This window comes from Ammodytes marinus (genome assembly GCF_949987685.1).
Source record: "Ammodytes marinus genome assembly, chromosome: 13".
NCBI classification, from domain to species: Eukaryota; Metazoa; Chordata; class Actinopteri; order Uranoscopiformes; family Ammodytidae; genus Ammodytes; species Ammodytes marinus.
In genome coordinates this window covers 29,122,651-29,194,739 of record NC_137217.1, presented here as the reverse complement: position 1 = coordinate 29,194,739, position 72,089 = coordinate 29,122,651, and the positions used below count along the sequence as shown (strand labels likewise).

Below are 72,089 nucleotides of genomic sequence, written 5' to 3'. Positions count from 1 at the left end.
TGGACACTCAAGTGAGTCAATATAAGATGATTTGATCTTGTGAGGGGATTTTGATGATGCATCTAAAAAAAAGACAAATTGGAAATGACATAGCAGCTTCAAGAGTGTTCAAGTTGAACAACGTAAGAAAATAATGGATCTCAATGCTATAGCTTCGACACTATAAATGTTTCAAATGTATATTAATATGCAAATGACAAAAACATATAATTATGATTATCTAGATGTGCAATGGTTACAACTATGATAAGTAAAATATAACAACATGATAACAGACATCTATCTTAAGCAAATGAAACAAGAAACGCTGGAACCAAATGACCGCAACAGTTGTTTGATAACTCCATTATAAATAAATACAGCTTAGTAACATAATATTAATCAACTAATCTTGACATGTTAATAGCTTTTAAGTGTATATAGTTTCCTACAGTCACATAGACGGATATCAAGTTTCTGTCTATGCGGTGTGTGTGTGTGTGTGTGTGTGTGTGTGTGTGTGTGTGTGTGTGTGTGTGCGTGCGTGTGTGTGTGTGTGTGTGTGTGCTAGTGTTTTCTAAATAGTTCCGGTTAGGGTTCGAACACATGTTAACGGTCATAACATTTTAAGAACAGCTGAGCCGAAATTACATCACTCTCTAGTGTGCCGTGATTTATCTTCCTATGGCCTTTGAACGTGAGTGCATCTCAGTCTCGTCTTGTGTGTGTGTGTGTGTGTGTGTGTGTGTGTGTGAGTGTGTGTGTGAGTGTTTCTCAGTCTGTGTGTGTGTGTGTGTGTGTGTGTGTGTGTGTGTGTGTGTGCGTGAGTGAGTGTTTCTCAGTCTGTGTGTGTGTGTGTGTGTGTGTTTGAGAGTGTTTCTCAGTCTGTGTGTGTGTGTGTGTGTGTGTGTGTGTGTGTGTGTTTCTCAATCTGTGTGTGTGTGTGTGTGTGTGTGTGTGTGTGTGTGTGTGTGTGAGAACAGAGCTGTTTACTCACATGTACTGTAGTCTTGAGCAGCAGGTTGTTGTTTACGGCCTATTTGCCGACGTGCACTTCAACCAGTAAATACGTTTTCCCGTGTTGGTGTCATGTTGGGAGTTTTTATCTTTATGCGAGACGGGAGCATATATAATCTTCCCAGGACTCAATTGGATAATATGTTTGGGGAAAGAAATATAGGCCTAAACTTACTTTTGTCAGGGTAAAAACTAGGCCTGCTTACTTTTTCTGCATTTTCTTCTATATTGCAATGTCAACGACTGCTGATGTAATTGTTGTGCATATGACAAATTAACATCTTGAAATCTTGAATGACATGATTAAAACAAGTGGTATAGATTAATCAATTCGGTAAAGTTAACACATTGTGGATGTATCGTGAAAATCAAGTCAGTGTTGTTGACTTTAGAAACTGTATTTTATCCACAAAACACCCATTCCACTTTCCGTTCTACTGAAATAGGACAAGAATTACATTAAATGCCATTTGTTGATGTATGAATATGGGGAAATTGAGCCCTGGAATTTTGGGATGACCCCTGCAAACACTCTGCAATCGTCAGAACTAACCCGAGTAAGATTCTCAAAAATCCTCTGCTATTCTTGAAGTCAACACATTGGCAAAAACATTCGCAGGTTTAAGATGATGCATATTATGAAGGCTAAGCCATGCTAGTTGTTAGCACCCGGGGCTTGTTTGTACCATCAGTTATCAAAAGGAACAAAATCAGCCGGTGGCGTTTTAATCAAATCAACTTCCCTTTAAAGGTGCGTCTGTGATGGTTAATATTTGGTTAATACATTTGTGGTGGTGACTGTGTAGCTTAGGCCAGATAATATATAAATTAAATTGAAGGCTCACTTATTTGGGCTAGCATTTGGGTTACTTCTGTCTTTTATATGATGCTAATTGTATCAGTTTTATTTTATTTTATTCATTTTCCTAAATTCATTTTATTCTTAGATGTATTTTTTTACTTTGCTTTATTTTCTATTGACACTGTAAAGCACTTTGTGACCCTGTCTGTGAAAAGCGCTATATAAATACATGTTATTTACTTACTTACTTACTAATGATTATACATAATTCAGTTGTTATCTTTACCTTTTTATACCGATGGGTAGATTGTCTTGCCTTCAGCTATGCTATGCTATGCTATGCTATGCTAACCAAACCATCTACTGGTTTTCAGGTATACAATAATCGTGCAGAGATGAAAGTGAAAGTAGCTATGAGGAACTTTTAAATATTTCTGAAACAGTCAAAATTGTTCCTCCGATGATCATGAATTGCAGGTAACAGCAAACAAGACCATCAGGGCAAAGAATGCTATTTTGAAATCATTTTTCTCAATGTCTTTGTCATGGGTACCTTCACCCAGGATCAACAGCTGGCAAAGTCAAAGACACGACCGCTTTTGTCTAAAGCGTGCAAGAATAAACACAAACTAAAAGTTTCTCGGAGCACCTTTAAATAAGTATTGTAATAAAAGCTCATGACATACCTCAAGTTTGATACAGCATCTATACATAGTGTTAACAGCAGGCACAAATCTAAGGTGTAAATAAACGACACATGTTTCTACGTCTCCATTTCTTCCCTCATGTTGACAAAAAGTATTCCAAGAAGTCAACCGCCCAGGAAATAGCTCGGTACATAATCCTTCATAAATACACAGCTTCTCTGTTTGCGTAAAGACTACACTAACAACATATACCTGGTTATTTGTAGGTGTTAGAACTTAGAAGTGTGTGTGTGTGTAGGCAAATTTTTAGAAAGAGTATAAGGGTTGGCTGTTTCCCCTGTATCCAATCGTTATGCCATGCTAAGCTAAGCTAGCCGTCTGGCCCCAGCTTAATATTTAGAGTGGTGTCAATCTAAACAAAAAGCGAATGAACATATTTTTACCCAAATCCTTTTAAATCCCCGGCTGGATCTGTTGCCCCCAACGACCCAGGACAAGCGGATGATGGCTAGTGAGTGATGAGTGTCTTTTCAATCGCTGTTTTCCTGAAAAACATGAAAAAGTTCAAAAAAACATCATGTGGGATCATTTGCTAAAATCCCCCCGCTGTTGCGTTGGCATGAAAAAATAAGTTAGTGGATATGACCTGTGTCACTTATAGCAGCTCGAACAATACATGGTTTCCAACAAATAAGAGAAACGTAGGCTACCCATTTAACACCAAAAGGAGTGTGTTGCGGGTTTTTTAAGACACGGCTTGCACCCATGCCATTGTTCAAATAAGACAAATTGGCCTAGCTGGTGTTGACTTGTGTCATGATGATTTAATGCATTTACATTTTAGACAGAAGTCGGATGTTGAAATGAAATGGACTTTAGCAGCCATCTTTGTTTGTTTGGATTTGCACTATTCCGTTTTATTTTATTTCAACTTAAATGTGTTGTTTCACATAGTTGCTGCTCTTCCATTTGCCTTGTTGATGGTATATTCTGTATTGTTGCTGCTTTTTTTTCTATTTTACTTGTATATTGCATATTTTCATGTTTCTTTCTTGGCATTCAGTCTGTGGAAAACAAAGGAAGAATTTCATGACTGAGAGGAACATGTTTCTTATCGTGCATAGGACAATAAACACTTTGAATCTTGAATCTTGTTTGTGCCACATGAAGAAGAGGAACTTATGATTCAAGGCTCATCAGTGTGAGAATAATTTATGTGCCAGGAGGATAAACATCTCGTCATGGCATTTCCTCAAGCATCAGGATGTGGAAACTCATTCCAAATGAAAACATGTGTGTGTGTGTGTGTGTGTGTGTGTGTGTGTGTGTGTGTGTGTGTGTGTGTGTCTGTCTGTGTGTGTCTGTTTTACTTTCTTGACTTCCTAGTTCCCACATCCTCAAGGAAGGAGGATATAACAATCCCTCCGAGGCCTAGATCAACACACACACACACACACACACACACACACACACACACACACACACACAAACGCACACTCACACACAGACACACACACTCATGTGATGTGCCTCTGCAAAAAAAGAATAGGAAAAGCTTAGACTGTATTAGACTTTTAAATCAAGCAAACACAAGAAATCCAAAACATCACCTCGTGTACAAACAGACAGAGATCAGATGACATACTGCCCATGTGGCCCATGGTAAATACACACTGCATTTATACAGTACATGCACAACATGTCACCTGAGAACACCTGGCAGCTGGCAAGAACTTCCAGTACTATTCACTGAGCACACAATATAAAACTGGTCAGGTGTTTTTTGTGATTTTAAAAACATAGAAAGCGAACCCAGACACACAGGTGCAATATATTTATTTATTTACTGTATATACTGAAGAAAGATTTGTTTTGAAGGCTAAGCATAATAATCATGGTGCGATACTAATCTAAGAAGCATGTCAATGATTGAATTAGTTATCTGATCCATTGTAAATGCCAATATAGTATCTACAGTACAGACACACACACACTATCATACACCCTAAGACCCACGCAGTCATTTCTCACAGAGTTTGACCTTACACCTGCTCATTGATAAGATTCACAGCCTTGATTATATTCCACTTCCGCCTAAAACTTCCCAACTTGACATTTATGCAAATTATTTCCTGTTAGTACTTAAAAGGAATACTTCAGCAGCTTTCTTTCATTATACAATCGCTATTATAATATAATGAATGAGGTTTTTCTTCCCTCAGTCTTCCCTTGGCCCAGCTGTCCTTTTAATCCTAACCCTACATTTTACCATGTGTGATGTCACACATCAGGCTTGGATGAACCGATTTCCAAATTGTTTGCACATTCATACTACAAAGGATCTCAGAGTTCAATACACCTTCATATTTCCATGAAGTAGGTATTTAATGTTTGGGCAACAGAATAAGCAACAAAAGTCCTTTTACACTAAATTTGTAGTTCAAAAAGATCTCTGCTCACCTGAGTGACATGTGCATGCATCAGAGGAAGGTGCATCAAAACTATAGGAAAAAAAACTCCCGCACACTGTCTCGTTTTTTCGATATTAATAATTTATTGAAAGGAAGCAACATTTCACTCACTAGGCCTTCATCATGCATGCTTAACACTTCATTTGTAAGAATAGAAATGTAAATGCACAAATTTCTGTAACAGAGTGTATGGAAAATAACCAGTGCGTACAGTGTAGTATGTGGAAATGAACTGTATTATAATCATTAACTATCTTTCTATTCAAGTGCTGCTCAATTAAGCAATACAAATACAGTATTATCACGCATTCAGTATATACTTGATCAGTTGAAATGATACAATACTAAAAAACTTTTTTTTATAACTTCCGGTACTGATTTGGGTTCATTATATCCACGTTTGATTTTTTAAACAGTTAGCTGATGTCACATACATTAAAGGTGGAGTCAGTGATTCTGGAGAACGCTTGTTGTCAAAATAACTTTTTGTCAAAATCAATTAACATGTCCTCATGATCCGCTACTTGTCCTGTGTGCACACTGAAAAACAAAAACAAAAATCTCTGGTGTTAATGCACAGCCTATGCTCTGTAAACTGTAAACAAAGGCGATGTAAACAAAGGGGCCCACAGTAGCTAGCAAGCCTAGCTGTGTATTAACACTGGATTTTTTTTTTACGTACAGGTAGTCGATCATAAGGAGATGTTTTTTTCAACAAATCCCTTAACGAAACAAAAGGAAGGCAATATTGAATACTGTCAGACTTCCTATTACTGTCTGAGTCTCTGCCCCAAAGCTTATTGGTTCCCACTGGTGTATTAATACACAAGTCTTGCTCTTGTGAGTATTTTCTGGCAGAGTGTTTTCATTGCAATGAAGGGAACATGTCCCAATAGGGCAACGGTGGGGCTGTTTTTAACCCTGAGCTATTTTCGAGCAAATGTATTTTATAAATCATTTTTAGATGACAGTATAGCTATGTAAAGCAGATACATGAGAAAAAAGGTATAATAAATCCTTGGATACAGTGTTGATTCTGGCTGTTAGAATCAAATCCTCGTTTGTTTTTTGTCCTTTTCATGAGATCTGTCGACAATTAAAATAAACAACATCTGCGTCCTTATCTTTCAAGATGTCGCACAAAGGATCCTTCAACACACTGGGCTGTTTTGTTCCCAGTTTGGCCGTTTCCCTAAACTGCTAAACCTCTTTGCCGGTTTAAAATCAACTCTGATTGAATTCTCTAGTACAGTAGGATTTAGATACCCAAACACTGGGATTAATCCAGCCACCGAAAGTACAAAATATATCGCAAATATTTTGATAAATTCGTTTTTGAACTACATTTTCATGGTAGAATTTTGAGGGGATTAAATGGTTTTAAACTGTGTGTTATTTTGTGTAACCCATTGAGCAGCCCTTTTCTTTGTCAGTGTAAAATGACAAACCAACAACACAGGGATCAACACTTCACCAAACAGCTTTTCCTTCTAATGTGACGGCGGCCGGCTGCTGCTGGCAGGCGTCTTTGTGTCTTTGGCTATCAGCTGAGCGCTTATTTTGTCTGTGCTGTAATCCCCCCCCCCCCCCCCCCCACCCACCCCTCACACACACACGTTTGTTCGGCTATACTTGTGAGGACATTCATTGACATAATGCATTCCCTAGCCTCTCACCCTAACCATCAAAACTGCATGCCTAACCCCAACCCTTACACTAACCCTAACATAAACCTAATTCATAACTGAACCTTAAAACCTATAGTGTTAACCCTCAAACAGCTCCTTTAAAGCTGTCCCAAAGTGAAAAACGCCCAAAATGTCCTCACTCTTGAGGTCAAAAACTCAAATTGTTTCCCACAGAAAAAGAACAAAGCACACACACACACACACACACACACACACACACACACACACACACACACACACACACACACACACACACACACACACACACACACACACAGTCCCCCATACATCATCATCCATGGGGGTTGATGAAATACTTCAGCCATGACCCAAATTCAACAGAAAAGCCTTCAGAGACAAAACAATAGCAAAGTTTATCGGAAAGCCCCTAATTAACGTTTTATTTTTCTTCTTCTTCTTCTTCCACAGGTGTAGGTGTAGCAACACGCTCTGTGGAGTGCACAGGGGGAAACCACGCACTGAAAAAATAGCAGTGATTTCATCGGCTTAGTAAAACATTTATCAAAGGCCGGATAACACCTATAACTGTCTGATACCACCAACAGTATATTTTAATGGTCGGCAGATTACACCACACACACACAGACAGACAGAGACACACACACACACACACACACACACACACAGAGAGACAGACACACACACACACACGTGATGTGCCACAGCTGGACAATATGTGCTTTGGGGAAATGTATTGGGTGGCAGTTAAATCAAATCAAAGCAGGGAAGTTACCCATAGTGCTTTCCCTATTCACAAAGTTATTGCAAATATAGGCCTTTGGGTTAGACTGTGGGACATGTTAACTGTGGCCTCCCATCCATGCGATAATGTAAAACAATGTAAGTTAAATAAGAAAGTCAAGTTTTATCCAATGAAATGTAATCACATAAAAAAAAGATAATTTTTTATTTATTTTTGTATTTATGTGTGAATATAAAAATGTCATTATATGTCATTCAACATTTGAGAAAGATTGAGAAAAGTGAACGAGATATAGTATCTCCATGGAAACAGCCTCACTTTGTTTACATTGGTTTTTGATTCAGTATGTAATTGCCTGCTGTATTTTTTTCTCCATTGTTCTTTTCGTTTACAAAATGAGATGTTTCACTGTATATATCTCACTAATGATGATTTTCAAATTTAATAAATACAATGTGTCTGAAAGTAAAGATTAATAAATGACCAAAACACACCTTTATATTCCAGTAATACGCCTGTTGTTTAAGAATATGTACTTTTTGTGAGTGCCAAGCTAAAAATCACATTGGAAACTAATGCAAAACAGTCAGCTTTTCAACTCTGCTGCGGATCGAAAATAGAGCGTAGGTGTATTCACATTCACACCACATGTAATTTTCCGTGTTGACTGTCATAATGCTCGATAAAAACTTACGTATTGGAAATGAACTACTGGAAATATCAACATTTTCAGCCTTTTCCGAGGAGTGGTCACACAGTGCGGGCTAAAAACAAGTAATGTTGCCGGATGTGATAGGCCATGTTGAATGTAGGCGAAGATTGCCTCGAAATACATTATATTTGGTTTTGTGAATACAGATTCCCCAATATTTTTAAATTGGTTTGAAACTATGAAAGAGTAACAAAGTTAAAAAGGCAATATAGAAAATATCTATATTGTCAGTCACGCGATTTTCATTGCAGCCATTCTACATCGCTGTCTAAATGTTATCTTCAATCTTGATGTATTTTCTTAGTTTTTACTATCTCTTAAATGCAATTTCTAATGTATAATCTTAACGTATTGTAGGCCACTGTAAAGCACTTTGAATGGCCGTGTGGCATTGTGCTATAGAAATAAACTTTCCTTGCCTTGCCTAATGTAAAAACCCTCCCAATGTCTACAACTCCGGAAGAAATTAAGAGACCAGTCTGGATTTTTCTTAAATCTTCATCTCTGCACAATTTATTGAAAATGCTCTTAATTACAAAAAATGCATTGGAATTTGGTAGAAATGTTGTCAGTAGTTTATAGAATAAAACAAAAATGTTCATTCTACTCAAACATATGCCTATAAATAGTAAAACGAGGGACACTGACCATTTGGAGTGGTCCCTTAATGTCTTCCAGAGCTGTATGCATGGGACTTTGACTAGCTCAGGTTAACGAGATCAAGGTAATCTTGTAACACAGTTTAAGCTACTTAAACGTGATGAGTAAATCCGCTGAGCAAACATTTTAAGGACCAGGCTAAAGAAATGGGTTTGCAAGTTAAATGAAAAACAAACTCTAACCTAAATGTTGTTCCTATACTCCCTATGTGGGCAGTGTAAGTGTGATTAAGTTTTGATGGGTTTTCCCCTTTTCTGTTTAAGTCTAGAAATGCATTTTGTTTTGAACATTTTCTGTTTGTATTAGCAACCATCCCAGTACTTCTGACATTGGTCTACTATTGTGAAAAAAGTGGCCTTCATTTTTGTACATCAGCCTTATGGCAAACTTGCAACCAGTTGATCAAACAAGGTAAGTTAAGCTGCTTTATTCGTCAATTAACACAAGGTTAAATTGAAAATCTTTTCGCATATCCACTCAAGACTTCACACTCCAGAGGGGGTCCCCATGCCCTGCCCTGGGGTTAAGTGCCTTGCTCAAGTACACAAAGGCACCGTAGATTCCACTATAGTTTTACTACTAACACCTTCCTGTCCAGTGCCGGGGATCGAACCAGAGACCTCATGGTTACTGGTTGGCCCCTCTTTTCCTCTCTAGGGCATCCTACCACCCCAAGTCGACACTATATTACAGTGGGCTCTGCACTATGGCTGACCCTGTGCTCTGACCTCCTCTGAAGTAATATGAGAGGGGACATGGGATATGCGAAACAGACAAATTACTATGTGCCCAGTGTACAATTGACTAAATGTACTTACTGTAGTTGATACATTCCATGGTATTGTACACCACATGTATTTCTGTTTTCGTTTGGTTACGTTTTAGTTTCCCTGCAGGCGGCAGAAACTGGAAAACACCTGCTAAATTCCCTCGGGGATGGATTGTAAACAATTGGTGGTTTTCGTTTGCGCTGAAATCTGTGTGAAAATGGGAATGAAACAGGGGAAATAACACAATATGTATAGAAACACAGTGTTGAAAACGATATTTCGAAAGTCCCCTTGTCCTCTTAAGAATGAGGGATGTGGGGATAGTACCCACTAATTCAATCTTTTAAATGTCAAAGGTCCCTTCCATTTACTCAATAAACATGTTGCTGTCTTAGTTGCACAGTACACTACTGTTTCTGACCAGGAAGTGAGTTGAAAAATATGAACCATCAGGGGGAAAAAAAACACTCAATAGATTACTTTCAACCAAATGGTTCCAGGAACTAAGCAAGTGCTATCATGCAGATAAAGGACAGATTCCTGCTAGTGTCTTCATCTCATTTGAACAACGACAAACAAGATAAGAACTGAGATTGTTTGACCCCCATAGTTGGACAAGCTGAAAAATGTAACGTTTTGTTAGAAAGATTGAGAGTTTAGGCATCAACTTCAGAACCAGATTTGAAGAGATGAAACACAATATAGAAAGTCCACTTTGAGGCACAAACCCTTGAAGTTGAGGGCTTGACAGACGCCTAAACTCATATTAGAATTAAAAATGTTCAGGCCCCGAATTGTTCTACTCTGAAAAGTTATAGTAAAAGTGAGTTAAACAATAGAAATACATTGTTACAAGTAACAAGTAACAATGGGGATCCGCCTGGAGTGTGTGATGCTCTCACATGATTGGCTACCTCATCGCCTTGCTGCATAACAATGTGTTGTTGCCAGGTTCAACATTTTGAACGGACAACAGGCTGGCCCCATACAAATCAACAAGGGGGCTGAGGTCACTAAAGCCTTGTTTCCACTGAGCAGTACAGCTCGGTTTGGTATACGGTACGGTTTGGGACCCCAACGAAAGGGTGCCAAAAATAGGTATTTCAAAGTCCGCTTATTTTGGTACCCTTTCCAACTTTGACAGTCGAAAAGTAAATCATTGTGTGCCTTCCAAATTGTACTGTTCGTTCAGTGGAAACGAGGCTAAAGATGGTTCGATTGAAGCCTTTTTCCCCATCGTTAAACAGTGACTGGCCCAGAAAATAACACACTCAGCCAAACTTGGTCTGATTTGTCATGTTTTCCAAATCATTATTAAAGTATGAGTCATCATGTTTGTCCTCCCCTCAGCACTTCTGCCTGACCACCGGCACCGTTGTGGTGTTGCTTGAATAGAGGCTTTTTGATCCCTGGCACTGGGAGATGCAATGAATCACCCCCCTCCCCCCCCCACACACACACAGAGTGCATATGGGTGCTGATCCAAGAAGATACAGTGGACAGCATGTAATTGTCTTGCTGACAATGAGGTAATCTCTTGAACTTCTCTTCAACTCTTAAAGCCCCTTGTAAAAACCAAACCCACAAAATCCTTCTGACTATGGAATTCGGGGAGTTAGTTGCATGACAGTAAAGCATCTTAAACAGAGTTATAGAAATATTCATCAATCCAAATGAAAGATATTGTCATTCAAGTTTGATCAACTTTACAGAAATTCGGTTTTAGATGAGGCGGGCTATGCTCTGGTTCTTATGACGCAATAAGTATGTTGAACCAATCATAGCAGTTCTCTGCCTGAACGTTCTATAAAAACAATAACGGTTGGCATGGACAGTCCTGTCAAACTGTTTTTTTTTTACTTTATGTTTTATAACATTAATGAACATTTACTTTCAATCGTATTTCATTAAAAGCTTATTGAGACACCCAACCTTGATATCATATATTGATTTTTACGATTTTACATCAACTTTTACAGATGCTTTAAACCCTTTTATCTATTCAGCTCTAACTGCCTTTGTGCCCAAAACATGTGATTCATTGAAAAGATGCATGACTATGTTTGCAACGGCCGTAATGGTAACCGGTCATATGCCTGGGTTCTCCAAACGTCCACACGACCAACCGATGACTATCAGCAGCTATACTGTTGTTGTTTGTTTTCCAAACTACAATGACCCCATTCAACTGAGTTCAATTGGCTTTTGAACTATTTGAGCTCGCACAGAATGTTGGAGAGAGAGAGAGATGGAGAGAGAGAGAGATGGAGAGAGAGAGAGATGGAGAGAGAGAGATGGAGAGAGAGAGAGACTACATTTCAGACGTCAACACACCACCACCATCAATTGCTCGGCAAACATGCAGCTTTCCAAACAAAAGGTGGAGGGACCATCAAGCTGTAACCCCACACTGACCATATGACCCATAGCACACCTGATGGGTTATCCAGACAAAACAACATCACACCTCGGAGCACCGGGGTCAAACAAGCCCGGGCCTGTCTCACTTTGACCCTGACTGAAGCAGGAGTCAATATAGAAGAGAGAGAGAGACAGAGAGAGAGAGAGAGAGAGAGAGAGAGAGTCACGATGCTTCTGCAAACACAACGCCGGGGGTTCCAGAGCAAATGCAACTTGTGTCACAAATGTCACACACACACACACACACACACACACACACACACACACACACACACACACACACACACACACACACACACACACACACCGTGCATATGGGTTCAGTGACTAAGAAGGAAATGGGTGACCTACTTCTCACATGTTTGTCACCTAGTTTCAGGGTTTCAAATTTCCCTAACAACCGTGTCTTTAAACAAAAGGACACCGATGTGCCCGAAAGGTCGTTAAAAACTTCTCTATCTTTGTTGTTTGATCATTGTCAGATTTGTCCTTTTGCAATTGAGTGAGTTAGTTAAAGGTGCACTATGTAGTTTCAGGGGAGGGAGATTTGTTGACTTTTTGCAGGGCCTGTAGTTAGTTTACAAAATATATTTAGTCTACATGTAAATGTTAGTATTGAATTATTCAATCATCATAAATCGAAACAAACTTATTTTGAGGCACCTGGAACCAAACGTAAGATTAGAATATAGTTGTAAATGCTACTGTGGAACATGTTTTATAGCGCCTGGGCAAGTTACTGTCCGATTGACCGCATCCATGTGGGAGCATTGTAGCTTAACTACCAATCGAATTAACTGGGTGTATTAACTCAACATTGAGAAATGTATTTAGTACGACTAACATGCCTACTTACATGTATTTCAAAGGCCAATTTCAGTCGGATTAACAAACATTGGGTGTTAAGGCCTTTGCACACCGGTCGCGACGAGAATAAACGAAACGTAAAAGCGAATGTTTTGAAATGTGAATTTTGTCGCGTCTCACTTTAAGAAGCGACGACCCAAAAATCGAACTCAGTTCGAAAAAATAAAAACCGCAAATTCGTGATGCGAAATGACGGCGCTGGTGTGGAAGCTTGTATTGACTCTGTATACGTTCGTTAATGAATGAATTAATCGCACGAATAAAACGCGCCTGGTGTGCAAAGGCCTTTACACTTATCTCACAGTCCTGTTTTTAATGGACTATTGCCTGGAAACTTCTGGTAATTATTCTCTGTCTGCAGAGTCCAGATCAATAATGCAGAAACACAACCAGTATATCTGGTTATACATTCACTCACATTACAATAATTTGAGGCAAATTATCTTCCATTTTTCTGAAAAATGAATAAGTGGACTTTGTGTAAACAGTTTTTTTCCTGCACATAATTCAGAGTAAACGGGACGCTCCAGTGGCATAGTGGGTAGAGTGCATACCATAGGCTCAGTCGCAGTGTCGTGGGTTTGAATCCGACCCGTGGACTTTTACTGCATGCCATCCCCCCCTCTATCTTCCCATTTCTCTGTCACTATCTACATTAAATAAAGGTTAAAACACCGAAAAAGTATCTTAAAAAAAATTCAGAGTAAACAAATGCCTTCTGTGGCTAACATCACTTTCACTTTTCACTCTTTCACTTTCACTCTTATCCACTAACTGCAATTAAAATAACACAAAGCAAGAAAAAAAAAACGTGTTAAGCCTTGATCCAGTGTGTGTGTGTGTGTGTGTGTGTGTGTGTGTGTGGAGACTCGAGACCATGCCACAGTGCTAGGTTAAGGGAGTGCTGTGTGTACACTGCTAAGGGCACAGTGTTTATTCTTAGGGCACAAACCCCCTCCTACTTCCTTCCCGTCTATAACAAGCAGCCTGGGAACTTGTCCTGGGAACATCCCTCCCCCTTCTAGAAAAGAATGTAGGCCCTGCTGCCAAACTCTTCTGTTGTTTATACAAAAATAAATAAATAAACAAAACCCCAAAACAAAACATGGAAAGCCTCCAAATGATCTCATAGCGAGGTCAACGTCCGGGTTTACAGAACATTCTGTGCTGAGAAAATAGCTTGATGATTACAACATTACAACATCTGCTTGGGCAATGAAATGACACGTACTGTAGGTAGCTGCTAAGAGGGACAGGAGAGATAGAATATGTATGGTAGGACCCCCTTTGTTCACATACCAGTTTACAGAGCCTAGGCTGTGTATTAACAACACGCTTTCTCTAGAATTGCTGAGTCCAGATGCATCTCAAAAGATAGTTAACTACAAAATGTATCAGATGACATGATTCTTAGCATGACTCTAAAAATGTTGACCAATAATTTCATCACAATTTCACCATTGACCCAATCACAGATAATGCAACTCAAACAGATTTCACCTTTGATATGTCAGTAAGAGCATTGCGTTCTGTTTACCGTGCAGGAAATGGCGACATCTCGGAAATACAAGACCATGACCAAATCCGTAGAGACTGACTGTTGCACAATGTTCTGGAGGCCATCATCATCATCATCACACAATGTACACTAGAACAACAGATTGATTGATAGGAAGAAGGAAGCGGAACGATCCATATACTATATTTTCATTCATCGTTCCTATTGCACCGTGGGTCAGAGATAAACGCCATTTTGATTCTGATGTATGTCTCGCATAATATCAGAACTGACAATACATTTTGACTAATCTAATACAGCTGGTCTAAGTGTCTCCAAACAGGCTACGAGGCTGAACAAATGTCTGCGAGATAGACAGGCACATAACATAAAGGGCATACATGAACTATTAATCTATTTAAATTAATATTAACCATACTAAAGCCCATACTAAAATTCCCTCGGTGTATATTTTGGGATGTCGGCGACTGCATGGCGGCAGTGATGAGCTGGCCAGGCCACAACTGTGGACATGGATAAGCGTGTGTGTGTCCCTGTGTGTGTGTGTGTGTGTGTGTGTGTGTGTGTGTCCTTGTGTGTGTGTGTTATACTGCTCTGTGTGGTCATTCCATCAGAGAATAAAGTTTCAAAAGAATGTGTGAGTCAGCTGAGACACATACACGACACATCACCAAATGGATTAAAACGTGATCTGTGATAAGAGTGTGCGAGACACGGGGAGATTAATGTCCAGAGTCCAGACCAAATCACCCTCCACAGATACGACTATTTCAAAACTCAAACGCTATTTTAAAATCCATGCGCGATCACCAAAGGCTTACCTCATGTAGATGCACCAATCGACAGTGTTGTTGTCATTCCTCGGAATTCCTCACGGAGGGGTAAGAGAAGTTACGCACTATAGCTTTAAGAAAATGGGCCCAAGCACAACAACATAAGTTTTTATGTACAAAGAGAAATGATAGTGTGAAAAAGAACAATGTCAATAAATATGGGCAATATTTTATTTTGAGTTAGGTGATCTTTCATATATCATGTTATAGTGTAAGTGGCAAAGATGAATTTCCTGTTAAACAATTTATAGGATGGTTACAGTGCTATTTGGAGCCTTAATCTGGAATCTCCTCTGATTTGCATACAGCTCTATTTACAGACGTGTGTCAATATCAACTTTTGACGAGCACAATTTTGTTTCAGAGAGAGTTTATAGCCAAAGACTAAAGTACACTAATCTGCAGACAGATAATGCACATGGGAGCATCAATGCAGCTCAATAGGCTGTTATGTGATCGCACTTACAGTACTGAGTTTATCAATTCAAAAGCTGCTTTGCCTATATGGACATTTCCCGCACCAACCATAGCACGCGTCTATCTAGCTTTACATTCAAACTAGATTAAACAGGAGCGTTAGTTTGTTGACATTTTTATTTAGATAGATGCAGGGAATGAATTGAAGTCTTGTGCATAATTCAAAATAGCACAACACAACAAGGAACACATTGTGTTGGCAGTTTTTTTCTTCTTGTTACCGGAGCGACTGCATAAGCAAATGTAAACTTTTTGCATAAGGGTTTTATAATGGATGTGGCTCCCTGTCTTTGTCTGGCGGCTATTTCCAGGGAAAAAGCTTTTAGGGCGCACAGGAAGTGACGGTTTTATGCTCCTAGAATTTGGAATGTAAATAAGAATGGAGGAGTTGGCTATGTTGGCAAGGACGTAGCTATGGAAACAACATTGAGGTGGACCCCCAATTGAAGAGAATTCAAAGACAGTTGGAATACATTTTTGATTCCTTTTTTTTCCAATGTCTATTTGTGCAGTTATTTTACCCTTTTATTATTTCAACCTTACATACCTCTATTATTCTGTCAGTAGTGAAATATTATTATTGGTATGGTGGTGTTACAACAATAAGTGTCCTACTAACAACTGATGGGAACCTTATTTGAATATTAGGAGGGATCTGTCCAACCCCAATATAGAGTATCCCTGCGTTCCAAATCACATACTTTTTCTTTTTACTACACTACCTACTAAAGTACAGAAGGCATACTTCAATTGACATGCATGTATTGGGACATCCTAAATATTTTTCTGGCATACTAAATAGTATGAAAGTAAGAATATTGGAATGCAGGGTTTATTTTAAATGCGGGCCTCGTTAATCGGCCATGGATGTGCAGAAAATGAAAGAAATCCTATATATTCCGAACTACAGGGAAGTGGTAGTGCAACAGGTGTAGCAGGCACCAGACAGGGAGACAAATATTACTCTTAAAACTGGATTTATGGAATGACCCGAGAAACATTTGACATGTTTTGTTTAAATGTCAACATGGCTGATAGAGGAAGGAGTTAAGCAGCACACACCCTCAGGGCCACTCTGCACGTAGACACAAACAAGTTCTGTACTGTAGCCATGGACCTATTAAAAGAGACTGTCACTGCAGCCCATATTCAAATAGCACAGCCAAGATTTAATTAGACTCTTAAAGGTGTATTATGTAGTTTTAGAGGAGGGAGATTCGTTTACGTTTGCAGAGCTTGCAGTTAGTGCACAACACATATAATTCTTAGCATTGAATAAGTATATCATCATAAAGAGAAAATATTTTGAGGCAACCAGAACCAAACATACGTAAGAGTAGAATACGTTTGTAAACTAAACTGTGTGCCCTGCTGTTGTAAACAATGGTGAAACAGTAACTTTTCAGGAAGCTACCTAACTTCAGTGTTCCAGGGATCACATTTTCCTGTGAGGAAAGTTTGTTTATTCAGTTACGTGACTACTTTAGAAAATGTTCACTTCTCTAACACACAAAGTTACATAGTGCACCTTTAAGCTTAAAGGGATATCTGTATGCATTGCCAGTGTAGCAGCTTTAGACACTTTTGCAATGTTTCAGGGCTTTTTCAGTATTTCAATTTTTTTTGCAGGCCTGTGTGCAAGATTTCACTCAACTTTTAACTTGAACCAACTCTGCTTCCTTTTTAGACAAGTCTGTCACTTCAAAACTTTAAAACTGCGAAGGACTGGGCCTAATCACACACATCACAGCTACAGTTCTGAGTATTGGCTGCTTTTAACAAGTAATTATGCAGCTGAGCGGCCTCCTGTTTAAAGATAAACTTTGTTGTGCGTCAGCTGACTTCCCAGAAACTGTTGCTTTTTTTAAAACCAAACGGGGGCGGGGCAGGCGGGCTGTTGCTATCGGGAAGTGGAGAGGCCTTTCAACCAATCACATGCTCTCGTCTGAGAATGGCAAGCGAGTTCCTCAAAAGATCATGTTACCAAAACAAACGGCCAGTTAAAAAAACGTATGGAGGAAGCTTTCTGAATGGAGAAAAAGCGAGAAAAAGTTGACCATAACTGAATGTAGTTTATTTCTGAAACTAATTTGAACTAAGTTTTCTTGAGAAATTCTCAAATGTGTGTCAAAATAGTCACTTATTGGAGCCACCAAATACCCACTTCCTTAGAAACTCTGCAGAGAAAAATGTATATACTTTTAAAGAAAAAAACAACAACTTTATGAATGTAAATAGACAGACACTCTTCACTTGTTATATAAGCAGGGCTGAGCATTGAGCAAACCTTAATCCTACTGGGTTTGGCAGCTCCTGGGCAGTGATCAAAGCCTGATTATAATCAATACAAACCTCCACAGGATCTGAATGTCAAGTATGTGTGTTGAGACAATAGCTTCAAAAAACCGCTCCTTAAAACGATCCCACGAAAGGAATGTCTTCACCTGCTAAAAGGGTTTCTACACGCTTTCAAATTCTTTACAGCTGAAATACTGGCAGTGAAGTCAACAGGCTACTTACATGTTAAAGGTATTTTTGTCAACAGATAATGTACACTTAAGGTAAAAACAACTGCACCTGCAAAATGTGAAAAATGTGCAATAACATTCTAGTGAGCTCTGTATCTTTCTTAAAGGTGCAGTATGCAGTTTCAGAGGAGGAGGGTTTGTTTACATTTGCAGAGCCTGCAGTTAAGTTAAGTTAAACATATTTTCTCTACATGTAATTCTTAGTATTGAATAATTCCATCATCATGCATCAAAACTTAATTATTTTGAAGCACCTGGAACCAAACATAAGACGAAGAATATGTTTGTAAACCAAACTGTGGGCCCTGTTGCTGTAGACAACAGTGAAACAGAAACTTTTCTAACTTCAGTGTTCCAGGGATCACATTTTTCCTGTGAGGAAAGTTTGTTTAATTCAGTTATGAGAATACATACCTAAGAACATTTTCACTTCTCTGACGCACCCAAAGTTACACACTGCACCTTTAAAAAGGACATTGGTTCCAACAGCTTCCTCATTAAGTTCCTGCTATGAGTGTCATCTAACTACAGTGGGAATAACTGTGGTGAGAATGTCTAAATCTAGATCTGACTGGATTAACAGCCCTGTCGAAATAATCAACCGCAAGCAACATTTTAATTTTTAGTTTGACGCAGATTATTTAGGCCTAAGATTGAAGGATAAGTGTCTGTCATGTGCATGTAAACAAAGAGGCCCAGTCGAGCTAGCAACATGCCCATGTACAGATACTAGGCTGTACAATGGTTTTTTTTCTTACAGTGCGCACACAGTATGTTCAGGTAGCAAATGAGGGGGATATATTCACTGATGTTGACAAGCATTCTCCAGAATCACTTAAACATTTAAGTATGAATTGTAACATAATTTGCATCTCTTGACATAATAGGTCCCATCATGTCCAACCCGTCACTGATAAACAAGCTCAAATTAACCCTATCTCCATCCAATCAACCGTATATTAAGCCTTAACATTAGATCTTAAATATCCCCTTGAAGAGAAAATATAATGTATTCACTAGCTCCTAAATAATGTATTGCTCTAATAGGCAAGTTCCCAACATCAAGGTTGGTTCAAAGACTTTACTTTGCATATTCCGCCCCAAGATACTTCAGCATTGCTCTGTGCTTTCCACACACACACACACCCACCCCCCAATACACTTGAGTATGGTGCAAACAGCCCTAGAAGATTGCCTCAGCCTCAAATCCCCCAATGTATTTCAGTCTATTCTTCACAATGAAACGGTGGTTAGACAGACTAGAGAGTAGAGAGTAGGTTTATATCTAGAGGGACATGGAATGGTCCGCTGTGGGTCGTCTCCATGGTTACGTTCTACTCCATTTCCTCTCAAGACCTGTGTGAGTGTGTGTTTGCACCTGGTAACCCGCGACGACAGGGAGGATCTGAACAAACAAGGGCGGCAGGGCACTGTAGTCGAAAAATCATCACCAAGGATTCCCCCGGCTTAAAATGGTCTACAGCACGAGTTAGGGTTTTAAAATAGACTATTTAGGCAATAAGAGAATATTTTTTCTAATACTAGGTCAAACAAGGTGATTCTTGAGAATGCTTGTAGTCAAAATCACTTCTCATAATCTGAATATATCCTTTAGATCTGCCTCTTGTCCTTACTGTGTTTGTACTGAAAAAAGAGTCCAGTGTTAATACACAGCCTAGGCTCTATAAACTGGTATGTAAACAAATGGGGCCCACTGTAGCTGGCAACATGGCAGTTTACAGAGCCTAAGCTATGTATTAACACCTGATCACAGGTAGCAGATCATGAGGAGATATTCACTGATTTTGACAAGCATTCTCCAGAATCCCTGACTCTACTTTTAATGCCATAAGCAACATTATAGCACAAAAGGGTGGAGCTGGTGTGTTTGACTACACACCTTCTTGACTACAACCTTATCAGAGATGTAAGTGGGTAAAAGCCACCACAAAAACACTGCAATTTCTATATTGCTTCCATTTGAAAGTACCCAGTCAACTATATATTAGTTGATTATGCCACCAATTTCCAGGCAACGAAAACAGACTTCCCAACTCAAAAACTAGACAATGTTATGCAATTTTTTTGAGGATGTTTGAGAACTGCTGTTTTTTAACCCAGTTTCACAATCTTAGCTTTCTGCTGGTGCATTGGTGTGTTGTGCACCAGCTCTGTGCAGATAACACAGACACTCGCTACACAGCGGATGCAGCTGAACACGTCAGCAACAGCAAATTTCTAGGAAACTGCAACCGCGGCCCTGTGGTGTGAATAAACATAATATTGACAAGTATGGAGGTTGGTAAACTTGGATTAGAGTTAAGGTTAGGCGATTCTTTTCAGCACAACACAGCTAGATGAGTGTAGATGTAACCAGTTTTCTGCTAGTGTAAAATAGTCATAGCCTTGTGTGAGTGTATTTTGTGTATATCTGCCTGTAATAACCAATAAAAGCAACTTTAAAAAAAAGGTGCAACAAGGAACTTTTGAATTTTCTGAAAAGTCAAATTTTTCCTCTGATGATCATTGATTACATGAAACAGCAAACAAGACCATCAGTGCAAATAACACTATTTTTATATTTTTTTTTCTAAATGCCTTTGTCCAGGTACCCAGGAACAAAAGCTGGCGTAGAAAAAAAAAAAAGCACTACCACTTTTGTCCAAAGGGGCCACTAGAGTTAACACCCAAAAGTTCCTTATAGCCACTTTAAATTTAACAAAAACAGAAAGATTGTGTCAAAGGCTCAAAACCATGTGAATTATATGTACGTGTTTATTATTTAAAATCTATACACAGTTCTTGTTAGCTTACAACTGGATGTGTTACTATTTATCATTGTCTGCCTATCCTCATCTGAAACCAATGTATCCTTCCCCGAAAAATGACTGGCATCTTTGGTGAAGTTGTTCGATTCAATTTTCACCTTCCAAATTCAGTCCTTTTCTTCAACAGACTCAAAATGTTTCCACGTAAAAAAAAAAAAAAAAAGTCCCAGTATGTGGTTGCTGCTATCATAGTGCAGATCCAACATTTTCATAAGGAGGAAATAGAGCTACACCCATGCAAATCCGCCTGACATGGTTGAAGAGTCCATATTAAAATAAGATCCAGGGATATGAATGGGCTCCTTTTAGAATGGGCTTCATAACTTGCTTGACCAAAAAAAAAAATCAAAAAATGCAGCTATTCGTTCCTGCTACGGGCACCATTACCATGGTGATATTATAATTATGAACAAACTTGTAATATAAAACACACAGAAGAAATCAGGTCATCTTGCTGCCCATACCCAGTTTTTAATTTTTTGCATAGACACATTTTTCACATGTATTTAAAAAAATAAATTTTCTTATGTAAATTAAATAAAACTTTCTGACAGGTATCTTACATTTACCCCCCTACTGCAAACAATGTTTCAGTTGTTGGGGTGTAGGGGGAGAGGGGGGGCGGGGTGAAGGCAAGCCCAGGAAAAAGATGAAAAACAACCTTTTTTTCATCAGTTCAGCTTTGAGTCCTTTCTCTCTCAAGCCCAAACGTGATGGCTTGGCTGGCTGGTTTTAATAATATAAAGTCTCTTGAGTGTCCAAAGTTCACCTGATCAACAGGGCCAGTGTCGCCCCGATACCAGCAAATCCAGCAACTGCCATGAGTGTGTTCCTCACTGTAGACTCGGGGTCTGCCACTCTGAAGAACTCAACAAATCCATCCTGGACACAAAAGATTCAACAACAAGAACATTAGAATAGATTGCATTTGTATTGTAACCATACAGTACAATGGTGGTTAAGAGGGCGCCTTGCATGGCAGCTACTGCCACCGGTGGTATGAGTGTGTGAATGTGGTAAGAATTGTAAAGCGCTTTGGGGCTGAGAAAATCGGCTAAAAAGCGCTATACAAGTCAAGTCCATTTTCCATTTTACAATGGCTTAGCACAGCACAGGGGCAAAGGCCTGTTCTCACTGGACACGTATGCATAGTTGCACAATGGTAGCACTTATGCAACCAGTGGAATTCTTCCCTCACACACCCTAACCCCTGCATCCTGTCTCTCTTGGGCTATTTGTCATAAAGTTCCTTACCCAGGAATTGTTCTTGACCAGCCATTCTCTCTGTTCAGAAAGCAGGTACGAGGAGATCTCTTCCCCCACCATCTCCACACAGTTTCCCTTGCCGATTTCTTTCAGGTATTGAGATACGGCCGCTCCGAAGGCCACCAGGCTCGCGATTCGACCCCAGTTTGTAGTTCCGTCTGCGAACAGGCTCTGTGCTACCGACCGGACGAACTCCGCATCCCCTCGGTCGTCTAGTGACAGTGTTCTGATCATACCTGGGGGAAAAATGAAGGGTTTAGAATAGAAATCTATCTTGCATTTTACATTAGGTTGCAACAGTATTAACCAGTTGTAGTTAAATCTATTGAAAAGTAGATGTAAGAGGAAGACTAGTTGACTTAAAAATAAACTTACATATGGTTCCTTTTTACATCTCATGTGTAAAATGGCTTCTATTGGTTCTAAACAGCATTCCTGAGGTCTTAACCCTTTCCTGCACTGTGGTCACTAGTCTGGTATATATGCATAAGGGGGTTTGATGGTATAGTTGCACATCAGCCACCTAATGAAGTTGAAAAACTGAATGTTCACTTTGGAATGCATTAAAAAATTAAAAAAAAAAAAATCCTGATATTAACCCATTCATGCATGATGAATGGGGAAATATAAGTGATATGAAGCAGGTACAGGCTCAGGAAAGGCAAGTTAGATAGTCTATTGTATGTAAGGTCATTCAAAATGCAATACGAAAATGCCTCTACTAATAAAATAATGATGAGGTGTCACTCAAATCACTTGCAAAAAAAAGAGAAGAAAAAAAATATATCACCTAAAAGATTTTTTTTGCAACGTCATAAATTAAAATGATAAAATCCTTCTCTCAATATCTTAACTGTAAGACATTTGTAAGTGAGAGATTTGAACACTTACACACACACTCCCTCCACTTACCATTGTATGCGTATCTGTGTTTCTCCAAAACGCCCTCCACGACTCTCTTCATGGTCGCTAGTGGTTTGCTTTCTTTCCACCGAGACGATTTCGAAAGTCCAGTATGCTCCATCAGAAAACGGGTTATGAGTTGCCTCGTGTCGTTGGCTAGGACTCCATATCCTGCTGGACAACCGGAGTCCTCGATTTCCATATCCGAATTCATCTCTGGGGTGCAGGGCAGCGAACCGTCTTCAACGTCGTCGTCCACCCTAAAGCTTTTTGGCTTGTACCCATTCTTCAAGCTCATCCCCAGGTTTTTGGGCCGTTCGCCCGACCCTACACTACCGTTTCTAGGCCCTAAAGAAGAGCCCATAGCCATTTGCGGGGATGAATCTGCCGAAGCGTAGTGCATGGAGCCCTCCTGGACTCCATTTTGAGTAGTACACGTTAAGCTCATGTCTCCGTTGGTTTCGTTAAACGCCGCCTGGTCGCTTGCTCTTCTCGTTGGAATGATGAATGATAGTAGTTTCTAGATAATAAGCGTTTCAAATAGTTTACAGGAAGAAAAAATAAGAGTAGAAGATTAAAGATAGGAGGTGGCTAGCCTGTGTGAAACAAATAGCTAGCTATTTCCCTTACATTCATTCGTTATCCATGTCAGAGGTACAGAGAAACGGAAGTGAAGAGCTGTTGGCCTGTTTTATTAAGAGGATGGGAGGTGACGCCATTACGTCGGCATGCGTCATCGTAAGTACTTACCCCCTTTCTTTATATGTCCATGCTTCCCCCTCATGTTTGAAAAAAAGACAAAGAGAGAGAGAGAGAGAGAGAGAGAGAGAGAGAGAGAGAGAGAGAGAGAGAGAGAGAGAGAGAGAGAGAGCGAGAGAGAGAGAGATTTATGTTTAGTTTTTTTCCATTAGCCTACATTAAAAATTAAGATATGTCGACAGGGGAGGCTCTATTGGCAACATTCCAAACATTGTTCATACTTTGGCTGTAATATAGACAAGAAAGTGACTAGAGTAAAATATGTCAACATTAGGCTACTAGTTATGTTTAATTACACATTCAAATGTTGCTTTATAGTTTTAAATGCTACTTTTATTTCATTATATTCATCTACAGTATATTTTAGTTTTTGTATTTAGGCTACTAAAGTTTCATTTTATTTTTTGACTTTCCTTAACTACCTCATTTTAGGTTTTGGGAAGTTGTATGTTTTATCTATCTATCTATCTATCTATCTATCTATCTATCTATCTATCTATCTATCTATCTATCTATCTATCTATCTATCTATCTATCTATCTATCTATCTATCTATCTATCTATTTATCTATCTATCTATCTGATTGAAATATATCTATACATTCCTGTTTTACACCATGGCATTGCATTGTATGTAGATAAAAGCAGTTCTGGTTGCACACGTTTAGTACCTCTTCACTTTTTAAGTTGTGATAAATGACTGCTCTCACTCTGACACTGGTCTAACGCAATACGAGTTACAACCATAATAATATAAAAAAAAATGTTTTAACAATCCTGGCTGTAAACATGCATTTATTTACTCCAATAAATCACTAAAAAGGGGAAATATCACTGACATCTACAGCCAACCTGCCCTAAAAGGAACAAACATATGTATGTTCTCAAGGGGATATATACATTCTAGCTTGTTCCAGAACCACTAAATTCTTGTATTCCCAGTATGTGCGATATTTGGTGGTTATTTTCCACACAAATAAAACTTTCCGGAATTTGATGGAAGTAGCCACAACTTTCTGTCCTCTACTGAACAAAATGACATATAAATGACTGTGCTTCCCCCTAGTGTTCAAAGGGAGGTCGCACTTTTAATAATAGGTCCATGGGTTGTACTTGGAATTGAGCAACTACTTTATGTGCTTACCACACATGATTCAGCCCTTTACACTTTTATTCAATTGAATAATTATATCATCATAAATCAAAACTAAATTATTTTGGGGCGCCTGAAACCTAACATGAGAGTAGAATATCTTTGTAAACCAAACTGTGGGCCCTGCTGCTGTAAACTATAACAGTGAAACAGTAACTTTGAAGGTAGTTTTCTAACTTTAAACAGTGTTCAAGGGACCACATTTTACTATGAGGAAAGTAAGTTTATTCAGTTATGAGAATGTACCTCAGAAAATGTTCACATCTCTGACACACACACACACACACACAGTTACATAGTGCAACTTTAATAATAATTTCTTCTTAAAGGGGCACTGTGGAACATCTTAAGTAATGTATTAGCTAAAATCAATATCCTCATTCATAAATATGTCCTCATTGGTGTAAAATCACCTATGCCAATAATCTGAATAATCCTCCTGAGCGGAGAATTACAAATATTAATATTACATTTTGTACATTGAGCAGGCAGGTCTTATGGAGGCATCCATGTTTTTGGAATGTCATCAGGTGCATTGTTCAGAATTCAGAATAGTTCTTGTCCTTGAAGGCCACTGTGGCTTTTGTTATTATTCAAAAGGGATGGGGTTAAGTTAAGTTAAGTTAATTTATCTTTATTTGTCAGTTGTACACGAGGCACATTGAAATTCATCTTTTCGCATATCCCCTCTCAAGTTACCACACTTCGGAGGGGGTCAGAGCGCAGGGTCAGCCGCAGTACAGCGCCCCTGGAGCAGTTTTTTTGGGGTTAAGTGTCTTGCTCAAGGACACAATGGTAGAGATGGTGGGCACCGTAGACGCAATACCAGCCTCTGCTAGTTTTACAACTAACACCCTCCTGTCCGGTGCCTCATGGTTACTGGTCGGTTACCCAGGGAGCGTTGCATTCTAGAACTTTCTTGATGGTGTCATATTACACACTGCCCCTTTAATGACCTGCCTGGTTAAAGGGGCACTGTGTAACATTTTAAACCTGCAGTGTGTAGAATTTTGGGTTTTATTTCCTAGCAGACTTTGTAGAAAATAATTACAATATCCATAAGTACGTTTAATTTAGTGCATAATAGCTGAATTTTTTATTCCTTAGAAAGGATCTCATGTCCATATTTCTCCATACCTTGGACCAAGGCCTTGGCGCCGCCATGTTAGAAGTGTCATAGTTGGAATGTCATCAGGTGCATTGTTTATAATTTAGCATTGTTCTTGTCCTTGAAGGCCACTGTAGCTTCTGTTATTATTCAAAAGGGGTGGGGTTACCCAGGGAGCGTTGCATTCTAGAACTTTCTAGAATTTTCTAGAACTTTCTTGATGATGTCATATTACACACTGCACCTTTAAGTAATTTATTAGCTAAAATCAATATCCTCATTCATAAATATGTCCTCATTGGTGTAAAATCACCTCTGTCAATAATCTGAATTATAAAATGTTGCAGTGGTTAAGGACGCCGCCTGGAGACGTGGGATGTAATCCCGGCGCTGGAAACCTTAGTTTTCCCTGGTGGAGACGAGACGGTGTGGATCCTCTGGCAGCATCTGAAGTCTTCCTGCAACCACACTATTCACACTTTATATTACCATGTAAACATCTAGTCAATGATAAAATTCCTTCGTGATTTTTCTCTACTTATGACATCTATTGCAGTATGTCCGTCCTGGGAGAGGGATCCCTTACTTTGTCGACTCTCCCTGAGATTTCTTCAAAATTTTCAATCCCGGTAAAGGGTTTTTTACTGGGAGTTTTTTCTCAGCCGAGCTAAGGGTGTAAGGGCAGGGTGTCACATTGTATCATATTGTATGAATGTAAAGCCCACTGAGACAAATGTCTATTTGTGATTTTGGGCTATACAAATAAAACTGATCTGATTTGAATTATCCTCCTGAGCGGAGAATTACAAATATTAATATTACATGTTGTACATTGAGCAAGCAAGTCTTATGGAAGAATCCATGTTTTTGGAATGTCATCAGGTGCATTGTTTAGAATTTAGAATTGTTCTTGTCCTCGAAGGCCATATACATCAGGTCGGCAATCAGGCCACGCCCCCTTTGGGGGGAAAACATTGAACAGCGCTCCATCCACTTTGTATTGAAGGAGACCTGTCTTCTGCAAACAAACTTAATTAAAGCGTAATCGAACATCCATTTAACAAGAAAACGTTACTTTCTTTAAAGCCACGACTCTTGTCTGTCCATACGAGCTGTTTTTGTGAAAAATTATTGAGTAATTTTCAATATTGAGGTGTTTTTTCCCGTCCGTGAGGGTTAGCCTATGGTTAGCCTACAGCAGAAGGCTAACATTAGCCTAGCATTCAGCATACATTAGTTAAGAGTTTTGTCTCGATATTGAAAATTACTCAATACTTTTTCACCAAAACAGCCCGTATAGACAGACAAGAGCCGTGGCTTTAAAGAAAGTAACGTGTATTTGTGAAAGGCATGTCGTATTACGTTTTTATTAAGTTTGTTTGCCGAATACGGGTGTCATTCAATACAAAGTGAATGGAGCGCTGTGTATTGTTTTCCCCCCAAAGGGGGCGTGGTCACGAGAGTTCCGTCCAGATGACGTATTGCCGACCTGATGTATAGCTTCTGTTATTATTCAAAAGGGGTGGGGTTACCCAGGGAGCGTTGCATTCTAGAACTTTCTAGAACTTTCTTGATGATGTCATATTACACAGTGCCCCTTTAAATAAAGGTCAAATAAAAAATGTGGGTCAATTTGTGCACGTAGACACCAACAAATACATCAATGATACAAATCACCACACCAGAAACATCTTATTAATGTAAAAGTTTATTTCAAATACTGACAAAAATCCTCTCACCGACTCCCACACAACTGAAACATTCCAACAAAGTACTCCGGTACTTTCTGAAGTCTTAAAATCATTACTGTGTTCTCCAGTCATCCTCTTTTATTTATCATGTAAACCCATATTTTTTTTCTTTATATATATCTATTTCCTTGGAAGAAATTATAGGGTTGCCTCCGATTTCCCTGCAGTTGTCTTGGGCCAGGATGAAATATAGTAATCAAGCAATAATTTGAAACACACAAAAAATACATTAAAAAAAAAAAAAAACGATAGGTAAAAAGCATATGTTTTGTATTTTTCTACATTAAAAATTAAGATATGTCGACAGGGGAGGCTCTATTGGCAACATTCCAAACATTGTTCATACTTTGGCTGTAATATAGACAAGAAAGTGACTCAAGAGTAAAATATGTCAACATTAGGCTACTAGTTATGTTTAATTACACATTCAAATGTTGCTTTATAGTTTTAAATGCTACTTTTATTTCATTACATTCATCTACAGTATATTTTGTAGTTTTTGTATTTAGGCTACTAAAGTTTCATTTTATTTTTTGACTTTCCTTAACTACCTCATTTTAGGTTTTGGGAAGTTGTATGTTTTATCTATCTATCTATCTATCTATCTATCTATCTATCTATCTATCTATCTATCTATCTATCTATCTATCTATCTATCTATCTATCTATCTATCTATCTATCTATCTATCTATCTATCTATCTGTCTGTCTATCTATCTATCTGTCTATCTGTCTGTCTGTCTGTCTGTCTGTCTGTCTGTCTGTCTGTCTGTCTGTCTGTCTGTCTGTCTGTCTGTCTGTCTGTCTGTCTATCTATCTATCTATCTATCTATCTATCTATCTATCTATCTATCTATCTATCTATCTATCTATCTATCTATCTATCTATCTATCTCTCTCTCTCTCTCTCTCTCTCTCTCTCTCTCTCTATCTATCTATCTATCTATCTATCTATCTATCTATCTATCTATCTATCTATCTATCTCTCTCTCTCTCTCTCTCTCTCTCTCTCTCTCTATCTATCTATCTATCTATCTATCTGATTGAAATATATCTAATACTACATTCCTGTTTTACACCATGGCATTGCATTGCATAAAAGCAGTTCTGGTGGCATAAGTTTAGTAGCCTACTTCTTCACTTTTTAAATTGTGATAAATGACTGCTCTCACTCTGACACTGGTCTAACGCAATACGAGTTACAACCATAATAATATAATTTTTTTTTTTAACAATCCTGGCTGTAAACATGCATTTATTTACTCCAATAAATCACTAAAAAGGGGAAATATCACTGACATCTACAGCCAACCTGCCCTAAAAATTAACAAACATAACTTTAATGTTCTCACACGACTATATTAGTACATTCTAGCTTCTTCAAGAACCGCAAAATTCTTGTATTACCAGTATTTTAATTATTTTATGTGGTTATTTTCCACACAAATAAAACTTTCCGGAAATTGATGGAAGTAGCCTCAACTTTCTGTCCTCAACTGAACAAAATGACATATAAATGACTGTGCTTCCCCCTAGTGTTCAAAGGGAGGTTGCACTTTTAATAATAGGTCCATGGGTTGTACTTGGAATTGAGCAACTACTTTATGTGCTTACCACACATGATTCAGCCCTTTACACTTTTACTCAATTGAATAATTTTATCATCATAAATCAAAACTAAATTATTTTGGGGCGCCTGAAACCAAACATGAGAGTAGAATATCTTTGTAAACCAAACTGTGGGCCCTGCTGCTGTAAACTATAACAGAGAAACAGTAACTTTGAAGGTAGCTTTCTAACTTTAAACAGTGTTCAAGGGACCACATTTTACTATGAGGAAAGTAAGTTCATTCAGTTATGAGAATGTACCTCAGAAAATGTTCACATCTCTGACACACACACATACACACAGTTACATAGTGCAACTTTAATAATAATTTCTTCTTAAAGGGGCACTGTGTAACATTTTAAGTAATTTATTAGCTAAAATCAATATCCTCATTCATAAATATGTCCTCATTGGTGTAAAATCACCTATGCCAATAATCTGAATAATCCTCCTGAGCGGAGAATTACAAATATTAATACTACATTTTGTACATTGAGAGGGCAAGTCTTATGGAGGCATCCATGTTTTTGGAATGTCATCAGGTGCATTGTTCAGAATTCAGAATAGTTCTTGTCCTTGAAGGCCACTGTGGCTTTTGTTATTATTCAAAAGGGGTGGGGTTACCCAGGGAGCGAAGCATTCTAGAACTTTCTAGAACTTTCTTGATGATGTCATATTACACAGTGCCCCTTTAAATAAAGGTCAAATAAAAAATGTGGGTCAATTTGTGCACGTAGACACCAACAAATACATCAATGATACAAATAACCACACCAGAAACATCTTATTAATGTAAAAGTTTATTTCAAATACTGACAAAAATCCTCTCACCGACTCCCACACAACTGAAACATTCCAACAAAGTACTCCGGTACTTTCTGAAGTCTTAAAATCATTACTGTGTTCTCCAGTCATCCTCTTTTATCTATCATGTAAACCCATATTTTTTAAACCCAAAAAAAAAAGATAGGTAAAAAGCATATGTTTTGTATTTTTCCATTAGCCTACATTAAAAATTAAGATATGTCGACAGGGGAGGCTCTATTGGCAACATTCCAAACATTGTTCATACTTTGGCTGTAATATAGACAAGGAAGTGACTCAAGAGTAAAATATGTCAACATTAGGCTACTAGTTATGTTTAATTACACATTCAAATGTTGCTTTATAGTTTTAAATGCTACTTTTATTTCATTATATTTATCTACAGTATATTTTGTAGTTTTTGTATTTAGGCTACTAAAGTTTCATTTGATTTTTTGACTTTCCTTAACTACCTCATTTTAGGTTTTTGGAAGTTGTATGTTTTATCTATCCATCAATCAATCAATCAATCAATCAATCAATCAATCAATCAATCAATCTATCTATCTATCTATCTATCTATCTATCTATCTATCTATCTATCTATCTATCTATCTATCTATCTATCTATCTATCTATCTATCTGATTGAAATATATCTAATAATACATTCCTGTTTTACACCATGGCATTGCATTGTATGTAGATAAAAGCAGTTCTGGTGGCATAAGTGAAGTACTTCTTCACTTTTTAAGTTTTGATAAATGACTGCTCTCACTCTGACACTGATCTAACGCAATACGAGTTACAACCGTAATAATATAAAATATATTTTTTTAAACAATACTGGCTGTAAACATGCATTTATTTACTCCAATAAATCACTAAAAAGGGGAAATACAAATGACATTTACAGCCAACCTTCCCTAGAACATTACAGCCCTAAAAATGAGCAAACATAACTTTTATGTTCTCACACGACTATATTAGTACATTCTAGCTACTTCAAGAACCGCTAAATTCTTGTATTCCCAGTATGTGCGATATTTTAACTGGTGGTTACTTTCCACACAAATAAAACTTTCCGGAATTTGATGGAAGTAGCCACAACTTTCTGTCCTCAACTGAACAAAATGACATTTAAATGACTGTGCTTCCCCCTAGTGTTCAAAGGGAGGTTGCACTTTTAATAATAGGTCCATGGGTTGTACTTGGAATTGAGCAACTTTATGTGCTTACCACACATGCCCTGCGTTCCAATCCTCATACTATTTAGCATGCCAGAAAAATGTTTAGGATGTCCCAATACATGCACGTCAATTGTAGTATGCTGAAAATACACAATTGCCCCACTAACTCCAATTGCATTTTGCAGATTTCCTCTTTATTCTTGACATTTCTCAACATAATGAAAAAAATCTTCCTTATCTGATTTTCTTTCTCTGTGGCCCTAAATCTCTTCTGTACTTTAGTATGTTGTGTAGTAAAAATAAAGAGTATGTGATTTGGAACGCAGGGCTGATTCAGCCCTTTAAACTTTTACTCAGTAGCTTTTTTTTTTGCCAGGCCGTCTTTCATTAAAGGTGCACTATGCAGTTTCATTGGAGGGGGATTACTTTTACATTTGCAGAGCCTGCAGTTAGTTTACAAAACATATTTACTCTACAAGTTATTCTTAGTATTGAATAACTATATCATCATAAATCAAAACTAAATTATTTTGGGGCACCTGAAACCAAACATGAGAGTAGAATATCTTTGTAAATCAAACTGTGGGCCTTGCTACAACAGTGAAACAGTAACTTTTAAGGTATCTTTCTAATTCTAAACAGTGTTCAAGGGATCTAATTTTACTATGTGGAAAGGTTGTCTATTAATTTATGAGAATGTACCTTAGAAAATGTTCACTTCTCTGACACACCCAAAGTTACAAAGTGCACCTTTAATAATTATGTATTCTTAATGAACTGCCTGTTATATAAAGGTAACATACTTTTTTTTAAATAAAAGTCACTTTGTGCATGTAGACCCCAACAACATCAATGGTACAAGTAAATACACCAGGGACATCATATTATGTAAAAGTTTATTTGAAAAAAATTAATCTGCAATTATGGGGTTGCCTCTGATTTCCCTGCAGTTATCTTGGGCCAGGATGAAATATAGTAATCAAGCAATAATTTGAAACACAAGAAAAAAACAAAACACAAAACAAATTACTTTCAAAACAACCAGAAAACAAACGGTAAGGTAAAAAGCAGCACTTACTTAATGGTCAATAGGCATTTACTACGCATTAACTAACCCTTAATACCGTGTTTTACATATAGCGCATGACACACAACGTTCCTCAGATTTAGCCTCCTAATTTTCCTCTCACCAGAGTCATGCATTTTGCTTTAAAAAAGGCAAAAAAAAAAAACTCTCCCGGTTGGGGATACCCCCGGACCTCCGTAGAAGGGGCGGGATCTCGGATGGCTACTATTTTCACCCAGCTCGGCATTGAAGGCACTTAATAGCATTAACTAACAGTTAAATAATGTACCCTTATTGTAAAGTGTTACCAATCCCGATATCATTTTATAATAATGTTCATTTATACGTCATTCATAGGTCACTAGATAATGATGAAATAATGATTTACAAAACAGTAATATATATTTGTAGATGATTAACTTAGATAGCTTACATTTAGCCCACTACAGCAAACATGTTTCAGTTTTTGGGGGTGTAGGGATGCTGGGGGGCGGGGTGAAGGCAAGCCCAGAAAAAAACTATTTTTCATCAGTTCAGCTTTGAGTCCTTTCTCTCTCAAGCCCAAACGTGATGGCTTGGCTGGCTGGTTTTAATAATATAAAGTCTCTTGAGTGTCCAAAGTTCACCTGATCAACAGGGCCAGTGTCGCCCCGATACCAGCAAATCCAGCAACTGTCATGAATGTGTTCCTCACTGTAGACCCGGGGTCTGCCACTCTGAAGTACTCAACAAATCCATCCTGGAAACACAAGAGTTAAAACAAGAACATTAGTTTGTAACCCTATAGTTAAGTACAGGGGCAAAGGCCAATGCTCACTGGACACGAATGCTTACGGCCTCCACACACATCCTGCGTCTACCTCTGGAGCGCGTCGCCTTACCTTACTGCTGCGTCTCTCGCACTTTTCTCGGACACACATGGAACGTCTCAGCAGCTGCTGCTGCTGCAGCGCTGCTTCTAAAGGCCCTATCTTTCTACATAGAGTTTTCATAGATAATTCCCATTAAAAATTAAGTTCTTTCCTGTCATTTATGATGCATATGATTTATATTGAGTCTAATATTGAGTCTGGACAGTAATCCGTGCGCCCCATTGCCTTTTTTTTTTTTTTTCTTTTTTTAAATTTTCGCTTGTTGGAAGTCTTATTTTGAAAGGGACACACCAGGAAATGGTGAAACTACAGCGAAAGCTGCCGGTATGAAGTCAATATGACTCGCAGCAGAGTATTTCTCTATCAGTTAAAGCAGAGAGACCCGAGAGAGACGCGCGGCTCTCAGAAAAAAATAGGCGAGCCTCCTGAGGTAAAGGGGAGCGTCGCTGCAGACGTGCCTCCGACGTGCATCAGCAGTGCGTCTGAGGTTGGATGTGTGCCCGCTCTAGGTTGATTACACGGTCAGTGACAAAAAGTCAGACGCAGACGCGAGGTAGACGCGCAGTAGAGGTAGGATGTGTGTGGAGGCCGTTAGTTGCACAATGGTAGCACATCAGTGTTTTTTTCTCCTTCAACCCCCACATCCTAAATGCTGTCTCTCAGCTATTCATCAAATGAATTTTATTGGATTTCATTTTTATTATTGTGTCATGCATTAGCATGCCCAGCTCACAAGGGCTTACAAGACACCTTTATAAAACACACAGACAGACCAGAAACCAAAAATAGATGCTAAACAATACTAACATTAACGATATAAAGCATCCTGATGTTTCATCCAGGCTGAAGTAACAAAAGAGGCCAACTTATAAACATTGGAAGTAAACAACCATTCCATCCTGACATCATCATTGCTCCAAAATATTTCAGGGTTTTGAGCGAACAGTTCATTTACAAAAGGTTCTCTTATTTCGTCATAGAAGGGACAATATAAAAGAAAATATATTCATTCACGACTTCCCCTAAATTACAAATTTCACACAGTCTTTATTACTCTTGAGATATTTTTAAATCTTCAAGGCCCAGAGAAAGGATTCCTGTCCTTAACTTAGCAACCATACATCCTTACCCAGGAATTGTTCTTGACCAGCCAGTCTCTCTGTTCGGAAAGCAGATACGAGGAGATTTCTTCCCCCACCATCTCCACAAAGTTGTCCTTGCCGGTCTCCTTCTGATATTGAGATACGGCCGCTCCGAAGGCCACCAGGCTCGCGATTCGACCCCAGTTTGTAGTTCCGTCTGCGAACAGGCTCTGTGCTACCGACCTGACGAACTCTGCATCCCCTCGGTCGTCCAGTGACAGTGTTCTGACCATACCTGGCATGACACAAAATTAAAGGTCTAGGTCAGAAATCAAAATCAAACGTAACAACTACTTTTACAGCATATTCTCAAATTAGTTATACAGAGGATTACTTTTTTTTAATCCCGATAAAGGGTTTTTTAGTGGGAGTTTTTTCTCAGCCGAGCTAAGGGTCTAAGGGCAGAGGGTGTCATACTGTATGGAATGTAAAGTCCACTGAGGCAAATGTCTATTTGTAATATTAGGCTATACAAATAAAACTGATTTGATTTGACAACTTATCACCCGTGCATGTTAAATTGTACATTATATATTTTCACACATATTAGTTCAGTTGCAAAACTGAATGTTAATATTTTAAAGGCATAAATCCCGACCCTTGTTATTCATTCATAAATGGGTTAAGAAAAGTGAAATAAAGCAGGTACAGGCTCATGATACCAAGTTACACCAAAATACCATGCCAGTTATATAGTTTTGTGTCACTACAATCAACTCAGAGCCATTTGCAACATAAAAACAAATATCTCACATATTATTTTCAGATTTTGTGCAGTGTCATAAAAAAAACTCTTCAAAACTTCTCCCAATATCTAAGCAACTGTAGGACATTTGAAATTTGAGAGATTTGAACACACACACACACACACACACACACACACACACACACACACACACACACACACACACACACACACTCTCTCCCTCCACCTACACTTACCATTGTATGCGTATCTGTGTTTCTCCAAAACGCCCTCCACGACTCTCTTCATGGTCGCTAGTGGTTTGCTTTCTTTCCACCGAGACGATTTCGAAAGTCCAGTATGCTCCATCAGAAAACGGGTTATGAGTTGCCTCGTGTCGTTGGCTAGGACTCCATATCCTGCTGGACAACCGGAGTCCTCGCTCTCATCGTCCGACATTTCAATATCCGAATTCATCTCTGAGCAGGGCAGTGAGCCGTCTTCAACTTCGTCATTGTCCTCCCTAAAGGGGTCTGGCTTATCTGAAACAAATCAAGAGTCTTGGATCAGAAATATATCTTGTATTTTGCATTAAGTTACAACAGTATCAACTCATTTTTACAGATAAATTGCATTGAAAATAGTTATAAGAGGATGCCTACTGACTACTGAATGAATTTAAATATTGATGACTTTCATGTCTTGTGGACATCATCCATAGTAGCAAATATTATATTTGTAAAATATTATATTTGATAGTTTTACCAATGACATTATATAATATATTGTTGAGAAAAAAGTTAAAAAACTGAATGTACATCTTTTGTATGCATTAAAAGGCAAAAATACCGAGTTTGTTGTAACTCGTGCATGAATGGGTTAATAGAAGTGAACTAAAGCAAGCTCAGGATTCCTACATCTTTAAGCAAGTTATAGGTTTTCTTTGATAACTTGGTCATTCTAAATGCAATACTACAATGCCACTTAAGACATTGTAACTAATACACACTCCACCTCCACCTACCACTGGTTGCTAGTGGTTCCATCATGTTAATGAGTTGTCTCATCAGGTGTTCGGCTTGGACTTTGGGGTCGTCGTCCTCCCTAAAGGGTTTTAGCTTACCTGAAACAAATCAAGAAATATATCTTGTATTTTGCATTAAGTTACAACAGTATCAACTCATTTTACAGCTTATTTGCACTGAAAATAGTAGAGGATGCCTACTGACTTGCTGTGAACTTTCATATTGTTGACTTTCATGTCTTGTGAGAGTAAGGGTGTATTCACACTGGGAAAGTCCGCTAGTTCACTTGCTTTGGTCCAGACCAAATAGAGTTTAGATTTTTTTTGTTTGGTGTGGTCCACTTTCATATTGCCCCTTTTGCAAGTGAACCAGCATTACGAAGCAAAACCACACGTGATCTGAGGCCATTCATTCATTGGACAGACATTCTGAGGTGGAGAGAAGCAAGCACGAAGTGAAAACTGCGAAATATATAACTGATACGATATGGGGTTAAAAATAATAAATAAATAAATAAATAAATAGGCCTATAAATAAATAAAAAAACATAAAATTATTGTTGTTTCATATGGTTATAATATGTAGGCCTGTGTCAATGTGTGGCTTGTAGCCTACATTGTGAAACATAATATTTACTGTATTTTTGCTGCTGGACGGGCGGCTCGCGAGGAATAGGCTCAAGCTGACACACAGCTGATTTAGCCGTGTGTCAGCTGGGTGTGAGTTTGGCGCAGCTCAGCTCCAAACTGACACAGGGATAGTATTGACGGTCCCGTAACATGGGAAGCAAAATAAAAACACACACTTCATACAAAGCGCAGCGTGAACCTGTTGTCACTGTGTGGGAGACGCTCCCCTCTCCTTCATCTGATCGCTGAACACATCAGCATGTTTACGCGTCCTGTCTATCAAATGTAATATATTCGCTCGTTGCTCCCGGTCAAACCACAACTAATCTTCCCAACAACGGCGACAACAACACTTTCCCATAATGTGAAGCTGACGGCGATTTATTAAAAAAGAAAAGGCACAGTGCTTCCTGCAATTGGGTCGGATCGAGTTCGGCCAAATTCACACCACAAACGAACTGCAGCAGAGTGCGTATGGAAGCGCATCGAGACCACCTCTTCAGCTGGGTCTCGGAGCGTTTGTTTGGTCCGCCCCCGAGTGCGATTGCTGTATTCACACCTGTCTGAAAGATGCGCACCGAAGGCGGAAGTGCACCTGAGTTTGTTTCAACCGAACTAAACACGGCATGTGTGAATACACCCTAAAATTGCATTTACTGATCTAAACAGCTTTTCAAACATGGTGTCTGTGATGACGAATTTAACCTTTCATGCATATTGATCACCACAGTTGTCAGCCATTTAAAAACTATTTACTTTAATTGTAAAGGCATGGGGTTTTTATTTAGTTGCACATCAACCATAGTGTATATCATATTTGTACAAGTTGAGTTTTAGTCACTCGCTGTCATCTCAGCTGCAGCTGCAGCCCCGCTTCTAAAAGCCCTGTCTTTCCACATAGTCTCAGAGTTTTCATAGATGATTCCCATGAATATGAAATTCATCAGGAACATCAGTGAAGCTGCAGAGAAAGCTTCAAGGTGGTTGTTTGTGGATCAAGAGGCTGGGTCGGCCAGGTGAGGGTGTCTGATCTAAGACCCGAAACACCCAATGACCCTGGGTTCATCACTGAGGATGTGTCCAAGCCGCACCATATGCAGTTGGTGTTTCTTATAACCATCAAAGTGAACTAAAGCAGGCTCAGGATTCCTACATCTTGTAGTATGTTATGTTATTTGAGGTCATTCAAAATGCAATACTAGAATACTATTAATAATAACTACGTGTTAATAAAATCCTTCTCCCAATGTCTTGGCAACTTTAAGACATATGAAATATTTATGTAAGACATTGTAACTAATACACACTCCACCTCCACCTACCACTGGTTGCTAGTGGTTCCATCATGGTTATGAGCTGTCTCATCAGGTGTTCTGCTTGGACCTTGGGGTCCTCATCCTCCCTAAAGGGTTTTGGCTTACCTGAAACAAATCAAGAGTCTTGGATCAGAAATGTCTATTTTGCATTAAGTTGCAACAGTATCAACTACTTTTACAGCTAATTTGCACTGAAAATAGTTATAAGAGGATGTCTACTGACTTGCAGTAAACTTACATATTGTTGACTTTCATGTGTTTTGAGAGTAACATGGCTTTTACTGGTCTAAACAGCATTTCAAACATGCCCTGAGCTCCAAATTACATACTCTATTTTTTTCTATTCTACATACTACATCTGACCATAACAGGAATCTATCATGCAGTAGGCATACTAACATACTTATACTTATTTATTTACGTAAACAAAATGGGGGGCGCTCCTGGTGTACTGGTAAGAGCGACCCCCTATAGAGGCTCAGTCCTCAGAAGCAGCAGACCACAGGTTAGAATCCAGCCCGAGGTCATACTCTGCATGTCATTCCCCTCTCTGACTCATTCAATCTCTGTCTCTCCAAACTGTCTAATACAAGCATAAAATGCAGAAATATATATAATAAAAGTAAAAGTATATATATATAGCCTAGTCTATTTTGAATCGCATGCTTTCTTTCTGCCTCATGTCCATCTGCTGGATTCTGGCTTCACAGTGCAAACCCAACTCACTGCCAAGAGAGCTGGATTGACTGGTTGATCCAACTGGGTGTGCACTGTGCAACACGTTCATTCACCAATCAGAAGCTTAAACCCGCCCCTTTCAGTTATAACAATACAATTATTTATTTATTTATACATTTAGTTGTGAATTTATTCATACTTTTATTTATTTAGTTTTTGCCCTTAAAACCCCCCATAAATACACACTCCACTCCACTCCACTCCACCTCCACCTACCACTGATTGCTAGTGGTTTCAACAGGGTTATGAGTTGTCGCAGGTATTTGACCAGGGCTTCGTAGTCGTAGTCAGCGTCTGACATATCCGGCGGGGTAAAGGGATTTGACCTGCGACCCTCCATGTCTTCGTCGCACTTGTCCACCCAAATGGGAGCTTGGATTGTAACCATTCTCGAAGCTTTTCCACAGGTTTCTGTCATATAAAGAGGAGCTGACGGACCGTGGTGAAGCCGGAAGCACAATGAATGCGGAAGCGCCTCGCAGCTTTTTTTTTTTTATATATATATTTTTTTTTATATAATGCTTTATTGAAATTCAAAACATAGCGTATTATATTATAGAATGCCAAAGAAACATTTATGAATGTAGTAATATTTGGTTATTACCATGAGGTTATTATTTAAAAGACATTCAATCTTATTTTTTTTTAGAATTATTCCACACTGGACCGTTTTAAAACAGAAGAGATCTATACTTGTGAATTTTGATGTCAAAGATTTTTGACAAGTCAAAAGTCACTATTTTGAAGTGGATTTATTTATGTTTAGGAGGAACTGGACATTTTTGATTGAGTTGTACAAATACTTTTCGACATGCCTCCTTTTAGTCTTGCTGCCAAAACTGTTGTACGAATCTTATTATCCCTATTTAGAAGGGAAAAGGTCTTAAGTATAATTATTTTGTCTTTTGCAGGTTTAAAATGTATTTAATTATGCCTTGTTTCATTGTTGTAATTCATTCCTTATTGTTAATACATTAATTTAATATCTGGAATTGTAAAGTTTTGATTTCTTCCCAAAAATGTTTGTAAAAATTGTCCGTTATTCAATCCAGACCTGGTGAACTGTCCAGGGCTATGTTTTTAACAATTCAATAAAATGCATCAATTCTCAAATTTTCCTCACTAAAATAAATTAGGAATCACATTAAAAAAAATATTATTTGGCATTTTGTTTTGAGAAAGACGACTATGTATAGAGGTTCCTATAAAGAACCATTTTTTTTTTCTCTACTGGCTTACCAAACACAATTCAGCCTCTTACACCTTTGACTCTGGACCTTGTTCACATTACAGTCCATTTGTGCATGTATTCATCACATGGTAAAAGTAACCACACCAGAAACATCGTATTAATGTAAAAGTTTATTTCAAATACTGACAAAAATCCTCTCACCGACTCCCACACAACTGAAACATTCCAACAAAGTACTCCGGTACTTTCTGAAGTCTTAAAATCATTACTGTGTTCTCCAGTCATCCTCTTTTATTTATCATGTAAACCCATATTGTTTTTCTTTATATATATATATATATTTCCTTGGAAGCAATTATAGGGTTGCCTCTGATTTCCCTGCAGTTATCTTGGGCCAGGATGAAATATAGTAATCAAGCAATAATTTGAAACAAAAAACAAAACAAAAAATACTTTTAGAAACAACCAGAAAACAAACGGTAAGGTAAAAAGCAGCACAAAAGTACTTCAGAGCACACACAGCCTGTCGTTTCTGTATACATTCTTTCTGGCACGTAGTTATAATAATAGTTTAACGATAGACACCCTGTGTGTGTTGGGTTCTTTGAAACGTATACCCTGCTATTTCCTCTCGTCGAACCGCTCCGTGCAAAGCCTAGCATCAAGTAGCATTCAAGAACTCATGTCCACTGTGGTTTCAAATGACTTTTTGTAGCTTATTCGTCCATTTAATTAATCCATCTTATAAAGCACAAAACTGCAGGCGTTTTTCTTAAACACAATATGATGCTAAATGGTCAGTTCATGCCTGTCAAAAGTGACAATAAGTGTTCCAGACTTTTCTATTGCGAAACCACAAAAGTTGAATCAACAATGCACCATTTAAAAAATTAAGCGGTAGAATTTTACAACTTTTCAAAACATTCAACTGAACGGACTTGGCCACAGGAGCTCATAAGGAAACAGAGATACAGGTGAAACTCATTATTAGAATATCACGGAAAATGAATTGGAACCGAGGCAAGAATTCATGCAAAAGGGGCCCACAACAAGTACTGAGTACATGTGCATGATTATACTTTATAGAGGGCCGACATTTCTGTATTTAAAATCCTTTTTTTTATTGATTTCATGTATTATTCAAATTTTCTGAGATTTTGAATTTGGGGTTTTCATAAGCTGTAAACCATAATAATCAAAATGATAACAGACAAAGGCTTGAAATATCTCACTTTGCATGTAATGAGTCTATATAATATATTATTTTCACCTTTTAAGTTGAATGAATGAACTTTGGCACGATATTCTAATTTTTCCGAGTTTCACTTGTACTTGGGGGGAGAAGGGAGCTGGACAGTTTGTTCTTTATACAGCAGGGTATCATCATTACGATTTGTCTTTGACGGAATCAGCAGCATTTTTACACATATTTCCATATGATACAGATTCACATAAGCCTCTGCAATTCACTAAGAGAGAGAGCAGAGGTAATAGTGTCACAACTGAAAAGGAGGGAGGAACCATTTAGTCAGAGAATAGGCTATGAGAGAATGAAAAAATAAAAAAACACACAAAAATCCCTTTTCCCTTAGATGTCTATTTACAATGGCTGGGAGAGAGCAAAGCAGAGCATTCATACACCATAACATTAACATACATACAGGTCAGTTCTCTCTCAAACCCCACTGCAAATTTGACACATTTGAATGAAAAAAACAAGTGAGGTGGTGGAGTATGTGATAGTACATGCACCCTAGTATCATCTAGCCTACATGGTGGAGTGTGTGTGTGTGTGCGCGTGCGTTTCTGAAGGTTCCCTGAAGCACTATAATACAGTTCAGTTTTCTTGAATGTGTGTGGACACTAGCACACACATGCAAACTCTACTGCAGAGTTTGTTGATCACAATATTTCGCCTTTTGAAAGAGGTCAAACCACATTAAAGGTGCACTATGCCGTTTCATGGGAGGGGATTTGTTTACATTGGCAGAGCCTGCAAAACAGCCTGTAAACAATGGTGAAACAGTTACTTTTCCGGAAGCTTTTCTAACTTCAAACAGTGTTCCGGGGATCACATTTTCCTGTGAGTAAAGTTTGTTTATTCAGTTATGAGAATAAACCTTTGAAAATGTTCACTTCTCTGACACACCCAAAGTTACATAGTGCACCTTTAAGAGACGTGAAATGGAGCTGCACACTTGGCCCCCTCCCTAGATGCTATACAATCTCTCTCTGCTCTGCCAAGTGTAGCAGTGAGCGTATCCTTATGGCATGCAGTGTGCGTATCCTTATGGCATGCAGTGTCCCCACTTTAAGCACCAGAAGATGATCCTGGTGTTATCAGGTTGCCTGCTGTTTACCCTCTTGACACCCAAGATCAGCCCCGGTGGTGCGTAGTCAGATTTTGGGAGGAAAAAACAGATTGATCTATGGGGGCAATGGTAGTAGATATTGGGCTATGCTCCAGCTAAGGTCTAAGGGATAGAAATAAGTAGTATCATTTCACTAAATTAGTGTTTCAGAAGTCTGCAAAAATGTCAAGGGAACCACTATGTTACGATATTTATTCTGAAAGTGTCAAACAACATGCTTTGGTCAGTCCTAAATGTCTGAAAACAAGTTTCGCTGGACATGTGCCACTGCTGGGCACAACTATTAAGGCTCTCACTGTAGTTAGTTACTTCAGTCTTTTCTACTGGGCTTCTTGAGATCAGATACAGCCATCTTGTCAAAATGCAATTGTTGACGTGTGACACTGAGATGCCAACATCAAGCAGTGTCTAGATTTGTATTTCAAGGCTTTATCGGGATAGTGAGTTAAATCACTTTTCTAAAACATCCATGAAACACTATGTGAGCTCTGTCCAAAAAGCAAGCAAACTGTCAGGGCTTTAATCCTAGGACATAAGTCCATTTAGCACTAGTATTTCTCTTAGGCATTTGAGCTGGACTGGTCCTAACAGAGCCAAGCTTATCACTAATTATAAACTTGTTTGACTATTATTTACAAAAGCATATACTCTACGCCAGGCCAGGGTACTTCAAAGCCCTCCACCCATCCCCCCAAAAAATATTTTTAGGCTGATGATAGTAAACACACATCTTGATGCAACAGCAAACCAAACTAAGACTGGACTCAAGAGATTGGCAGGGTTCCCAGCCATTACAAATAATACAAGGATGTAGTCAGCTGGCTGTAGCGTAACTGGAGTGTGTGTGTGTGTGTGTGTGTGTGTGTGTGTGTGTGTGTGTGTGTGTGTGTGTGTTTGTGTGTGTGTGTTTGTGTGTGTGTGTTTGTGTGTGTACATGGATTGTCAGGACAGCAAACAGGAAAATAGTTTAAGGAAGTGTGACTGTGTGGACTTGTGAGGGCTTGGTGCATTTGCTTTGATACCTCCTGCTAACACTAAGCAGATGCTGCACTCCTGTATAAAAAAAATTGTCTTTTTCAACACGTTACAATCATGCAGCATATTTAAAGTGAACAGGATTAAAAGCAACATGAAAAGGAGGGGGGAAAAAAGTCGCTTTTCGAAATCCCTGTTTTGGCTGAGCTGTAGCTGACGACCTAGGGGTTTTGTTCGATGAATAGCGTGCAGATGGCAAGATCGAGGGAAGCCGCCATTTCCCAAATATACGGTGTCAAGGAACGCTAAATAACTCATATGCTAATCAGCCACCCCTCCCTTACAGATTTTGGTATGCAAGCGATTATTCACCTGGGCCTACTACATATTCCCGCGTGAATAGGGTACATGAATGAGCATGTTGCGAATCACGGGTCCTAACTCCCTTATCACACACATTATTTTGGTGTCATTTCGGATGCAAAAAAAAGTAAGACATTTTTTTTAACAAAAGTATACTGATACAAACTACAAAGTGCATTAACTCACCCACATAATCCAAACCCCTTTGCCCATTGATCACACACACACACACACCTACAGTGATGCATCTTGGGACATTTGAAAAAACCAAGACAAAAGGGCAGCGGCAGAGCTGTGCATTGTGGGAAGGCAATAGAAGGTTGCAACCTTCAAACGGGCCTTATAAGGGGCTTCCATACCTCCCACCCACATACAAGCAAAATGGAGTTTTTTAACTGATAGGACTCTGCATGTTAAAGCCAGTAGTGGTGCCTGGGGCTGTAAAGGGTGGACCAGGGGGGGAAGAGGGGAGAGGGAGATATGGGTCAAGTTTAGGCATGGGCCGATATAACCGGTTTCACGGTATAGCCTACTGCGCAGTTTGAAAAAGTAAGGTTTCAAAAATACTATTATTTTTTCCGTCATATTGTTCCAAGGTAGTAAAGCATTAGGATGTTAACGCACAAGTTTATTATTGTTCAGAATATTATCAGCATAACTTTGGCTTAAAGATAATGTTTAGAAAGTGTGTGAATGTCTCTAAAAGCCTATTTGAGCTGCTAACTTAAGCTTTTCTTTAAATTTGGTTTAGAATAATTAATTTGTAATTAAATGTATTATGCTATCATACACATTTATTACTGTCAGAACATTCCTCATGTTGTTTAAAAATAAAAAGCCTAACCCTTAAAACAATTACCCATACATTTCAAAACAACACATTTGAGAGCTGTAAACGCAATACCATGACACCGTGAAACCGTGGTATATTTAAGGCTAATCATACCTTCAGAATACCTTACCGGCCCATGCCTAGTTAAGGAGGGAGGGTTTTTGAACGGAGGCCCCAGGGGGTATTTGAGTGGGTTGCTTCTGTTAGCATCTGGTGAAGGCTAGCCGGCTAGCTTGCTGGTGACCAAAGAGGATTTTCTCGGTGGCAGGTCCTGTGGTGTGGGGATGTGGTCTCCCGTCACCAGGCTGTTCTTATCGGGCCCGGCCACCGGAAGCTGCTTGTTCTTCATCTTAGCTTTGGCCATGTTGTAGTCGCCCGAGTCAAAGTACTTTTGCTGTGTGAGGAAAGAGAGAGAGGATAAATGTTAAAAGCTTTAGAGATGGGTGCTCCGGTGGCGTAGTGGATAGAGCGCGTACCATATTAGCTCCGGCCTTCGTTGCAGTGGTCGCGGGTTTGAGTCCGACCCGTGGACCTTTACTGCAGGTCATCCCCCCTCTCTCTCTCTGTCTCCCCATTTCAACTCCTTACTATCTAATAAAGCTTAAAAACGGCGAAAAAATAATCCTTGAAAACAAAAAGCTTTGTGCAGAGATCAATTCACCAGAAAAAAAGAAAAGTCTGCTCTATGATTCTGTTAACTTTTTGAATCCCTCATCCTGTCATGATGTTCACTCTGGGAGTTACAGTATCTCATGATTAAGTGTTCTGCAGTTTCACTCAGTCGACCCCCTCCGCCCGCCTCGGCTACGCCTACTCCGAGTCAGTGATTTCCCACAATGCCTTTCACCAGATCTCCAGAGGTGGAAGTTCTCTGTAGCATAAACACAGCGCGTGTAGGTGGAGAGACGGCAACAGTTTCCCCACACGAAGAAGAGTAATACATGAGAAAGAACTCTGCTGTTGTGTGCTATGCAGTTCAAATACAAACACATTTTTAAAGTTACAGTTGAACACGTTGCTGTATTACACATGACACTGGTGTGGTTGCATTGCATTCTGGTCCACTGAGGTTCAGTCGGTGGAGAAATTATTTTTCTCTCTGCTTCAATGGACTAAACCCGGTGGGATTGTTGAATTATTATGGTTGGGCTCCAAAATGGCAGCTCTTGATAGAAGGCCTCGCTCTTTGGATGTGAGGGACATGTAATGTTTATCAATCCAGTAGTGAAGTGTATAACAAAAAAAGTTTGTACAACATAACTTCATTGCAGTAATATAGACATCTAGGCTACGTTCCAATAACCCTTACTTTCTGCTATTTAGTATGGTAAAAGTCTTGTTGTCAGATTTAGCATGCTTAAAAATACCCTGATGTCTACTATATCCGGCCAAGATTTTTTGTGTTGAAATCAGCATGCTTTTTGGGCGATTCTGACCCATAATCCAGTGCGCACCTGAAGTGACGTCACATGGACTGAGCCTCCGTATGAAAACAAGCAGGGATGCGACAGATATAAAAGCAAGAGGCAAGATCAAGACACGATGTTATGATGAAATAAATAAGTAAAAGTATGTCCAAATTGTATGTGTACTCTACTGCATACTAACTAAAATGTTTTTATGGTCAGATGTACTATGTAGAATAGAAAAAAGAAAGAAAGAGTATGCCATTTGGAACGCAGCCTATATTAGGTCAGTTAAGTGCAAAATCTAGGTTGATGATTCGTATTAACAGTCGGCGTAGATTCAGGCCAAATATCTCACTCCAATGTACTTCTATTACGTTTGCCAAACAGTCACTGAAATAGTCATACATCTCAGTATTAGACACACAAGGTAGATCCGATTCGACTGAGAAAGTCCCAAGGCGGGGACAGCCCTAGTTTTCAGTGACAGCAGTGTGAGTGTATTGCAGAGCTTGACTGATGATCACAGTACAAAAATCCACTGGACCAGATAGCTGAAAACCTGCATTTCACTGAGAGTTCACACCAAGTGAACCATGTTACTGTATGTAGGATCAGGTAGGGACATGGGGGGTTTGCTGATAGAAAAATGGCTAGTGTGATGATTGCATGTTGACCAGGTTTTAAAGCTTAAGTGCGTAACTTTTTCATATGAATGAATGTCGGTTAAATTAAAGCAATTGTCAAACGAGTTGACTAAGCCTATCAGCTACACAAAACTCAGTCTGTATTTCTCAGTATGGCAGCGTTTACAAACTGATCTTGCCCGCCTGACACTGGTGCAGGAGCTCAGTAAAATCCCAATAAGCCCCCCCCCCCTCCCCCTGGACGTACAGCAGAAGGTATAAAATCCATGTGCGATCACCAAAGGCCTACCTCATGTAGATGCACCGACGGTGTTCTTAAAAATACTCAGAATTCCTTATAGGGGCAACAGAAGTTACGCACTATAGCTTTAACAGTCTTGTTACACATACCCCTTTCTGTAGTCTCTTCATGAGGAAGTCTGAGCCCCCAGGTTTCTGTCCCAGGGCGGGGTACTTGGCCTTCAGTTTGGCCTCTTCTGTCTTCACGGGGTTTGCATTCTTCTCCTGGGCGTCCTGTGGAGACAATAACAAACAGACATGAACACAAAAACAAAGATGGCCCCCCCTTTCAAAGAGTAAGCAGAAAAGTCAAGAGAGTTTAGTCAAAACAGGAACAGCTGCTTTTTGAACCAGGCACTGATTTATGGTCAACCAACAATTCCACCTAAATTCCTGCAGTAAAGTCTAACGTGGTAAACAAAGCAAATTCACTCTTCAAAAAATGCAAAACCTCAACTAAACCCCTAGAATCTCTGCTGTGAAAAGGGCTAATAAAAAACTGTGCCAATGATCGAGGGAACTGAAAATGTATTATGATAGCATGAGTCACAGAATGAGTGTTTTTGCCAGAGAAAACAAAGCTTGGTACAAATAGAATGGAAACACAAAGGTCTTAATGATTTTTTTGTAAGCTTGCATTGATAACTAACAATTAAATCCATACAGGAATCATGTTTAGGAGGATGTTGTGCACATCAGAAGCATGTGTGTCTCTAAAGCTAAAGCTATGAAGAATAAACTCTGATCCAAACACGTCTATACGCATGCCCTCTTCTTTAGGACATGTAATATGTGGGCGACTGTGGCTCAGGTGGTAGAGAGGGTCGGCCGATGATCAAAGGGTTGGAGGTTCGATCCCCGCCCTGCCACCTGTGTCATAGTTGTTGTGTCCTTGGGCAAGACACTTCACCCACCTTGCCTCGTGTGAATGTCGATAGTTAGCCTGCTATCGGTGTATGAATGTGTGTGTGAATGGTAACGTGTAAATGGGAACAGGTCTCCCTTGCAAAAGAGTCTTCGGACTCAATGGGATATACCTGTACAGTGTTTCCCCTACCATTATACAGGCCTGGCGGGCCCGCCAGGCCAACGGGACCCCCCGCCAGGCCAACAGCTGCCCAAAAAAAAAAAAAAAAAAAAAAATGTAAAAAAAAAAAAAAAAATGTAAAAAAAAAATCTTTTTTTTTTTTTTTTTTTTGTCTGCGCTACGCCGCGCGATGCACGTGTGCATTCAGAGCGCACATGTCAAACAGGGAAACTGACGAGAAAGAACCTTCCTTTATAGGTCCATGGTATAGGCTACACTGGAGATATTTAGGACTCAGTAACAGGGAGTTGAACAGGAAAAAGTGATGAGCAAAACTTAGAAAGTTAAAGTCGCTACGTCGCCATGGCAACCAATCTGTATCAACAGCTGAGACAGCGCAGCAAGTTATCTTGAAAACAGCAGGCTATAGTAGCCCTACAAGCTTTATTTTTTGGTATTTTCAATGCTACTTTATTTTTATGTTTTAAATTGAGAACTAGGCTACATGAAATATAATGGGTCGGAATACAAAATGTTGCTTATTTTGCACACATTTTGATTGATAGGCTAATCATGATGTGTAGCCTAGGTTAATTCATTTATTTTAAATTAATATTTGATAAATTAAAGAAAATGTTTCATGATCCAGATTATTCCAGAAATTAATACTAGACAGGATATACCTGTCTATATTAGGTCTTCGTGTTTATTGTATTTTATTTTCATATCTGTGTTTTTCTTCAATAGTTTATATGGCTTGTTTCTCCAAATTATTCCATAAAATTGTTTTAGGCAGGACATATGACAGCTGTTTACAGAGCAAAAAAAATAAAATCAGATTTAGCTTCTCAAAGTGCACCAGTTTGATGCATTTAACTTAAAAAAGGTAAAGGTTTTCTTCCGCAGGGGCATGCCCCAAGACCCCACTAGAAGGTCCATTCTCCCCCAGCAGTCTCAAAAAATCCTGAGGGAAACACAAAATGTACAAACGTACCGAATGTGAAGGCATAACCCTATGCCCTGATTTGTAGCGGGCTGTCAAAAGAGGCTCATTCATAATACAGTTAGTTTTGGTCAATTTCTACTACAAATTTGGTACGCACGCCGCGCGCATACTCTTTATCAGCTTTTACCACCGGGCCTAAGAACAATTCTAGGGGAAACACTGCCTGTATAAATAAAGGTTAAAAAAAAAAAAAAAAAACATCAGTAGGAGCATCCCACACATTACATAACTTGAAGAACAATTTGTGCTTACAATGAAACTCTAAAACGTTGATATAATTGCTAAATCATACATTTGTACATGTTGTTAACGTGGCCATAACAAACCTTGTTTTTTTTACGTCATCTTGTATATGCTTTAGTTTCAATAAAGAACAATGTTTACAGGAAATATTTATGTTAATGTGAATTGAATGAAGAAATGTATTTTCATGTCAAAATAAGACAAAAAATGTTTTGTTATATACGTAGTTCACAAATAAGCAGAACAAAATGAATAGCCTTTTACAACATATATTCTATTATCCATTATCGACGTGCCCGAAAAGGTGTGGGAAGAAGTTAGTATAAAAAAGGAATTCATTAATTGCGGGTTTTTTATTTTTATTTTGAAGAAATTCTGTGATTTGAGTTGAAACAATAACTTGACAACGGTTTTTGCAGTTGTTGCGACACTAGGAGTGGTTAGGGAAGAGAAGCATTGGTGTGGAAATGTGTCCAGACAAACAGGTATATGTGCTGCTACTGCTTTAGACTAACACTAGCCAAACTGGTCAGATGGCAGTCATTCATTAGATGTTGAGCCCCAGTAATGTGGGTCAACTGGCGGCCACACCTTGTTTGTGTACATAGTGTGGATCAGGTGTTTTGAATGTATGTACTACAGCTAACACACTCTTAAAAGTGGAGTCGGTGATTCTGGAGAATGCTTCTTGTCAAAATCACTTTTTCTAAGTGAAAATATCCTAAAAGATTTGTTTCCTGTCATTATGTGTGAGGTTAAAAAAAATCCAATGTTAATACACAGCCTAGGGTATGTAAATGGGTATGTAAACAAAGGGGGCACACCACAGCAATATGCCCATTTACAGAGACTAGGCTGTGTATTAACACTGGGATGTACACACAGTACACAGTACAGACATGAGGAGAAATTGACAAAAAGCATTCTCCAGAATCGCTGACTGCACCTTTAAGGCCATTGAAGAGCTGCCTTCACATACACTTGGAGAGAGCAGCACAGACCTACTTCCCCCCCCCCCCCCCACACACACACACACACACACACACACACGGACAGGACACCCAGCCTGCAAAGCTTGCTGGGGCAGGGACAAAATGTGACTCAGTGGGACACAGAAGAAGCTGATGAACAAATTCCTTTTCGGAGGAGGCCGGGGCCGGGCGTACGTGTGGCAGCGAGTCAGTGTGCTGCTAACTGCTTATTCACTCGGGTTCACCACCAGATATTTATGAGCTGCTATATTCGGAGCCAATGCAGAGAAACTGCAGAATCACAGAACGCTTTGTGCAACTCTATCAGTTTTAAACTGTGCAGAAAGAGTAAGAACCCTGTTTAGTATAGCGTCTCAAACTACGCTTGACTAAAGACTTATCCACACTATATGATGATACATAATAATGCTGGTTCTGCCTGTTCCTGAATCTGAATCACACTTCAGTGGGTGAAAGAGTATTCAATTGGACCGTTAAAGGTGGAGTCAGCAATTCTGGAGAATGCTTTTTGTTAAAATTACTTTTTTTTAAATCTGTGAATATCTCCTCCATGATCCGCTACCTGTATGTAGTGCGTGCGCTAAATATGAAAATTCAGTGTTATTATTACACAGCCTAGGCTCTGTGAACTGATATGTAAACAAAGGGGGGCTGCATAGCTAACAACATACCAGTTTACAGAGCCTAGGCTGTTTATTAACACTTTTTTCAGCGCACACAAAGTACGGACAGGTAGTGGCGGGCCGTGATGAGATATTCACCGATTTTGACAACAAGCGTTCTCCAGAATCGCTGTCTCCATCTTGAATGCTTTGGTGGGCAAAACACTTGGCACAGTAACCGCTGACTCAATTCACTGTCTGCAACTTACGTCTTATTGTGCACTCGTGAAAACAAGCAGGTTTTTCAACAGAAGTGTGCCTTACAAACGTCTAACCTGCCAATCAGGTGCTTGTGATAGATAGATAGATAGATAGATAGATAGATAGATAGATAGATAGATAGATAGATAGATAGATAGATAGATAGATAGATAGATAGATAGATAGATACTGTTTTGATCTATGGGGAAATTCTGACAATATCTGTCAGCTGTATACAGTTTTTCATAGATGTACATTCCTCTTGCTATTGTTGTATGGTCTGTTTACATATGCAGGATGAAGACTGCAGGTCATTTTGTGCAATACATAAAAGTGTAGGCTACTGGCTGAAATCACCTAAAGGCCTATGGTGTTATGACTGTATTTTTTTAGACTATTCAGGATAGACCAATGAGGCCTGAGCTACCGTGTGGACACAACAAGGTAAGGGACGAGACACAAGTGACACACACGCAAGGTGTTCTCTATGTGAGCTGGCATTGCTACTGTAAATAAATAATTATACAAACATTCTCAGCATCATAGCTGCATATGACTTCCACAGGACCTTCTCCTGCCTTGGTGCAGCGCTGAGATCACACACACACACACACACACACACACACACACACACACACACACACACACACACACACACACACACACACACACACACACACACACACACACACACACACACACACACACACACACACACACACACACACACACACACACACACACACACACACACACACACACACACTGCATCTCACTTGTGCTACCCATAGACTGTATATCGGTGCAAACTGGTGTTAGCCACTTCTAGCACGACTTCTAGCTGTAGCTTTCTCGCCAACAACATCAAGACAGAGTCAAGGGGGCCACACAACCCACCTGTTTTTCGTCCTCGTAGTCCACCTGCGTGTCCGAGTCCAGGTTTTCTGTCGACATTTTGTGCACGTGATAGACAATCGAATGTCTCGGTCGCCCTGACAACTCAAAAGAGATATAAAAACGAGGTACTGTTTGCTGTACCTGTACTGAATCCAAACCTCCTTTTCTGGACACGACTGCTGCTCCCCAACAAAAATGGCGTAACGAGATGTGACATCACCGCTGTGTGTATGTGAAGGGGGGCGGGCCTTCTTTTGATTGACATATACAGTAACCAATAGACGAGCGGCAATAGTGTAAGAACAGCCAATGGGATTCCTCTGTAAGTGATTGACAGGTCCCGTGTCCAATGAAGGAACAGAATGGGGTCTGGGGGCGGTGCGATGGCCTCACTGCATCAACACTGCTTTTCTTTTTTTATTCAAAGTTTTTAAAAGACAAAACCTACAAAACAGGCGTTTTATCAGAAGTATTTTTATTTTATTCTATTCTAAGCAGCATACCTGAGAAATAAAATAAAATAACAACAACCAACTTGTCATAAAACCTTAAGAATATAATAAAACTAATTAAAAATTTAATTTATTTAAAATACATTTTCATATTTTATAAGAAATTAATTCTCATTTATTTATCTCTTGATTAATTGCTTATTGACAAACTGACTGACTGTAATTAAATGCATTTTGATTTTGACCGGAGCCTAATTTTTATTTTGAAATCAGTTACCGTAATACCCAGTACAGACACGTACCACAAAACATCGTTACCATAGTGATTTCAACGTGCGGCGCGGCAACACCTGCTCTGTGATTGGCTGATTACTGACGCGCTGTGTCAGCCTGGCGGGAAAAACCGTAACCTCGGTTGAAGTAAAACTGAAAAACTGATTGAACTAAAACTGTTATATTCGGTAGAATATCCTTTTCTGGTTGCCATGTGAGTACAAGCTTATATCAACAGGGTATGTTAGTAAAGTGGCATCCTAATTGTAACAGGATCATTAGCTATGTGTAGTTTAAAGTAAGGTAATTACTAAGCTAGCTAAAACAATAGTGTCAGTTAATTTGATTGTCCTCATATCTTTTGTCTCCTCTCTTTTATACAGCTTTGATTTTGCTGTCTTGCCAAAGCCATGGTGTGTGTACAACAACAACAAGTGAGGACTTCTCAGGTAAAATTACTTTTAGAGAGACAATCATAATGTAGATTCATTATTTTGTAATGCTTCTGAAAACACATTATGCTAACAGGTTAGCCACAAAGCTAGTACACAGCTACAAAGCTAGTAAAGAGTCCATCAATGCTGTACCAGCTTGTCTCACTATTAAAATTATAATTGGTATAATTGTAAGTTATTCATATGTTAATATATGTATGTATAATGTACCATTTGTCATGTATGTGAATTACTACTACTACAAAATTGAAATCCCCTGGGAATAAACACATCTATCTATCTATCTATCTATCTATCTATCTATCTATCTATCTATCTATCTATCTATCTATCTATCTATCTATCTATCTATCTATAAAGTATATTCCCATCCACAAGGGTTTATTCAAATGCAAATTAATTAATATAGCAGTGCATTTATAACTTCCCAGGAAGACCACACAGTGAAAAGGATAAATCATAAAATAACATTTAAAAAACAACACTTAAATTAAACTTAAATACATCATAAATATACAGTGTTAACACCAGCATATATGTGTTCCTTACCAACATAGTGATTTAATTCAGCTTATATCTCAAAAAACAAGTAAAAGGGTGCAGTTACACTTTAACTGCATCCCTCCTTCAGGACACCCAGCTGTTGCCTAACCAGGTCTCATCAGAGCAGCAGTCCCTGGTCGTGATAAAGAAGCTTCTGGCCATCGCAGTGTCTGGCATCACGTACCTGCGAGGCCTTTTCCCAGAGAAAGCCTACGGGAACAAATATGTGGAAGGTTCGGAGAAAAAACTATCTTATGTCCGAAAATCCTTATCACTATCCAGGTCCGTTTAGCTAACTGATCACTGATGTGGTCATGGCGATTTTTTATTTAATTTAAATGTTATTTAATTTATTTGTTTTATTTATATTCATTCGCTTTTAAATGTTCTATTTCTATGAATCTTGATGTATTTCATGCCCCTGTAAAACATTTTGAATTGCCTTGTGTCTGAATTGTGCTATACAAATAAACTTGCCTTGCGTTGCATTTGGAAATATTTTCTAAGATGATTTTTATTTTTATTTTTTTCTTGCAGATCAGAAAGTGATGATCCTGAGAGAGGAGCGCAGCTGTCCCGGGGCGACTCAGATTGTTCAATGGTAAGTGACAACAACTGGACACTTGCCAGCTAAAATCATTGATCAAGCTCACTGGGAAGGGTGTATTTTGATGGTGTCCAGCAGGTCAATTATATAGTGTATATAATGTTGATAATATCCAAATACCACTGCAGTTAACATTATGACAATGTCTGCACTTTATGTGGAAAAATATTGGAAAATATCTCTGCATTCCAAATCGCATAATCTTTCTTTTTTCTTTTTCGGATCAAATTTGTATTAATTTATAACATAGAAAACATAAAGAGGCTCCGTCAACGTCACTTCCGGTGCGCACTGGATTGTGGGTCAGAATCGGCCCAAATAGCATGCTGATTTCAACACTAAAAATCCCGACGGATGTAGCAGGCATTTTTAAGCATACTAAATTAACCAATTGGAACATCCTAAATCTTTTTTTTCTACCGTACTAAATAGCAGAAAGTATGTGTCTCTCGTAATAAGATGTGTTTTTCTCATTCTACTAGGATGCATGGATGCTTTGAGGCCATCCAGAATAAATATGTAAGTCACATTCAACTTGTTTACATCACTCAGAAGATTTTATATTATATTCGATTCAGTCATTGCAAATTAGACAAACATAGATGTAAGTAAGTCACATTTTTTCCTATGTCTCATGATAACCGATGTGATCATGGCGTTTGTTATTTTTCCCCCTCTCAGCTGCGGACAGTTATTATGTCTGTGAGTATTTCCTTAATCTTTCATTTCTTCACTCACTTTTTGAGCTGTTGTTGGTGTTTTCTTAAAAAAAGCCTGATATAAATATTCAAAGGTGATGTCATTTTTGTTCATTTAGATCTACACAGACCCAGAGAACCCCCAGGTAATGTTAAGATTATATTCTCGTCTTTGTTAATGTTAAAAATCTTTCTGTTTATACGATTGTTGTGTATGTATTTTATAATAAATACCTGCCTTGACTTTTCTTGTCTTTCAGAAAGTGACTGAGTATTACCAGTTTAAGATCGCGTACACTGAAAATGGAGCCCAGATGGACTTTGAAAGGTGGGATTAACAGGACAGCTGGGCCAAGGGAAGACTGAAGAAAGACTGAGGGAAGAAAAACCTCATTCCTTATATTATAATAGCGATTTTATAATGATAGAACGCTGGTTCCATATGGGTGAAGTATTCCTTTATTAAGTGAAGCTTCTTGAGACCTAAACTATTTTTTAAACAATACTTCAACCTAACCCTTACTCTGCACCTTCTGATCCATTATCCTTACATACCAAAAACATGTCAATATTAAATATTAAAGTTTAATTTATTATCTTGGTTACCTGGCAAAAGTGACTATATAATAATCTGTCTGTGTTAATTTCTCCATCAGCACCACTAACAACAACAAGGTGTCGATGGCGTGCGGCAACACAAAGAAAGCCAGTATCCTGCTGGTCAGGAAACTCTACACTCTGATGCAGAACCTGGGATCCCTGCCCGACAACGTCTGCCTCAACATGAAGCTGGCCTACTATGATAATGGTGACACACACACACACGCAAGCATGCACACACACACACACACACACACACACACACACACACACATCCCCATGTAGCTTCTTAGTTATTGGTTAAAAGGATGCAGAATTATACATGTACTTAATTTTTTAAAGTTTCAGGAGCCTTTATGAATCTATGGATAATAGTCCTGAGTTGTATGATATTTTCTTTTGACAGTTGATGTTGGGATTTGTCGGCCTTTAGAATGAATAGACAGACTAGACTAGTGTTTCTTGTTCAGATTTTGTGTTTATTTTTTTCCTTTGCCTACTTATTTCCAGTGAGGTTTTGTTTATCTCTGCCTCACTCGTGTATCTCTTTTTTGCCTGTGTATTTGCAGTGACCCCTCAGGACTACCAGCCTCCGGGCTTTAAGGACTCAGACTGTGACACCATGGAGTTTGAGAGGGAGCCGGTGAAACTCACTATGGGCGAGGTCGTCACTCCGTACCACACACTGAAGCTGGACATGGCCACAGAGAGACAGAGGCTGGAGCAGGTGACTGGGAAAAATACAATGTTAAAGCTATAGTGCGCAACTTCTGTCACCCCCATGAGGAATTCTAAATAATTACAACAACACTGTCGGCGCATCTACATGAGGTAAGCCTTTGTCGATCGTGTATGGATTTTATACCTTCTGCTGTACCTCCAGTTTTTTTTCTCAGCAGTAGAATCAACAACTGAAACATTTCTTGGGCGATTCTTTGGGAGTTTTCTGAACTCCTGTTTTGAAAGTTGAAAGACGCGTGTCCATATATCAACTGCTAAAATCAGCTACGGAAAAACTATTTTCACATTTTGTCATTACGAAAACACATTAATTTGATGTTAAACTCACTTTTAAAACGTGTTCTGCCCTTGAAAACAATGTGTGTGCAGGTGGAGGAGAGATACACACTATAGCTTTAAGCTGTTAGCGTCTATTAACCCCTTGTTCTTGTCTATATATTGCTGCTTTTTTTCAATTTTACTTGTATGTTGCATATTTTTTCACGTTTCTTTCTTGGTATTCAGTCTGTGGAAAACAAAGGAAGAATTTCATTTTATGACTGAAAACATGTTTCTTATTGTGCATATGACAATACACACTTTGATTCTTGAATATTGAATATGAGCTAAACTCATTGCTGCATATTTTACAGGTGGAGGAGAGCGGCCAGGTGACAGAGAAGTGGGTTTTGAAGATGCAGGAGGATGACGTCCTGTCGCAGGTCAGTGAAGCCGATCAAATAATCAATAGAAGTCCTAGAAACCCAGTTAAAGATTGTCAAGTAGGAGTTGCAGTTTGACAAAAAAAGTATAATTGCACTCTCCATGTAGCACTTACATGTGGCACTTTGTAGTCTGGTTTATTTGAAGCTATAGTACTTACGTGATTCTTGTTGTTCTGAGTTTGTACCTTCATGGTTGAATGCACTTAATGGAAGTCGCTTTGGATAAAAGTGTCAGCTAAATAATGTAATGTAATGAGTTAAAGATGTAAGGCTTCTTAACTCTCAAATGAGACAATATATATATCATTTTTTTTTTTATCTCTACAATAAATCAGTTCATTATCAGGTTATTTTTTGCAATAAATTCTACACTCTGCACCACGAAGAGCCGTGTAACATCTTAGGTAAAGTTGTAACGTGTTGCACAGCTTTGTTATTGACGTATTGAATTGGCAAAAAATTCCAAAATATTGCAGATGCAGCAGAGACTAAAGGTCAGACTAGTGTGTGTGTGTGTGTGTGTTTGTTATCAATAGCCATTGGTTGATGTGGTGAGTATGTTCACATAGTGTTATTATCAGGCTGTTTAAAGAACTTGTTTTAATCTTTAGACTGTGATTGAAGACGTTGAGAAGCCGGATCTGGACAACACAGACTTGGACAACACTGGTAAACCTCCTCACACATCTCACTCAGTGCGTTTCCATGGCACAACTAGATTGGATTATCACATTATTCTGCCCTTCCTAGACGTTGGTGCTGAGTTTGGCAGATAGCTAAACAGTTCTCCAAATGACAGACAAAGGCTTCCAGTTTAGGGTGATTTATTGCCTCTCATTTAGATAATTCCTTTTTGTAAAACTGAAATACAAGAACACATGCATACAAAACATTAGCATATGCATGTGCAAAACGTAAGTATACATGTCCAAACAATGTTTTATTTAAGCCAAAACATCTTCACAATAACTAGCATAACTGCTATAGCTAACCATTGGAAACAACAGGCGCGAGCGCCGCTAGCTTAATGCTAACATACATGGGAAATGCCATTGACGCGCTAACGAAGTTAGCATTACTAGCGCGGTCATTTGTAACAGTATTTACCACATTTTACTAACATACAAACAACAACATGAACCTAGTACTTACAGATATATATTTTCTATGCTCTGTGGAAACGAAAAGATGACTGCTGACTGTCCTGCATTGAATGTGCTCTCCCTTGCTCCACACTGACCAACTGTAGCAGTTCTAACTGTGGCAGGCTCACGTCACACATTTATATTAACACTTGCTGCCAGTAGAGGGCAGCACATCACTTGCTGCCAGTAGAGGGCAGCACACTCCCTGCCTGGTAGAATATTTTATACCACTACACATTGTCATTTTGTAAGAGTAAGATTACCTCTGAAATCAGTCACAAATGCACTTTAGGAGTGCCCTGCTTGACTACCCTCACTTCTACCTGACGAACCCGCTTGTCCTGACTAGGTACAGTCTTAAGAAGTCCAGTGGACCACTCAGTTCTTCTGACTTCTGAGTGCTTTGACAGTTCAGCATCTCCCACCTGTAGATTACGTCCCTCAGAATGTCATTTTTTCCTGGGTCGAAACATTGTCGGTATTCCTGTCTCAATCTCCACCGGACTGCTTCGGCAAGACCTTGCGCTCTTTCCCAGTGCTTGATGATATCGAAGTCGGGAGCAGACAATGTCTTCGGTGGCAACAACATCTGAGGTCTCTTGGTTGAAGTACGCCGTAGGGATGAGAGACGCTTTACGGCTTGAGGTCTGTTGTTTGGAAGGCAGTTCATTGATGCCCGAAAAGGTAAAGGGGCAACCCAGGTACCTGAACTGTCTTTATACACTTGCTTCTCTAGTATCTCCAGGAACATCTCATCGTCTACAGAATGAGCAGGTTTATCATCGTGCTGCGTCCTCTGAAACACTTGGCTGCCAAGATCGTCTGTTTCTCTCTCCAGATGATGCATGGGGCATTGAAGACTCAGGTTCGGAGTGTGACTGAGCCTTTCTCTGACTTGAATGTTGTTGTTGCATGGACTCAAGAGTGAAGCTCGTCCATTTTGTAGGATGTTGGTCCTGTACACACTGACACCGGTTGGCTTATGTGCCCCTCCCAGACACACTTCTCCTACAATGACCCACCCAAGGTCAAGACGTTGCGCATATGGTTCGTTGTTGAGCCCATTATACTGTTCCCTGACCTTGTGGACACGGAGAACGTCTCTGCCAAGGAGGAGGAGAATTTCAGCTCCGGGATCAATTTCTGGAATTTTGCTCACTACTGTCTTCAGATGTGGGTAGTAATAAGCAACTTCTGGTGACGGGATTTCTTCTCGATCATCAGGTATCATGTCGCACTCAATTAGAGTGGGAAGGGGGAGCTGAGTTGAGCCATCCATGGACTCAACAACAAAATGGTTGGCACGTCTTCCCGCTACCTCCATGACACCTGAGCATGTCTTCAAGGTATATGGCTGTGGGTGTCCATCGATGTTGAAAAGGTTGAAAAAGTCTGTTTTTGCCAGTGAACGGTTACTTTGTTCGTCAAGAACAGCATACATCTTGACGGCTCTTTCTTCCTGCCCAAGAGGATACACCTTGACCAAACACATTTTTGAGCATGACTTGGAGCTGGTTGAGTTCCCACATATTTCAGTGCACTTTGATGTTACAGCAGTTGGATTCGGGTCCTCTTGCTCCCTGCCATGATCTAAAGTGGTTGCATAGCTCTCTGGCTTTTGTGGAAGAGGTCCTGGATGTAATGCTGCAGGATGCCGCTCGCTACCACACTCTCCGCACTGTATTGTCTTAGTACAGTCTCTGGCCATGTGGTGAGTTGAGGAACAGCATCTGAAACAAATGCGCTTTTCTTTTAGAAAAACCTTTCTTTCTTCTAAGCTCTTGCCTCTGAACAGGCGACATTTCCTCAAAGGGTGTGGCTTGCCATGCAGTGGGCAATGTTTATCGGGATCCATGGAGCTCCCTTCTTCGGTATTGTTCTGATTGGCTCCTGTAGCTTGTGAAACATCAGTTTTCCTGACAGAAACTGGAGGTTGGTGTTTCTGCTTTACCCAATTCTCTGTTCTTTGAGTGCTGGCACTAGTGACATAAGCAAAACTGGGATCGTTACGAGTCTTCGCTTCTTCAGTTATGAAGTTGACAAAACATCCAAATGGAGGAAAGGACACTTCATGGTCCTTCTTGTACTTTGAGGCAACCCTAACCCATCTCTCTTGAAGGTTGTATGGGAGTTTCGCCAGAATAGGATTGACTCCATGCGCGGTATCAAGGTGAGAAAGGCCAGTGAGAAAGCCGTTGAACTTTGCAGCATGCAGTTCCAACAGAAGATCCCCCAACTCTCGCAGACGCTGGTTCTCTCTGTTTGCAATCTTTGGAAAGTCCTCAATCTTTGTTAGCAGTGCATGCTCAATTATTTCCGGTGCTCCAAAACACTCCTCGAGTCTCTGCCACACCATCCTGAGACCAGCTTGAGGGTTATTGACGTAGGCAGCTCTGATTCTTTTAGCCTGTGAAGCTGACTGTGGGCCAAGCCATTTGGAAAGCAGGTCTAGCTCCTCTTGATGTGAGATGCTCAGATCTTGTACTGCACTTATGAAAGATGTTTTCCAGGCCCAGTAATTTTCTGGTTGGTCATCAAATTTTAGCAGACCTGAACTGATCATCTCTCGTCGCATCAGATATTTTGCAAGATCTGAGGTTTCTGTCGGTTGGGCTCTCACAGGTGTGGTAGTGGGTAAATTGGGCTGAGGATGGTAAAACTGGTCATGGTTGACTGACGTCCTGCCATAGGGACCATAACTACAGCTGTTAGGTTCCATCTTTGGGAGCAAATCACGGCTGTGTTGTGGTGCAGTCATTTCTTCCATGTGTGTTTGTCCAGCAGAAACATATGGCAGAGGTTTGAAATCCTCGCTGCCGTACTGATGGTGCTGGCGGCCATTTGGTGGTTTTGCTGCCTCATCGATGTCCGCAGATCTCTGTGGTGCTGAGGTCTCAGGAGGATTTACTTGAGGTGTACTCTGACCAAAGTTTAACCCTGAATGCAGCTGCACATACTCTTGTGTTCGCTGAGCTGGGTTAGGTGGTGGCATGTTGTTTAGTTGGGGCTGTTGTGGGTCTCCACTTTCCTGCGTGGATACTTCCCATGCTTGAGCCTCAGCTACTGCCGCTGCAGCTTCTTTCTGTGATTTGAGTACAATCAAGTCTGCGTCTAGGCCAGCTTGTTGTTTCAAGATGTCTGCTTCCTTTTGTGCAAAGGAGAGTTTGACTTTTGCGGCTTCTGCCTTTGCACGTGCTCTGAGAGCAGCGGTAGATGACGTGGTGAGCTGGCTGGAGCGTGATGAACCAGTTTCTAACGATTCTTCCTTTGCTTCGTCCGCAGGAGTTGCCATGTTTGCTGAGCCTTCTCTGTTGCTCATTATGTGCAACTGAAAAACAATCTGTCTTGTTTTTCCAGCAGAGCGTGATGAGAAGGATATCTTTTTACTATTCTGCCCTTCCTAGACGTTGGTGCTGAGTTTGGCAGATAGCTAAACAGTTCTCCAAATGACAGACAAAGGCTTCCAGTTTAGGGTGATTTATTGCCTCTCATTTAGATAATTCCTTTTTGTAAAACTGAAATACAAGAACACATGCATACAAAACATTAGCATATGCATGTGCAAAACGTAAGTATACATGTCCAAACAATGTTTTATTTAAGCCAAAACATCTTCACAATAACTAGCATAACTGCTATAGCTAACCATTGGAAACAACAGGCGCGAGCGCCGCTAGCTTAATGCTAACATACATGGGAAATGCCATTGACGCGCTAACGAAGTTAGCATTACTAGCGCGGTCATTTGTAACAGTATTTACCACATTTTACTAACATACAAACAACAACATGAACCTAGTACTTACAGATATATATTTTCTATGCTCTGTGGAAACGAAAAGATGACTGCTGACTGTCCTGCATTGAATGTGCTCTCCCTTGCTCCACACTGACCAACTGTAGCAGTTCTAACTGTGGCAGGCTCACGTCACACATTTATATTAACACTTGCTGCCAGTAGAGGGCAGCACATCACTTGCTGCCAGTAGAGGGCAGCACAACATATATCGAACTAGACACTCGAACGGACCGTGTCACTTGCCTGAGTATACATGGCCTTTAAGAAATCGGATAAATGTCCAATGCATGGCTGTCTCCACTATGCTAGGTGGCGCTGTAGCCCTTTCAACCATGCTTTCAACAAGTGGTTTTAGAGCCACGTCCGGTTCCCTTCCGGCAATAACCCATGGTGTAGTCTATAACGCGCAGGCACACAACGAAAAGTCCGATATGCGATATCCGAACCCTGTATACATGCAGAGAGAATGCCGACAATGAACGAGTTATCTAGGTGTACTTATCCGACTTCTCTTGTCCGTTATTGTGCCGATTTGTGTGCGAAGTAGATCGGATAAAGGTGTTTACATGCAGTTTAAAAGTCCTGTTGAAGTCTTATTCGTTTAGTTACCCGATTATGAGTCTGCATGTAAACGCACTGACTGATACACAATCCAGTTTAGTTTGACCTGGTTTGTGCTTTTGATTAAATTGAAAGAGTTTTAATTTTTGATGATGTTTAATGTATTAAATTGATTTAGAAGTGTTGTTACTCTTGAAAAACACCTTAGAAGTTTACCGTTCAGTTTACAGAGATCCTTATTATCCAGAAAGGAGATTTATTAATCTTATTTGACTTTAACAGAGATCCACATGAGCTGTGAGGAGAAGATGGAGACGTGTGAACAAGTCACAGAGGTAAGTGTGATACTAAATACACCCACCTGAACACAACGGGCCTCATTCACAAACACTACAAAGGAATGTTTTATTCACACATTCATTTCAAACAACCTTTTGAAGCTTCTGCTGCAAAAGGGAAGTTTTTATTTATTTTAAGATATAACATGCTCTATTCCAGACTCATACACTGTGAATAGCAACACAATAAAATTACTTAAAGGTGCAGTGTGTAATATGACATCATCAAGAAAGTTCTACAAAGTTCTAGAATGCAACGCTCCCTGGGTAACCCCAACCCTTTCGAATAATAACAGAAGCTACAGTGGCCTTCAAGGACAAGAACAATTCTACATTTTAAACAATGCACCTGATGACATTCCAACTATGACACTTTCAAGATGGCGGCACAGGCCTTGGTCCAAAATATGCAGAAATATGGAGATATATGAGACCCTTTCTAAGGGGAAAAAAAATAATTCAAAACTATTTTTTCAGCTATTATGCACTAAATTAAATGTACTTATGGATATTATAATTACTTTCTACAAAATCTGCTAGGAAATAAAACCCAAAATTCTACACACTGCAGGTTTAAATACACATTTTTAACATCAAATAATTTCATTTGCAAGTCACAGAGGTAAGTGTAACGATAACTACACCCACCTGAACACAACGGGCCTCAGACACAATCACAAACCTTGCATAGGAATGATTTCATTCACAAATTCATTACGGGAAGATTTTTCTTATTTCTTTTATTGAAATTTTTTTTGTTCAAGATATATAATGTACAGGTACAGTCTTTTCATAGCTGGTTTAACTGTAACTGATATATGGCCGCCACACGTCTTTCAACATTAAAAACAGCGTGAAGGGTTTTCTCTTAGCGTTCCTACAAAGCAGAATGAATGCCTCAAGGCTCTCTGTAAACACTGGGGCCATTTTGAGTGCACTCACACACTCATAGTCTCTTACACACACACACACACACACACACACACACACACACACACACACACACACACATACACACACTCTCTCTCTCTCTCCCCCTACACACACACACACAAACAAACTCACACACACTCTCTCTCTCACACACACACACACACTCACACTCTTAACGTCCCATCTGCCCTCTCTCAGACGGACACTCTGGTGAAGTCGACCTCTGACACGGAGCAGAGTCTGCACATGAAGAGGACCAGGAGTGGACAGGTCGTCACTACGGTCAGTCACTCACTCAACAACCAGTTCACTCTTTAAAGGTGCAGTCAGTGATTCTGGAGAACGCTTGTTGTCAAAATCAGTGAATGTCTCATCATAATCTGCTACCTGAACATACTGTATGTGCGCTGATGTTTGTGTGTGTGTGTGTGTGTGCGCATGTGTGTGTGTGTATGTGTGTGTGTGTGTGTGTGTGTGTGTGTGTGTGTGTGTACAGGAGAAAAACCTGACTGTCACCAAAAAGAAGCGGACATCTATGAGGGACAAAGCGGTGAGAAACCTTCCTAAACTCCGATTTGATCTGATTCTATTTCAATACAAATAATGTAATAAAACCATTTTTTTCACACCAAAATAAGCACCAAGATGCTGTTTTTTAAATGTAGGTGATTGCCTACATAAAACAGCGTGTGTATCTAGTCATCCATATCATGTCATTTGACCCGGGAGTGTTTTTAGGCCAGTGTGTAACGGCCTTAAGAGTTCAAATATAAACATGTAAATGCACCTAGCGAATGTAAATGCAGGCTGATAAAACAGATTCACTTTGAAGATGTTAGTTGAGTTTTGAAATAGAAAACTTGCGTAGGAAAGCCTGTTTGTTGATGAGTCAGCTCTGATCACTGTATTCTCTCAGAGTGGGATGGTGTCTGTCAGTATGAGGCTCCTAGATCCTCTCAACGGTTGTTTTCAAGTGTCCCAACGTTCAAGGCTATTTGGAAAGGAAGCTTTGTGGCATTTTAAATGGCATCTCCAAAACTCTGGAGTGTCCTTCCACTTTCAATCAAATGCTCCCCATCCATTGACACCTTTAAACCAGGTCTATAATAGTAAGAATCAATAGATGATATCAAAGTTGGGTGGCTAAATAAGATTTTACAAAAATATGATTGAATTTTTTTTTTTTTTCATAAATATTATGAAACATAGTTTAAAAACAGCTTTTTTCTCTTTCTTTTGTACAACTAGATTGTTTGACAGGACTGTGTGGGCACAGCCGTATCAAACCGTCTTCATGGCAACCGTCATTGTTTTTCTAGAACGTTCAAACCTGATAAAAAAATAAATGCTCATAAATATTATAAAACTTAGTGGATTCATTTTATAGCTCCAACATTTTGATCGACTCAAGTTGCTTTTAAATTTGCTATATGAATACTGTACACTTGATCTGATTTGATTAATTTAATTTCGTGTTTTTCTTTCTTTTCTTCTTCTAGGTTTCTCAGTACGAGATCCCCAGCAGCCAGGGAACGCCATGCAACTCTTCAACGGCCAAGAAACGCAAGTTCAGCGAACCCAAAGAACACTTCTGATCCCATGTCTGGATTTACACGGAGGGTTTTTAACATTTCACTTTTCATTACAAGCACCGTAGCTGTATTTATTTTTAAAGTATTAATTATAGGGTTGAGATATAATATTTATTTGTTTGCTGTTAAGTTTATTTAAATGCAAAGTTAATTTAAAACATTTGGAGTTGGATATTCTGATGGACACATTGGTTTGTGAAAGCAGTTTTTTAGTTGCATTTTTAACGGTTATGTTTGTTTTACTGTTGTAGGTCTGAGATACTTGTTCACAAAGCAGCATGTAATACCTGAATAAAAAATACATCTATTCTCCCTACTTTGTCATTCCCAATTTCCTTACAGTTGTTTCTTTTTTAGTATACAAGAAATATGTAAAATATATATATATATATATATATATATATATTTCTTATATATATGCCTTATATGTAAGGGTTAATGCCCGACAAGGTGTCCAGTTATCAGGAATTAATGGACGGCGTGGAGGCAACTGTCACATAAGGTTAACCCTAACCCTAACCCTCCGCATCATCATCAGATGACCATTATACATCTGAAATAGTCATTATTTACAACAACATAAACACATTACCTCATCGTGATCCATACTGGCGTCTCTCGTTCATTCGCTTTCTGTGAGGACACGTAATCTTTCAGCTCCGTGAGAGAGTAGTTAGGTGACACTGCTGCATCAACTCATTGCAATCAGGTGTGTGTAGCACTGACTGGCATTAGTTGATGCTGTGTCACTAACCACTCTCATGGAGCCGAAAAGAGTCCGGTGCCCTCACACTTTCAACACACGGACATGCACTATACTGTGTCCTAATCATTTGACACTCGCACAGCCGGCACGAGCTAGAAAACAGCTTCATGACAGCTGGCATCGTAAAAATACTACCGCTTTTGTCCAAAGGGGCCGCCAGCCGACAAAGTTACTCGTAGTGGCTTTAAGTAAAAGTGTATTACATCTGTAGACAGCCTAGGCTCTGTAAACGGTCATGGTGTTTGCCACGGTGAGCCCCTTTGTTTACATACCCTTTTTTACTGTATATACCACTTTACAGAGCCTATGGGCTTTATTACGTACAATTGTAACTCTGGATTTTTTTCACAACACAAAGTACAGAAAAGTAGCCGATGGAAAAGTGATTTTGACTCTACCTTTAACGCTTCCTGCCAGTCTTGGTTACAGGAGGAAAAAAAACTCCATCTCCTGCTCCTGCCTCTTGACATAAACAAACCGTTTATCTTTGTTCGGACCCAGAGAAATCACCAGAGCTCCATTTGCATGCCGAGGTGCCTTAAATGAAGCTGTTAAGTGAAAGTGGATTATATCTGTACACAGTGACCTTTGGGTCCCAGATAAGGGCCCATCAGCAGCCTCCCGCCCGCACGCACACACACACACACACACACACACACAGGCACACACACACACACATGCACCGCAAGCTGCTGCTCCGCTGTGTTTTTAATCTCCCATTGTTTTTCCCAGAGAGGGGGACATTTGCTGATAGACTGCCTTAACCCACTGCGGATCAATACTGCAGGAAGCCTTTGTGTGATGCATATCCAAGCAGCCCCCACCTCTCTCTCCTTCTCTCTCTCCCCCCGTGTGTGTGTGTGTGTCTGTGTGTGTGTGTGTGTGTGTGTGTGTGTGTGTGTGTGTGTGTATGTGTGTGTATGTGTGTGTGTGTGTGTGTGTGTGTGTGTGTCCGCAGCAGGCCGAAGGGGAGAGAGAGAGAAAGAGAGACTCCATCAAATCAGCCATCACTTCCGAACACGCCCATTGTCTTGTCTTGACCACTACATATATTTCATTGTCCGGGCATTTCTTTTTTTATGGCTATTTCTGATAACACTGTCGAATGAACTGGGGAAATCCACGGTGAACAACACCCCACACACACGACCAAACGCATTGACGAGCTTTACGAGCTGTTAAATGCATCGGTTACCTAACCTCTACCTAGCCACCACTCCACTGGCATTTCTCAACACCTTTTTAAAAATTATTTTGACAGCACGGACAGCAGAGTTCTCGGGGTATTGATAAGTGATGACATTAAAGGTGATATGAGGAACTTTTAAATATTTCTGAAACAGTCTCATTTTTCCTCTGATGATCATGAATGACATGTAACAGCAAACGAGAACATCAGTGCAAAGAATGCTATTTTTATATAGTTTTTCTCAATGCCTTTGTCATGGGTACACTCACCCAGGAACAACAGCTGGCATAGTAAAAACACTACCGCTTTTGTCCAAAGGGGGCGCAAGAATGAACACAATCTGAAAGTTCCTCGGAGCACCTTTAAATAATGGTAAAGTAAGGCACATTTGCAACAAATCTAGGCATCATGTATTGTAGATAACCAGTATCTCTGTTATACACTTTGCCAACAGCACTATATCACAGAAATGACTCGGTAAATGTCGCCCCCAAAAGACAAAATATATCAAAAGGCGTAATAGAAAATTTAAAAAAATACACACTGGACAAGAGGCTACACATATTTTTTGAGAAATGGTGTAACTTGCCACCCCAAGGAGTGTTACACTTGAAGATGGTTGAAGGCTCAACTTGATTATTGGACCATTTCAATCATATCTTCGGTGGAAAAATGAAGAAAAAAAACAGAACAGAACATGTTTTAAGGCGTAGAAGGCTACACTAGTGTTCCCTTCAAGCTTGTTCCACATATCTAACAATGGCGCCGAGGGGGGAAAGAAAATCTCAATTGCAATTTTTATTTGGCCTCCACCCTCCAATCCTTCACTCGGACCCTGGGACTCTACATCATTTCTGTACACACACACGCACACACACACACACACACACACACACACACACACACACACACACGTCTAGCAGAAATGAATTCTGAAATTAAATTCAGGGACACACGTCCAGAGGCCAGTGTTAACAGATCAATCAGCTGGCCAAACAGCACGAGAGGATGGACGGACATACAGACACCTCCCTACACACACACACGTACACACACACACACACTGATCACTAAATCTGGGTTCTTCCTGTCCCAGTCAATAGCTTATATATAGGTCCGGTCTGTCTGACATGGTCAAGGCGAGACACACACTATAGGCAGATGGGTCAATAACCAATAACCGGTTTCAATGTATACAGCGGTTTTCACAAGTACCTAGGAAATATTATGATAACTTTCCATCTATTTTTAAATTAGTTTTGCTTTTCGATGTCAGGAAGGCACAAAGTTATCGGTTAAATACTGTCGGGGCCTTTTTGAATAATGTCCTTCCATTCTTCAGGTAGTGTTTTTGTTTTGTCCATGCCATACGTACACCATTGTTTTGTTCTGTTATTATTTGAATGTTTTGTGCTTCATACCATGATACTATGGTCAAGAGCTGTCAATAAATGAAATACAATGAAATAGTCAAGGTTTCAAAACAGCTGTTATTTTCCATCATACTGTTCTAAGGTTTTATATAACGGCTCACAAAAGTAATGGTTCGGTTCTTTGGTTTGGTTTGGTTCTCAGTTAAGAGAAAAAAAGCAAAAAAAAAAAATGCCTGTGTACATGAGTTTAATTAGTAAAAAAAACAACAGTTCAACATTTGTTTGATGTCAGCGACGCAATACTTCAAATTAAATGAAACATACAAATAAAATGTATATATTTTTTTTAAATAAACTTTATATATAAAAAGAATACTGCTACAAGTTCTCCAATAAGTACAATTCTCAAACAAAAGTGTGTTAAAAGTTCCGCTCCACAATCAAAACAAGCCTGTACATTCCGCATATTTAGGCCATATAAACGCTGTATATTTACACCATAATTACATTTCGCGTTTCACCTCTGGAACAACCCCTAAGCGCCTTTGTTGTGACGGTTTGGTACTAATTGTAACACCCCTACCAATCACACATCTATCTGGGTTCTTCCTGTCCTATAGTCAATAGCTTATATAGGTCCTCACTTATATAGTGCTCACACAAATGTCTAGGCCCCTGAAAATGTCCAGTCAATTTGCCCCCTTTACAGATGCTTTCCTCGTAACAATGCGTGTACATGTGCTAATTCCTACATGAACACACGTATTTAGAGAGAGACTGATAACTCTGTGAAGGTGCAACGTGAGCGCCTGTATGGACAGACACATGCTGAAATAAGTTGAAGTTTATGAGAGGCATTACATTGGATTAAGACACAGACACACATATAGCCATAGGACGCTTGTTTAGTTGACCTTTTGACGTTGCACATCAAACATTACGCAACACTATTTTTAAGGTTTTCAAGATGAAATAAGATACACTTTACTCCGGTAACAATAGATACAATGTTTGTTTTGTTATAATACGTTATAGTGAATATTTAGGTCCAAATTAAAATGAAAGCTTAGTTATCTTCTTGGCCTTCGAAGACTATGGGCCTTAGAAAGCTTACCCACTTTCTCGCCTTATGGGAGGTCCTGGGTCTGAGGTCAAGGCAAAGACCCTCACACACACACACACACACACTGACAGACTGATGGACAGACAGCCGCGGTCCATCCCAGGGCTCTGTATAGATTAAAGCAGCTTCTGTGAACCTACAGTCACTGTGTGGTGATTGTGCCTGCAGGCCCAATAGGCCCCAAGGGTGTGTGTGTGTGTGTGTGTGTGTGTGTGTGTGTGTGTGTGTGTGTGAGGGGGGTGAGTGGACGTCCAGCCTAGAGAGTGTAGGTGACCTCTCTAACCTTGCCGGAAGGGCAGCAAATGTTTCCGTGCTGATTAGCGCTTCCCCAGCAGACCCAGCCCGCTCACTGTTAACCCTTTGGATGAAGGGATCGGCCTAAACCCAGAGAAGGTGTCATTCAAACGGTAAAATAATTCAGGATTTTTACATTTTTAGGCTGTTTTTTAATCCTTAATAATATAATAGCAACACACCAAATGTTACCAGAAGTGGCGAAGTAACTAGAGGTGAGACACGGCAGGCAAAAATATAAAAAAAAATCAAGCACTGGTCAATTTTGATTTTATTTTGACTATTTGTGGTTCCATAAGATTTTCATGACTTTATTTATTATTCTATAAATCAAAGTCCAAAATGTACATTTAGGTGTTTGTTTTAGAAAACCTTGCCCGTGTCTGTATATTTGTATACAACCATTTTTAACGGCCATTATCTTAACATACGTTTTTCTTTTCAATACTCTGAACCAAAAGTGTTAACGTTAGGGGAACTTAAAATACTAATTGGGCCTGCTAATACATATTCCAGTTTGTGCCATATCTTGTTTACTTATTTAGTTGAATATCTGATCGAAACAAGATCTAAATTCAAATGAACTGAGAGTTGATGCAGACTTGTTCTATACTTACATACATAATTGAGTACATTTTGAATGCTAGACATTTTACTTGATTACAGCTATTTTACCCATTGATGACAGATAAATACACAGACAGACAGACAGACAGACAGACAGACAGACAGACAGACAGACAGACAGACAGACAGACAGACAGACAGGCAGACAGACAGACAGACAGACAGATACATACTTTATTGATCCCGAAGGAAGTTCAGAACCTGTTAAGTGAAAACCTCTTCCACCACTGTGTGTTTACATCAGAGTAGTAACCTCCATTTAACAGTGTAGTAGATGCATTTACAAACTGTATTGAAATCTCCCACACAGCCACAAGGGGGCGATAGGTAGCCACAGATTGAGCTCACCCGACTGAGGCCCGTCTCATAGACACATAAGGCCTGCTGCTGCTGCTGCTGCTGCTGCTACTGCCATGTGTCATGACATAAAGGCATCTTTCTCATGCATGCCTTAATCAGCTCGTACAGTTGGCCCCCTCTCCACACACACACACACACACACACACACACTCTACGCTCTACACACAATTTAAAACGCAATGTGATCGCACTAAACAGCCTATATTCGAACACAAGCCTATTCAACTTGTCCTTTTTTTTTCTTTCTTAGAGACAAACACACACACACACACACACACACACACTGCAGCAGTGGAGTCAACGGTATTGATCCGAAGAAGAAGGGATGATATAAAGGAGGGGTGGGCTGAGAGAGCAGGTGGTAGTGGGCTCCATACAGCCAGCCACATTCACGGGGATTTAAGTCACTCACTCACACTGACTGGGGTTATGTTAGTATATGGTCAACGCAAGCTAGGACACACCACACACCAATACCTTCAACCCCGGCCCAAACAGATGCTCAAAGCACTGGGATGTGCCCCCATTGTGATCTGAGTGGACAGCTGAATTGTTTACCACCAAAGGGCCCTTTTCTTCTTTCTTGCGGCAGGCCTGGCCCGCGCACAATGGGGCCCCATCCACCCCACCCACCCAAACACCCACCCACCGCACTGACACACTCTAGGGGAGGGATGGGGGGTATGCTGTCAGCTATTATGCCTTACGCCGCCCCTAACCTGGAATAGGCTAAAACTTCCTGAAGATAGTACATTGATTTAAAACTAAACAAGAGACCTCAATGTTCAACTTAAAAAAATAAATGAATGGAGCAATGTTACAAAATTACATTTTTTTGTGTGTTGTGTGCTTACATAGGCTATA

General features: G+C 39.5%; 4 protein-coding genes across 4 annotated transcripts; 1 reads left to right on the top strand and 3 right to left on the bottom strand.

Annotated features, from left to right (window-relative positions):
- Nucleotides 1–20,872: 20,872 nt before the first annotated feature.
- On the bottom strand, nt 20,873–23,766 carry LOC307259951 (induced myeloid leukemia cell differentiation protein Mcl-1 homolog). The gene is made up of 3 exons (XM_080040045.1): nt 23,122–23,766; nt 22,198–22,445; nt 20,873–21,825 (listed from the first exon to the last, which is right to left on the bottom strand). The coding sequence occupies exons 1-3, from the start codon at nt 23,558–23,560 to the stop codon at nt 21,709–21,711; spliced, it is 804 nt and encodes a 267-aa protein (XP_079896171.1). The 5' UTR covers nt 23,561–23,766; the 3' UTR covers nt 20,873–21,708.
- An 8,149-nt stretch (nt 23,767–31,915) lies between these two features.
- Nucleotides 31,916–39,395, bottom strand: LOC307259378 (induced myeloid leukemia cell differentiation protein Mcl-1 homolog). Its single transcript, XM_080039195.1, has 6 exons — nt 39,175–39,395; nt 38,227–38,325; nt 36,275–36,373; nt 35,508–35,792; nt 34,553–34,800; nt 31,916–33,290 (listed from the first exon to the last, which is right to left on the bottom strand). The coding sequence occupies exons 1-6, from the start codon at nt 39,374–39,376 to the stop codon at nt 33,174–33,176; spliced, it is 1,050 nt and encodes a 349-aa protein (XP_079895321.1). The 5' UTR covers nt 39,377–39,395; the 3' UTR covers nt 31,916–33,173.
- A 947-nt stretch (nt 39,396–40,342) lies between these two features.
- ensab (endosulfine alpha b) lies at nt 40,343–52,234 on the bottom strand. The gene is made up of 3 exons (XM_080039750.1): nt 52,053–52,234; nt 47,136–47,258; nt 40,343–45,086 (listed from the first exon to the last, which is right to left on the bottom strand). Exons 1-3 carry the CDS (start codon nt 52,107–52,109, stop codon nt 44,913–44,915), a joined length of 354 nt encoding a protein of 117 aa, XP_079895876.1. The 5' UTR covers nt 52,110–52,234; the 3' UTR covers nt 40,343–44,912.
- Nucleotides 52,235–53,187: 953 nt separating this feature from the next.
- hormad1 (HORMA domain containing 1) lies at nt 53,188–65,496 on the top strand (the record flags this gene model as incomplete). Its single annotated transcript, XM_080039659.1, has 18 exons — nt 53,188–53,226; nt 53,864–54,008; nt 54,313–54,376; nt 54,865–54,901; nt 55,064–55,084; nt 55,200–55,226; nt 55,341–55,408; nt 55,737–55,888; nt 56,250–56,407; nt 57,054–57,122; nt 57,737–57,820; nt 59,007–59,135; nt 59,268–59,447; nt 59,867–59,950; nt 60,066–60,141; nt 62,913–62,965; nt 64,100–64,183; nt 65,401–65,496. 18 exons carry the CDS (start codon nt 53,188–53,190, stop codon nt 65,494–65,496), a joined length of 1,566 nt encoding a protein of 521 aa, XP_079895785.1.
- Nucleotides 65,497–72,089: the final 6,593 nt, after the last annotated feature.

What these genes read in the sequence shown, in the direction of transcription:
- ensab (XM_080039750.1), bottom strand. Translation starts at nt 52,109, where the DNA reads ATGTCGACAGAAAACCTGGACTCGGACACGCAGGTGGACTACGAGGAC. An exon ending in ACTACGAGGACGAAAAACAG is followed by an intron (nt 47,259 to 52,052) that starts GTGGGTTGTGTG and finishes TTGTCTCCACAG; the next exon opens with GACGCCCAGGAGAAGAATGC. An exon ending in TGAAGAGACTACAGAAAGGG is followed by an intron (nt 45,087 to 47,135) that starts GTATGTGTAACA and finishes TTCCTCACACAG; the next exon opens with CAAAAGTACTTTGACTCGGG.
- LOC307259951 (XM_080040045.1), bottom strand. Translation starts at nt 23,560, where the DNA reads ATGAGCTTAACGTGTACTACTCAAAATGGAGTCCAGGAGGGCTCCATG. An exon ending in ACACAGATACGCATACAATG is followed by an intron (nt 22,446 to 23,121) that starts GTAAGTGGAGGG and finishes TTTTTCCCCCAG; the next exon opens with GTATGATCAGAACACTGTCA. An exon ending in TGGTCAAGAACAATTCCTGG is followed by an intron (nt 21,826 to 22,197) that starts GTAAGGAACTTT and finishes TTTTGTGTCCAG; the next exon opens with GATGGATTTGTTGAGTTCTT.
- LOC307259378 (XM_080039195.1), bottom strand. Translation starts at nt 39,376, where the DNA reads ATGACAGAAACCTGTGGAAAAGCTTCGAGAATGGTTACAATCCAAGCT. An exon ending in ACACAGATACGCATACAATG is followed by an intron (nt 34,801 to 35,507) that starts GTAAGTGTAGGT and finishes GTGTCATGCCAG; the next exon opens with GTATGGTCAGAACACTGTCA. An exon ending in TGGTCAAGAACAATTCCTGG is followed by an intron (nt 33,291 to 34,552) that starts GTAAGGATGTAT and finishes TTGTGTTTCCAG; the next exon opens with GATGGATTTGTTGAGTACTT.